Consider the following 72,089-nt stretch of genomic DNA (forward strand, 5'->3'; position numbering starts at 1 on the left):
TTAATAAGTAAAGGTAACACACAGAACGCTAAAAAAAAAAAAAAAAAAGACCGTTTAGGCGTAATACATTTTTTATTTTTACGATAATTTATTTTTAATTTCTTCAAGTCATTTAAAATCAAACTTTTCCTCATAGCACTTTTTACTGTTTCTTGCACTGATGTAAATGGTACCCCACTCTTATGTAATTGCAAAATTTCAATACCTTTTTTTAGCTAGTTTATCAGTCGATTCATTGCCAGTCATTTCAACATGAGCCGGGGTCTAAGGCAAGACAACAGTCACCATCCCTTTTGAGATTAGAAGAAAAAGAAGATAGTGTCTACAGTATTCGACAGAAAAATTTTATGGATTAAATAAATAAATCGCTTTCCGAATTTCAGAATATTTTAATATAAAAATCTGATGTGTACACCACATGACTTCCTTGTACGGAATATTAAATTATGTGAATTTTTTCTTGGATTTCATTTAAACTTATTGGATTGAATTAAATCTACTTCGCCGACAGCGCATAAACCACAATACAATAAATGCATTCTTTAAAATTCACTCTAATATTTGTTTACCATAGCGACAATCTGGCGCTAGATTCACTTAACAGTGTTATGTCTCGTTCATATTATAACTCAGAATGCACAAAACTTATATCATTTAAAAAATAGAATTATCTAATCGTTGCCACATGCTCTATTCAAATACTATAATAAAGCTAGAACGATGTATAAAAGAAATTAAGCAAACAAAACAAAAAAGAAACAGTTTTTCACAGACGATTGAGTATTTCTCATTCAATTAATTCAGTTCGCACTTCGCGACAAGGCAAAAATACATAAAAACTCAAAATATCTATATTAAAAATTACGAAGTAAGTCTTAAACACTTATTTCCTCGAAAAAATTCCAGAAAGGATTAAGCATGGTTTAATTGGCAATAATAAATGAAGGCGTTATCTTTGTTGTTGCGCAGCTAAGTTTCTCTAGACTGGCAACAAATCCACCTGTCTGCTGTTTCAAATGTAAACAATCAATGGCCGCCATAAAAAAAAGGCTTAGCGGCACTTAAACAACTTTAAAATTGTTGATAATTCTAAAAATATTGCATACAGATTTACCAAAGGCGTAAAAACCTTAACCGGAAGATAAAAACAACATAATTGAATCATTTTTAAAGCAAAAAATGTACAATTTACAAACATATACAAGTAAAGAAACTGAGATCACTGAGGCGGGGAACAGAGTGTATATATATACATAAATATATTTATATACGTTTGTCGCGGCCGATTGCAACCGAAATACGAGATGCACATCTACATGTTATAGCAGTCCTGAATACAAAATTTCAACCTTCTGAGGCTACTCGTTTTTGAGTTATGCGAGATACGTACGTACATACGTACATACGTTCGTACAGACGCCACGAAAAATTCTCTTCAGAATTCATTTTAAAGCAGTTTTATAATTTTTTTGAAGGAAACGAGTCTTTTATTCTGTCCTTACGTACAGATGTCACGCAAAAACTTAGTTAAATTGCATTCGATAGCGGTCAAATTGGATATTTTCGTTGAAATATGCTGCCTGAAACTTTTCGCGATTACAATACTTCCTTTTTACTTCGTACAAGGAAGTAAAAATGCTTGAAAGGTACAATAAATAATTAAATTAATAAAACTTTCTTCAAATGTAAAAACCATTTATTTATTTATTCTATGAAAATCTATTTTTTTCCACATTCAATCATTAACTGAAATACTCTTAAGGACTGAGAAGTGGAGAAAGAATTTAAAATATAAAAAGTGTATTTTCGACTGGTTTTTAGTGACAAGGAATGCCATTCATAAATACGTAAGTATGTTTTCATATCATTATTTGAATCGCAGAAGAAAATATAACGAGGAAAACTTATACCAGTAGTGTACGTGGAGGTCGAGGATGCATCATGACCAATGCAGCATCAAACAACTAGTTCCCCTTGACCTTCAGGGTCAAAGAGGAAGACCATACTGACTTCTCGATCAGCTCCCAAACGAGGAAACTCACGATCACGTGCCGCGGTAAAGTGCTCACTTTAATGGGATTTTGACGCGATTTGAATCAGTTCGGGATTTAAATGAGCTGATGATAGCTTGTTTTCCCACGTTTGAGCTTGCCCTTCAGAGTAAAAAAAACTTATCTTAAACTGTTTCAGCAACCTCAAGAATAGTTTATTTTTATTAGGAAAGAAGAAGTTCAGTTCGTGTTCTCCAGTTTATCTTACATAATATATAACAACGTCACTTAAAATGTTAGGTTAATGAAAAAGGTAGATAGAATACATATTCAATACATATTTAAACACGTGTAGTGACGACGATGTACTGAGGTAACGGCGTGACTCCATGCAAGGACTGCTAAGTGACTGGTTGGCGATTTGTTTACGTTGTGTGTTACTCATTGCATATAAAAAAAATCTGATGTGTACACCACATGACTTCCTTGCACGGAATATTAAATCATACAAATTTTTTTTTAAATTTCATTTAAATGTATTGGATTGAATTAAATCTACTTCGTCGAGAGCGCATAAACCACAATAGAATAAATGCACTCTTTAAAATTCACTATATTTTGTTTTACCACAGCGACACTCTGGCGCTAGCTTCAATTCATAGCGTTACATTTCGTTCATATTATAAATCAGAATGCATATAAATTTATATCATTTGAAGAATTATCTAATCGTTGCCACATGTTCTATTCAAATACTATAATAAATCTAAAATGATGTATAAAAGAAATTAACCAAAAAAAAACAAAAAAAGTAACAGTTTTCTACAATTCAGTAGTGTTAATTCAGTATTTGTCATTCAATTAATTCAGTTCTCACTTCGCGACAAGGCAAAAATACATAAAAACTCAAAATATCTATATTAAAAATTGCGAAGTAAATCTTAAACACTTATTTCAAATTCGAGAATGGGTTAAACATTATTTAATTCACAATAATAAAAGAAGGAGTTATTTTTGTTGTTGGGAACCTTAGTTCCTCTAGATTGGCAACAAATCCGGTATTTTGCCAAGTTTAAAATGTAAACAAACATGCCCGCCATCGCAAAATTCTTTAGGCCTTAAAAAACTTTTAAATTGTTGATAACTCCACAAGTATTGCATGCAGATTTACTAAAGGCATAAAAACCTTAACCGGAAGATAAGAACAACATAATTTAATCACTTTTAATCCAAAAAATGCACAACTTACAAACATATAAGAGTAAAGAAACTGAGATCACTGAGCCGGTTAACAGAGTGAATATATATACATACAGTGGCTCCCAAAAGTGTTCGTACACTTATGATTTTCATAGAAATAGGGCTCTATCCATTAATTAAAAGTAAACTTTCTGAATGAGATTTTAATAATAATATCTATAATCTATTCGTAACAAAATTACATGAAATAATTTTTAAATATAGCGAAACTTTATTTTTAAGAAATTAATAATCAAAAAATGACAAACATTTTATCTCACAAAAGTCTTCGTACACTGAAATATTTTTGGATAAAATCGAAATTCGAATTATCGTTTGCGCTTTTTTTAATTTTTACATTGTGGTGGCATTTAAAAAAAATCATTTGCTTTAGGTTTTTATTATTTACTTCATAATATTTTATTTATTATTGAAAAATGGGTGGCAGTCGGAAAGAAATTACAAACAGCATTCGAAAATTGATATTTTTTCACCGTAGTAGTGGTAAATCAATTCGATATATCGCTAAATTAGTTAATTTATCCCATTATATAGTGCAGTGTGTGATAAAACGCTTTAAAGAAGAAAATTGGATTGAAACGAAGGTTATAAAAGGTCGACCGAGAAAGCTAACTTTATTTGTGCCTTCTTGTTTCATAGTTCACAATTTTGGATTCATATTAATTCTATCTATCTGTCCATATCTATCTAATATCTAATCTATCTACATAGCTATATATATCTATCGATAATCTATATATCTAATCTATCTATATAGCTATATCTGTATATATATATATCGATAATTTATATATCTATATCTATCTATTGATCTATTTATATTTATCTATATCTATCTATCTATCCATCTATCTATTGGTCTGTCTATCTCTCTATATATATCAATCTATCTATGTATATATAGTATGTAATATAAATTTGAATTTAACAAACATTTTCTATTCGTAAAAAGCAAATTTAAAGTTAATTAAATTTTAAATGAAATTGAATTACAAATAAATGATGAATTATTGCTGCGAACTAATATAAAATATCATTTAAATTCTGAGAGGATATGTAAATCAAGTGCAAGTATCAAAATAAAAGGTATTGCTAATTTAATTCACTAAAATTGAAAGAACCTCAAATTTATATACTATAGGTTCTTTTAATTTTGTTTTTATTAGACTTTCAGTTTTTTGATGAAATAGGCTTAGGTTTGATTACATTATTTATGCAATCTGTATGCATAAATTCGCTTTCTTGGAATTAAAAGTTTAGTTAAACAGAATCGGGGACCGCCCATTTTTAGAATACTGTTTAAAGTATACTTAATATTCTGATCTATCTTTATATTTGAATTTGAATTTCGGATTTTTATATGATGTTTTTAGACCAATTTTTTTGTTTTCGAATGGTCATTTTACAACATGTAATGTTTTGGCTTTTTTGTAGTCAATTTGAAACAGTGTTATGTTTTATTCTTTTTTCCAAGTGTTTCGAAGGCGTGTAGCGAAAATCCTGGTATATTTGAGACTGATTTTTTTCGGGTTTTATGTAATATAAATTTTTTTTTTTTTTTTTTTTTTTTTTTTGTTTTGTTTTTGATATCAAATTTACCAGGAGAACGAAACACGTTTTCGAAGCATACTAATCAACAAGCTTTAATTCATTTTCCCTTGAGGAGTCCTGAATTAAAAGTTCAATAAAGGGAGATTAATTTTTATATTTTTATTATCTTGTACATATTTCTCCCCCTTTTGGCATTTTTAGTTTTCGAGTTTTATAAGGATGTAATTATTAATATTGTTGAGGAATTGCCTTGCTTTGACTCCAATTTACTTTCAATGTAAGAACTTTCAACTAGATGATGTAAGAACTTTCAACTAGTTTCAACTAGATGCTTTATGTTTATATATATATATATATATATATATATGTGTGTGTGTGTGTGTGTATGTAAAATATAAAATCTGAAAAAAAAATTATTAAACTTAATTAGAACCAACTGGCAATACATCTTAATTCTTAAACTTTTATTAAACACATCCCCGCTTCAACAATAGACTTTGCAGCATTTTTAGACACTCTTTCCCTGCGGTTGGCACTGCGAAATCTTTAATCTAATCGCTGTTGAGGATTGAAACAAAGATTTTATATAGTATAAATATGACCGCAGTTAATACGCATCACCTTTTCCTAGCCAGCTTGAAGAAAACCACGTCTCTTGCTTCAGCCTCTTTCTCTGTTCTTAAAAAAGAAAAAAAAAAAAAAAAGACGAAGTGAGAACGCAGTTAAAACTTTTGGAGAGCAGATCGCCCCCACTGTGTAGTACTACTCAACATGATGTTTGAAATGTTTAATCATCAAGTAATAAAGACATATTGTGTTTATCCAAGGATTTTTATGGTTTTTCTAAGAGTTCGCGATATCTGTTACTCCGTCTGCATTGTACGTCTCATGTCATTCCAGAGTGATGTAATTTCATCCTTCTCAAAAACTAAAATGTGACATTTTACATTGTTCGATATACTAAAAAATGAAAGCACGCAAAAAATTTAGGAAAGGGACCATTTATTTAAACCTTTACCATCCAAAGACAAGTCACGTAATTCAGAATTGAAATTGAAATATAATTTCGATGGTGTTATTTAATTTAAAAATAAATCGAAAGTATACAATATTTTTTTCTTTTTAATCATGATCAAGCAGTCACATAATTTGTATGATTTCAAGATCAAAAATGTATCTTACCGCAAAACATAATGCAGCATTTATTGCAATATAGACATAACTTTTATTTTTATAATAATTAAGAGGAAAACTAAAGTAGTTATTTCGAAGTCATTAACAAACATTTCTTTTTTCCGTAGGAAAATAATTGAAAACAAAAATAACAAAACAAATAAATAACAAAACAAAAAGTAAAGTTGTTATTAATTTGCTTGCCTATTTTTAATGATTGCTACTACTTTAATGATTGCTATCACTTGAATCACACAAAATTACATTACTTTGAGCATTGATTCATGCTTCTATTTGTACATTACTTATTCAACTTGCGCTGAAATTTCACATCATGCAGTTGTCAACACGTGTGAAATTGCTTTATTAATTTGCTGTTTAGTAATAACATTTTGCTTCGATTCACGATAAGCGTTGTTTCACTTTTCAAGCTGCTGCCAGAAATATTAGAGCACTATATTACATTTAAAGAAATTAAATAATGAAGAATCTGCGTGAATGTATGTATGTTTCTCGCATCATAATAAAACAAAGGTACCTAAAGCCATCAAAATTTGAATAACGTAATCTCCCATAGAATATGGCCATGTGGAAGCCCTAATTTAATTTTTTTTTAATATTGATTTCATATATTGTAACACTTCAACGAATTTTTGATTAACAAACTAAACAATTTCAATGCGAACAATAGCAACACTGTAAAAAAAAAAAAAAAAAAAAAAAAAAAAAAAATCTGAAATGTTTCAGATTTTAAATTACGTCCAAAGGGGCGTTTTTTAACATTTTGTGTGTTACCTTTCTTTATTAAATATCATGTTCCTCGCACTTAAACCATAAGATCCAGTGCAACAGCAATATCGCAAAATAGTTTTAAAACGAGCATATCTTTAGAATTTCCGATACAGAGACTCACGCGCTGGAGATAAAAATGTTTTTTCTGCACAACGTTGCCATTGCTCGCTTTGAAATCCTTGAGTTTGTTCATCAAAAATTCGTCAAAGTTTTAAAAAATAGGAAATCGATCATAAAACAAATTTCAAATTTGGTCTTCCACATGCTCATATTCGTTGGAGGATTACGTTATTCAAAATTCGATGACTCTATGTACCGTTATTTTATGACAATGTGAGAAATATACATACATTTACGCAGATTTTCATTATTTAATTTCTTCAAATATAATGCAGGACTCTAACATTTTATGGCAACAGTTTGAAAAGTGAACCGACATTTATCCGTCCGACGCAAAATGCCAAAACGAAACTAATAGTCCTTCGGGATTCAAATCCCTTTGGACTAAAAATTATCTCCAAACGCGCGAGGCTCTGTATCGGAAATTCTAAAGATAGGCTCATTTAAAAATTATTTTACGATATTGCTGTTGAACTGAATTTTATGGTTTGAGTGCAAAGAATATGATATTAAATAAATAAAGGTAACACACAAAACGTTAAAAAACGCCCATTTCGACGTAATTTAAAATCTGAAACCTTTCAGACTTTTTTTTTTTTTCTCTTAACTTTTGTTCTTGGTCTTTTGGATTTCCTTTTCTTTTATGGTTTAACCTTAAGTTCATGAATAAACAGAGTGTATAATTTTTTGACTTGTACGCATTCGAAGCTTTACTTTTAATGTCAGGCATCATGATACTTAATGTAACCATTTCGCATCCTTTCCGGAGTCATAAATTTCGACCGGTACATGTTTGCTTCTACAAGAATTTGAATACATAAAAATGATGCAATAAGATCACTTAACTCACTGGTGAGTGGTTTACTAATTTCGAGCAGAATATTCATGAATTAATTCAGATGCTGTGATCGTACATACACATGCTGGGTGCTCAGTTTCGTTGCCCTGTGGCACTACGAGAAATGGACGTGAACTCAATTACGAGTACTTATTAGCTAATCTTTGTTTATTTTCCTTTCGTTAGCGCTGGTTTACGGCAATAATAATTTTTTGTGACACCATTTAAGACGGAAGCATAGAAAATCTCAAATGTTACCCATTTACTTTTTTTCATCGGGTGCGTAAAAATTTTAAAACATATTTTGTGTTTTTTTGACACACATTACGCTTGCTTTCAGTTTCTGAAGCTACATACTCTGTCCTATTTCATAGGTCGTTCACTCGTTCACCTTGCATACTATTATCTAATTAAATGTACAAGTCACAAAAAGGTCTGAAGTTATAAAATTTGCATCACAGTACTATAGATGCAATAATTTTTAGCTACAGCTACAAGCGAAGATTTTGGTAAATATGAATATTTTTCATAAATATATATAATTTTTCATAAATATATATAATTTTAAATATATATATAATAAATATATATAATTTTTCATAAAATATATTTTGATAAATATATATAATTCTCAAAATTCTGATACTTTATTTGACTTCATATATAACAACATTGTATTTATCTTATTCTAAATTTTTAACTTTTATTTATGGTATCTATTTATGTTTATTATTTATTGTATTATTTATATATTTGTTTGATATTTCATTTTTATTATGTACTTATCGAAATTCTAAAATTTTATTGTATTTTACATAACAACACAGTTGGTTGACGATTCCATCAGTTGAGTGTAAAAGCTGAATGTTTTAAAGGCGGTGCAGCTGCTCATCTGATGGTAAATATTTTTCATAGCCTGTTTTAAAAATATTATATTAAATTTTCTGTTGAAAATAAGAGTGAATTTATTACTTTTTAAAACCAAATGCGTGGTTTTAAGCTCTAGAAAAGTTCAACAGTTAATCTCTTTAAGAAAAAGATAACTTTCATAGTTTTTAATAATGACGTTGAAATGACGATACAAATTAAAATCTGAAAATGAAGTTACCTTTTCATGGATCCGCATTTCAACATTGTCTGATAGTAGTTTATTAATAACAGAAAGAGTTTTCATATAGATTGTGCAGGTGCGTATATGTAACTATCCCAAAAGGCACAAACAAAAAGGCATAGAGCTAGCACACTTGATATACATTCTCTAAATATATTCATGCGCCCTTCCGAGTAGAGTCTTCAAAATTCAAAATAAGCTCGCGCGTATTTAAGTGAGAGCTTGAGATTGTTAAGAAAGGGCGTGTTCTGCCTGCTAAAAGCCACGTTAATAGCTGCTGTTCTAAGATAAGAATTCCTGTCGTTGGCTTTGCTTTATTATTGCCTATAGAACTTTTACGTCGGGGTAAGCTTAAGAGCCAACTTTCGTGTATATCTCCGTGTAACTGATAGATACTTAGATTTAATTTTATGTTAAAAATTCTAACTTGAGTTCACAAGAGAAATGCTAGCTGATTTGTAGGTACCAGGTTTGTCTTCTGTTCAACTTACTTAGTTTGAAATAAAATGGTTTTTTTACATCATTCTTAAATTTCTGTTTCATATTAGGCACAGCGATAAATAGCTTACATTCTCGGTGAGAATTTGCCATAGTTGTATTTAGTTAAAGGCATTTTCTCTACAAACATACTTAATGCTTTTTATTTTACTTTGAAAATTACCGCCTTGCTTTCTTTATCATTTAAATTCCTTTTCTTTTGAGTTGCAGCAGTTCATCTTTTGGACTTTATCCAAGCCAGTTTACATTTGCAATAATTCTTGCAATTTCATTTCGATTTTATTGCTATGCACAACATTATTTTGTTTTACAGGATGCACTTCTCTTTTAATACCATTTTTATTATTTTATTAATTAAGTTTTTATGTTTGCTATATAAGGTATTTTTCCCGCTTTCCTAGCGTGCCTTCGTGGTGTAGTGGTTCTGCACTCTGGGCCGGTATTCCAGAGGACCGTGTTCGATTCCCGGCGAAGGCGTTGCTCATTTTTCATCTTTCCTGCTCCCCAAAATACCGAATGTCTCTACAGTGGCCCCCGAACTAAAAGGCTGTTGGATGATGAGTGAGTGAATGCACCGCTATGATGGCTTCCGACCACGGACATGAACCAAACGGAATTATATACCATCACGGCGGAGAAGACTCCAAAGTAACAAGGTTGAATATTATAGTTTTTACATATTGATAACTGCAGAGGCACTAAGCGTTATTCTGGTTATCTGCTTTAAGTTCTGAACATTTGAAACATAATATTATTCACGGTTGTTTCTGCTTAGGCAATGTCTTGGGATTTTCTCTATTTTATCAAGGGTTATTCTGTTTTTGAGTGTGTTAGACGTCCACATTGTCCAGGCAAAGTCCGCTGGTTTCTTCACGCGCCAGGTTCTTGTATGTACATAATGGAAGTAATAATGGTCCGTGTCGCCTTCCACTCCGCATTCGCAGAAAGGAGTATCCCTAAGTCTGAATCTGTTCAGGTATACTGGGAATGGTCCATGACCTGTCAAGAACTGTGTTAGGCTAGCACAGCGGGTCTTTATTTCCATGTTAACTTTTGGCAGTAAGCGAAATGTCCTTCGTCCTACCTCTGTCCATCTACTTTGCCAATTTTGTAGCAGACTTGTCAAAGTTGTTCGCTTAATAATATGAGACCAAGGAAGTTTAGTCGGTCTTTCTAATATATCCGTGCAGTTGGCTGCCTGCTTGGCCAGTAGGTCAGCGGCTTCATTGCCTTGAATCCCTGTGTGAACGGGAAACCATTTTAAAGTGGGTCTTTGCGAAATAGGCATTGTCAGAAGCTGTTTCTGAATTTGGTATACCAAAGGACTCCGGCTGTTTTGACTTGCCATAACCGCCAGACTTGATGCCGAATCACTCTCCTCACCCAGAATTTGGCGATTGGGTCCCATAGAAACCCCATTCGCCCTTTAAAAGGGGGAATATATAAGGTATTTCTCCCGCTTTCCCAGCATGCCTTCATGGTGTAGCGGTTTTGCACGCTGGGCCGGAATTCTAGAGATCCTTGGTTCGATTCGCGGCGAAGGCGGTTGCTAATTTTTCATCTCTCCGGCGTTTCCAATTAACCCAATGTCTCTACAGCTATATTTGATTTAATCTTTCAATTTAATGAATATGTTTCCTTCAATTAATGACTGCTATTATGCCATTTTACTGCTAACACAGCATTTCATTAAACTGATGATTATTAAAAAAAAAGTCTTGATTTTTCTGGAGGGGGGGCCTTTCGTCATGCCTGTAGCCCCTACTCCCAGAAATGCGGTGCCTGCATTCTAAGCGAAGAATTAACAAAGTCCATTTGACATATTTTTTAGAAATAAAATAAGTGCACAAGTTTGCCGTTTGAAAATGAAGATATGTGAGTGCCGGGAGTTAATTTATGAAACTTCCTATTCCTCCAAAAAAGAAGCATTTCGGTAATATAGTGGTAATATAGTTTTGGTTCTTTCCCACTGTTGATTTTTGTTTCATTTTTATGGAATTTTCTCAACACTTTGTGCATCATCTGAAAATAGTGCACTTTATCCTCGTGCGAAAAATGGGTATAATATTAAGGAAGGGAGTAAGATAATAATAAGGAAATATTTCTGTGCGACAACGTCACGCGACAAAGATTTTATGTCTCTCACTACAACTAATGATATAAAAATGTACAATTTTCATGGAAAAAATTTAAATATGTTTAAATTATGCAACAATTCCTGCATTATATATGGTTCGCTGACGTACAGTCATTGTACCTAGCAAATTAGCTGAAAAAAAATTCTTTCCAATAGATTAATTGTCCATTCTGTTACACGCCATTAAATTTATAGCAACTATATCGATCTTCCATGATTGTTAATGCAATTAAATTATGTATCAGAGAATGAAAATAAAAGTAGCTTTAAAATTATTCCTTAAAGATAAGTAGGATTAGATGTTAAAAAGATAGTGCTTTTCATTTATTATTTTTAGAATGAAATCACGCTGAGTGAGATTTTTGTTGGAAGTAGGGTACTTTATAAGTACGGCTAAAGAGACTTTTCAACTTTTTACATGGTGATTTCCCAAGAAGTTTAGAAAGAGATACTTTAGATATTTTTTAACATGCTTTGTATCAACTTTTCAACTTTGTACATAGTGACTGCTCAAGAAGTCTAGAAATAGATATCTTACATTTCTTTTAACATTCTTTGTATGCTTTCAAGTTTTCACCGTTTTACATAATAACTTCCCAAGAAGTCTAGAAATAGATATTTTACAAAATTTTGAACATGCTTTGTATGCTTTCAACATTTCAACTTTTTACATAATGATTCCCCAAGAATTCTAAAAATAGATATTTTACAAATTTTTTAACATGCTTTGTATCAACTTTTCAACTTTTTACATAGTGATTTCTCAAGAAGCCTAGAAATAGATATTTTACAATTTTTTTTAACATTCTTTGTATGCTTTCAAGTTTTCAACTTTTTACATAGTGATTGCCCAAGAAGTCTAGAAATAGATATTTTACAAATTTTTGAATATGCTTTGTATGCTTTCAATATTTCAACTTTTTACGTAGTGATTGCCCAAGAAGTCTAGAAATATATATTTTACAATTTTTTAAATTCTTTATATGCTTTCAACATTCCAACTTTTTACATAAAGATTGGCCAAGAAGTTTAGAAATATATATTTTACAATTTTTTTTTAACATTCTTTGTATGCTTTGTAAGAATTATGTTAATTTTATTAACAGTGAAATTTTAAGTTTCTTTCCTGCCGATTCTTAACTTCAACTTGCTACTTCCGGCCAGAAAGTAGTTTTAGAATCACATCTCAATACATAATGAGGTAGAGCGGTATTTGACCGCGAAGTTCTTCGGTCTTGGGGAGGGGTAAGGGTAAGGGTAAAAGTATGGGGGATACCAGCGATGTACCATAGGTCAACTGGTAATGCCTTCCCATACTGACTCTTGAAAAAAAAAGGGGGGGAAATTGCAAGTTTTATAGAAATTTATATAGAATGAATCTTTCCAAAAGATCTAGAGTTTGTCTATTATGGTACATCGTGCAATCCCATAGTACGCCCTGCATCCAGTATTTAATTAAAATAATGATGTAGTAGTAAGTTGAAGTTAAGACTCGGAATACAAGTAGGTTACAAAATAGTCGGAATACAATTTGAGATTCACAAGATAAATTGAACATCTGATTTGGTGCAACAAAAATACGAGATAAACATAATTAATAAACAGCTAAACATAATGAGATAATTATAATTAGTACTGGCAACACAATGTTAAAATGAATTGTAATAATAATGCTAAAGAAGTGGGTGTCCAAGGGTTATTTTAGATATATTGGTTTATTGCAGTTTATAAAGTTCACGAGGGGAGCCATTTTATCCATTCACTAAAAGCAGTATGTGGACTTACACTGGTTTGCAAAAATTAAGGACGAAGTCGAAAAATTAGCATATCAGCTGAACGAAGAGGCAGAGCGGACAGAAAGACCAATCAGGAGATTAAGTAAGGTAATGTACGGCAGCACATGCGCAGATATGCAGATAGACGTAATGGGGGAGTGTCTGAGTAGTATAAAGCATGTTGTTGGTGTAAGATCAGTATTTCTGGCAAAGAGATTGCACGCCGTATAGCAGTTAAAATCACACCGAGTTTCTGCCTCAGCGAGAAATGGCGAATAATCAATCTGTTAGACGACATCTGGATGCTTTTACCCGAGGTCGAATCATTGGGAAGTTGGAGGAAGGCCGCAGTGTGACAAGACTGCAGAGTTCTGCAGTGTGACTGCAGAGCTCGGAATTGCTCACAGCATCGTTTCACGACTTTGGAGACAATTTCAAACTACAGGAACAGCTACCCGGGGGTTTAGTAGTGGTCGTCCACGAGGAACCACACCCGCAGATGACCGGTATATTGCCTTACAGGCCAGAAGAAACAGGCGGCAGATAGCGGGAGAAAGCGCTAGGCACACGACACAGGCGACTGGACGACCGATATCGCGTTTTACCGTGGCCAGAAGACTGCACGGTGGTGGTCTGTTTGCACTACGCCCTGTACGGTGTGTACCTCTAACGCCTGCCCATCGGAGAAGGCGTTCTCTGTGGTGCCGGGAACACCGGAATTGGAGAGACAATGAATGGGGACGAGTACTCTTTACAGATGAGAGCAGATTCAGTCTGAGTAGCAATTGTCATCGCATACTCATCTGGAGAGAGCGGGGAAGTCGCAATCATCCCTCGAACATCATTGAAAGGGACAGGTATGGAGGTGGCGGTGTTATCGTTTGGGGAGGCATCATGCTTGGTAGTCGTACAGACCTTCACATCTTCGACGCAGGTTCAGTCAACGGGACCCGTTATTGTAACGAGATTCTTCTTCCATATGTGCGTCTTTTTAGAGGCGCTATGGGTCCGGAGTTCTTTTTCATGGACGACAATGCACCATGTCATCGCACAGTAGCTGCCGAACAGAACTCTCTTTTAGAGAGTGAGGATATTGAACGTAGGGATTGGCCGGCACGATCTCCGGATCTCAATCCCATCGAGCATTTATGGGATTTTCTAGGCAGACGCTTGGCAGCTCGTACCTTACGACCAGTAACGATTCCGGAGCTTCGATTGGCGCTGCAAAACGAATGGGCAGCAATGCCTCAACAACTCATTGACACCCTCATTCTCAGCATGGGCAGACGCTGTGAAACCTGCCTAGCAGTCAGGGGAGATCATATCCCCTATTAAACACCGGATGTTTCTTGCTGGACACCCATCACAGGGATGTTTCGGCCTTCAGTCGCATTGCGCTCCATGCTACTTTTTCAATAAAGCTTCTTTTTATCCCTCTGATTTCTCTTTTAGTAAGTGTTGCTTACATTACTCATGTCCTTACGTGTTGGGGATCTTACGGTATTAAATGTGTTGATTTGGAAAGCTTTTGTACCAAGTTATATCGAAAAAACTGTTTCGTCCTTAATTTTTGCACACCAGTGTACATTTGACAGAGATCTAGGCCGTAGGAAGAGAGTCGTTGCATAATTTTCTGAAACTTTGGATACTGATGTTTATCTGTAATTAAAAACCTTTGGAATGCCAGGAGATCAGTTCTTGAGGATTTTATGTGAATATCCTCAGTTAAGAGGCATGGGAAAGTGTTCAGGAGTTCCCTGTTCCCCACATATACAGATATCAGAATTTGCCAAATTTCTTGCGTAGAAGTATGTGGGAAAGAGTCCATATCCTGTTATAAAGTAATTTAGTGAAGGATTCGAGTACAGACATGCGAAGCTTACATTGGTGATCAAGTTATATGTGCGTCTTCCCTGTGGATCATTGTTCCACAAGGAGAAAGTTACCAGGTATTCTGTCTGCACGCGTTCGCCTTTTTAGGCTACTACCTTTTAAGCTGTTATTACGCTCGGCCGTACTTTAGGCCCTTGATAGCTTCGCAGTCAATTAGCGTTAAGGGGCCAGCTAGGTTAGAATTTTGATAGCTTCAGCTATCAAGATTCTAATCGAGTTTAGATTAGTTTAGATTAGTTTTAGTTTACTTCTTAGCCTCCTAAGTTCAAGCCCAAGTGTCAGCTTTTATTGTACACTCGAAGACGGAGTTTTGTTAAATCTTATCTGAATAATAAAGGGTTATTTACCTTTCCATCTTGTTGTTTCCTGTCACACGAACTCAAGCGGTTATTCGCTTATCAGTTCTTAAGATTCTTCACGTTCAACTGTAACTTAGCATTTACAAAGTGAGGAACTCTACAGCTTTCAGCTTTTCAACTTTTTACATAATAATTACCGAAGAAGTCTAGAAATACATATTTTACAATTTTTTTAACATTCTTTGTATGCTACTATGCTCATATTCTCTACAAAAGCTCAGTTACAGAGAAGGGCCAACATATAGCATGCTTATTCTAAAAATGTTTAAGATGTGTTACGTTAAGCGAAATCTGCGACCTAGTTTCTACACTCTAACGAGGATTCGTCGATAACAGAGAACGCAATTAGCAGGACAGTACGAAAGTTAAAGCTACCAAGAAATGACAAAAGACGAACCCCAATTCGTGTTTGGTCAGTGAACTAACGTTCATTTCTCTCGGGCGACTGGGCAAAGCCCTATCCCGGTAGAATACAGTTTTGCATTTTCCGAATGTTAAATGGAATATTGAAGAGATAACTTAAGTAAAAGTTCTTAAAATAAGCAATACTAATTGAAACGATGTTATTCAAAGTTCTAATGCTTGAATTTTCTAAATTTGATGACGAAGGGCCGTACAGATAAATACTTCCGGAAATTTAGCTGAGGTTAGCAGGAGCTAAGTCCGAGTTTTCGGAAGAACCGGAGTCTTGAGTCTGAGTAGGGAGGCGGAGTAATTGTCTGTAGTAGAGAAAGTACGTGGGTAGCGGATGATCCACAGTGTGCTAAGAGGAGGGGCTCTTTTCAGTGCCATACTAATTTTGAAGGATAGCCGAAAGTAAGGGGAAGGGAAGGAAGGGCCACTTGCCTTCTGAAGTCTAAAGAATTAAGTAAGTTGAAGTCAAATAAGAAGAAAAAATTTGTAATGGTAGAACATTAATAAATTAGTTTTTCACGTTAACCATTTCGTGCTCTAATGAGTGGATGCACAGCGACGTACTCTACCCGAAAAGTGACGACGCCACTTAGCTGGTACTCACTGAGTTCCTTAATATCTTAAAGACGGAATTTTGAAGTGCTCAGGTGCGAGACACGTTCAATAGGCTCCTAGGCTGGGAAAGCGACATCCTGTGTGTAGCGACGTGTGGAAATGCATATCTTTCCTGACATATCATTGGATAGTTCTTAACTGAGAAAGAAATTTCTCGTGATAAGCGAGGAATGAGCTTTGCGCATATACAAATCGTTGAGCCAGTCACTTCAATAGCTGGAGATGTCATGAAGCAATAATGCGAAAGCAATAATGTTGAAAAAAACGCATATATCAGATGTCACATACTACTGTCACGGCTTCAGGTGCTCAAATGGATGGAGTGAAAAGAAAGTCTTCGATGAGCAGGGTGGAGCTATTGGGTCACGTGGTCCAATGGTCTACTTGGAAAGAGAGTGAGTGCATTGTCTTGCCGATCAGGCATTGCTCGGGGACGGGGCTTAAGTATAAACCTTACTTAAAGAACTTTCTTAATTACAGAACAGAATTTACGTTTATAGAACGTTCGAGCTGCGAGCAACTCGAATCCACCATTTCATAGCGCACACCTTGGAAATGCGCTGGGAGCCGCTCACCAAACGGCTCCCTCTTTAAAATATGAAAGCTTTCAGATTTTATATTACTCACAAAAGGGCGTTTTTTTTAACATTTTGTGTGTTAACTTTGTAGAGACATTGGGTATTTTTTGGAAGCAGGCAAGATGAAAAATGAACGGAGTTTTGAACTGATTTAGTTGCCCTCTGTCGTTTTTGACGCCGTGTAGGCCTTGACCCCAGTTCTTGGATTCTGCACTAGTCTCACAGTATGTGACTGTTGACATAAAAACAACAGTCACATACTGTGATGCTGTTACATACTAAAGGTTACTTTAGTTAAAGTAAATGATTCTAATGTTATAACTCAACCTTGTATTACTGCTGTTGGTTGTTTATGTAACCTGAATTTAAGGTGGTTAAAAATTTAAAAAGGAAATAAAAAAGTCTCAAAGGTTTTTGAAATTTTATATTACGTCCAAAGGGGAGTTTAATTCACTCACACACACATACACGTTTCAAGAATATTTGGGCTAAACTCCCTTTGGGTCAAAAATATTTAAAAACAACTTATTAATAAATAAATAATATAAAAAATATTTAAAAATTAGTTCTCAGAATTTAAGTTAGACAATACTGCGCGCTGGGGAAGAAAATCTTTTATTTCGTACCATGTTGACACTGCTCGTTTTGAAATCGTTGAGTTTTTTAATCAAAATTTCGTTTTGCAAGGTATGAAATAGATACTAAAATTCAAAATTCGGGCTTCTAGGTGCCCATGTTAGGGTGCAGGACTACGTTGTTCAAAATTTGACGGATGTGAGTACCTTTTTTTTAATCACATTGCGAGAAACATGCACCCATTCATGCGGATTCTTCATTATTATTTTTTTTAATATAAGAGAGGGCGGTGGTATTTGGTGGCAACAATTTGAAAAGTTATTCAACGCTTTTTAATGATTCGCAAAATGCCTTTTCGTGAATAACAGACCTTCTGTGCTAAAGGTTTTTTGTACTAAAATCTATTTACATCAACTCTGAGTATTACCAGAATAACATTTTAGCTTCTGTAATAAAAGAAGGATTTTTCACTTCTTTGTACAGAAAGCATCAATTGACATTATTGAATCATAATAATCATCCATCCAAAATCGCAATTAATGTTTCGGATAAATGACAAAAATAGACAGATATTAAAACTATATTTTTATTCAAATAACTTCACGTTTCTGTGATGTTTCATTAGTAAGCAAATTTTTTTCGGGGATTGCTAAATGTAGTTCTGAAATGAGTTCTTCCTAAAATGTTATTCTGGTAATACTCAGAGTTGATGTAAATAGTTTTTAAAGCAGGTATGAACACTGGTCGAATAATGAAGGACAATGAAAGAGAGGCAGAGGAAATTATCTCCAAACATTATACAAGTGCCATCTTGTCTTGGAAATCAGGATGTTATTTTTAATCCATAGAAAGGGCAATGAAATGGAATGTCTAAGAAACAGTAAGTACTTCTTTTAAAACCTTAAGTAAAATGCATATGTTACTTTTAAAAATAAAAGCAAGTAGTCTACCTATTCTTGAAGCTATTATTGTAGAGAATCGCTTGGAATGATAACATCCGTTTTTAGATTTATGGCACATGGTTATGAGATATTCACAATTCCAAATTTAGTTGTGGGAGAAGATCTTCCTGTTGAATTTTCAGTTCATTCAGCTTATGTTTCCTGAGAACTAAGTAGAGCTGAAAATAATAGATTTTAAGTGACAGTTGCTAGTATAATATAACATCCGTTTCATATATCATAAATCTCAGAAAAGAAAGCAGATATTTGATAATGAACTCTTAAAATGGTGACTTTTGTTGTAGAGCGCAGAAATGCAATTGTTCGATATCGATATTAGATATCTCATGTCATCTTCAGGCCGTTGAGAATGAAGAGATTTTGATCTTTCTTCAAATGGATACAAACAGAAGAATCATATTTCGATTATTCAATCCTTACATTTAATACCATGGTTTGACAGTTGCATTGTGAAATAAATTTATATTTCACATTGCTTATCAGCATTTTTTTTCTGTGAGTTGAGACAATTATTTGAATGTAACGAAAAACTTTAGTGTCTTTTAAAATAAGTGTTGTTAAACAATTCTATTTTTATATAAATATAAATGAATGCCTGAAATGATATCTTAAGTCATGTGCTTGTATTTCCTGTTGTCAATAATATAGCTTCAATAGTTGATTAGCCTACTACTTAATATATATATATATATATATATATATAAAATAAAGAATATATATATATATATAATAAAGAAAAATAAAGAATATGCAAAAGATTAAATTAGCAACGTAAATTCCTTTTCTCAATTCTAAAAATAGTAACCTCTTTCTGCACTGCGTCATTTCTAGATTAATCCATGTCATATGACTCTTACATAATTCTGGCGATGTAAATGGAACTAAAACTCAAGCAGCCAATAGTAATTTTACAGTAATATTAACTATCCAATCAAATTGCATTGAGAACCGAAATTAACTCAATCTGAATTATGATTTCATCCAGAACATAACATACTTGCATTCTGCGCTTTGGCTTAGCTGAACTGCGGTCTGTCTGCTCCTTCTTTTTTACTGCACATCTAAACAAAAATTATGCTTTTTTGGAGTAGGTACAATTAATGTGGCAACTTGTTTGTGGCCGAAACATGTTTGCTGAAATAAAAAATGAAGATTTAATCTACTTTCGCCTCCAATTTCGTTTTCAGTTATGGACCAACACTTTTACACCATCAAAATTCACATTTGACTTTGTTTTGATCTAGTTTTAGTTTGAAAAGAAAATCGAATACAATTAATACCGTTTGGAGCCTCAATACATTTGCATGACGAAACGTGTTTGCATGCTTTTAGTTAATTAACTTGGTTGAGGGCATCAAGCACTTTTCCCTTGCTAAGTTCTGTATGAAGTTTTGAGCAGAGAAGATTGGCTTTGTTACTTCTATGTGCACGTTTTTCAATTTTTATGTGGATTAGATAGGATTTATCGCATTTTTTACATTTGTTTTGTCACTTATTTTAAATGGAGTTTCAGGAATTTGAGGGGATATATAAATGTGTTTACGACCTCTGCTAGGCTTCAAACCTCCTTTCTTATTAAAATCAAATTTTAAAACTCAGCTGCTAAATGCGCTATATTTGACCTGCTAGGTCACTCGTACTACTATATAATATATATATATATATATATATATATATGTGTGTTTGTTGTAATTTTGATGTATTCAAAATTTTAAAATTGTTTGAACAAGTTTATAAGGTCTGTATTATTACATAAAATTGTTATTACTCATTTGCCATTCCTAATTTTTTTTTCATAGTGTAACCATTTGGCAACAATATTTTTTTTCAAAAAATTGGAATGAAAACTTAGTTTAGATTTTTCTAGTATTTTCCTGTTTTATTTTATATGAATTCTTGTGCATTAAATCATTAATGTATTGTATTCTAACGTTTGATTTAAATTTAAAAAATAAAATAAAAATTCATGCATATACGGAAGTCATTATATTGAACTCATACATATTTTAGACATCAAGAATGGCGTAGCGAAAATTCAGGAAAACTGAAAATTTATTTCCTTTTCAACTCAAAGAAAAAATGCATGTGATTTTTAGTCCAACGGGGCAATTTGCCCAGAAGGACTATTGATTTCGTTTTGGCATTTTGCGTCGATTCACTACAAGCGTTGTTTCACTTTTCAAATGGTTGCCAGCAAATATTATCACTCTGCATTATTTTTAAAGAAATTAAATAATGAAGAATCTGCGTGAATGTATGTATGTTTCTCGCATTGTGATAAAATAACGCTGCCTAGAGCCATCTAATTTTAAATGACGTAATACTACTGCGAATATGGTCAGGACTTCCGGCTCGCCATACATTTAGAGTGCTCCCATGCCGCAAAGATACTATACATTTACAAACATCATGCCTTCTCCAGTGTTCGAACCCGGGCCTTTCGATATCGCAGTAAGCTTCCCTAGCCACCATACCATATGGCCAACATTTCTATGATGTGGCAGTTTTTCTCTTTTCAGGAATCCAAATCCAGGATAACTGAAAATAAAATCTGACGTGGTCACTATACGACATTCTTATACGGCCTATTAAATTATACACATTTTTTTCTGGACTTCTTTAAACACGTTTCCTCGAATTATTTTAACTTGAATAATCAATCCCTTAAGACAGTTTGAAATGACATTAAGAACTGCAAATTTTGAACCCAAATTTGAAAATTGGAATTTGTTTTATTATCTATTTCATATTTTGTAAATCTTTAACGAATGTTTGATTCACAAACTCGAGGATTTCAAAGCGAGCCATGTCAACGCTGTACAGAAAAAAAAAAAAAAAAATTATCTCCAGCGCGGGAGACTGTGTATCGGAAATTCTAAAGATATGTTCATTTTAAAATTATTTTGCGATATTGCTGTAGAACTGAATTTTATGGTTTGAGTATGAAGAACTTGATATTTAATCAATAAAGGTAACACACAAAACGTTAAAAAAAAAGCCCCTTTGGACGTAATTTAAACTCCGAAACCTTTAAGATTTTTTACTATTATTATTATTTTTCTAATTTTCTTACTTATTCTTTATAAAAGTCACAAAAGATGGATAGCTTTTTACAGACATTCCTGGATCAGAGGCTCAACGGTGGATCATTTCGGTTACTTCTCGCATGCTGAGAGAAGTCCTGAGGAAAAGGCGTAAAGGGGGTTAAGCTTCCTGCACCGTCCAGCATGGGTTGATGAACCCCCTTCGGGGCTTGTGACCCCCTTTCATAGGCGACCGACATAAGACTGAATTAAAGACTCGTTTGCCCACGCTCTTTCCTTACAAAAGTGAAAACTTTTCTCCCATGAATGGTTACTTCAATGTCTAGGTTATGAGAGGTTAAAGGTGATGATTTTCTTAGACCATCGAGATAAAAATCTATGTCTTATGAGAATTTATCGGAAAATCATACCATGCTTTGATAAGCTATACTTGAGTCTTCCAATAAGAGTAAGGGTTAAAAACCTGAATTCATTTTCATTCTTTACCCATAGAGTTTCTTAAAATTATTTTTCAGGCTCAACAATAAATCTGAACCACTGTGCTCAATGGCTGTTATTGCATTTACTACTCTTAGATCGATAAGGTATTCTTTAGTTCTCGGTATCTTCATATAAGGATCAGTTATTCTTTTCATATTGTGAGAAATGTGTGATAGCATTATAGAGGTGAATTAACCAAGGTGTGATAGCATTATAGAGATGAATTAACCAAGGACATTTAACTGCATGATAATGTTATCAAAAATAACTACTTTTCAGTATCATACATAATCGAAAAGTAATTAGTATGTATGATAGATATTGCCTTAACTGTATGATATTTCTTTAACTGAAAAGTAGTTATTTTGAAGTACATAACTGAAAAATAGTATTTTATAAGTAGCAGTTATTTCCTTTCGAAGCACCAAAAACTCCGTGTCTATTCGCATTAAGTGCAAAATCAAAGCGTTCTGATCCAAATACTATTAAGAAGTTTGTAAAGGGATCATTTCTCGAATCTTTCAATAACAATTTCTAGAACGTTGCAAGAAAGATCCAACAAAACAACGAAAACATATAAGAAATTTGATGTTTATAACTATGTAGTAAAACTTAGTCAAGTTATAGGATATTTTCTCTCGCCTTCCAGCATGCCTTTATGGCGTAACGGTAGCACATTCAGCGCGCATTAGAGAAGCCCAGGGTTGGAATCCAGGTGAGGATGCTGCATAATTTTCATATATACTGCTTTAAAAACAACCTAATTTCTCTAGAAGTGGCGCCCGAACTAAAAGGTGGTGAACGATAATTCTTCACCACTAGGATTTGGCGATTGGGTCCTCTAATCCCCACTCGCCTTTTAAAAGGGGGAGTATGTCATTTATTTTCTACCTCCTTCCAGCACGCCTTTGTGGTGTAATGGTAGCACACTTGGCGCGTATTCGAGAAGTCCAGGTTCGAGTCCCGACAACGGCATTTCACATTTTTCACATCTTCTGCTTCAAACTAATTTAATGACTCTATATCGAATGTGTAAGGCGTATAAAGCACGAACTATTCACAAATAACGTGAGGATCATGGGACTCTAAAACATAAAACGTTTAAAGAAAATAATTCATTTTATTAATTTAATGCTTGAAAAGTGCATAAAGATGATGCATATTCTACTGATTTACTATTACCGAACTTATTAATTTAAACCTCTGGGAGATGTTGATCCCGAATTCAGCATGTACGTCTTATTTCCTCGTAAGCTAGAACACTTCAGTAAGTTTAAATTTACCTAACAATAAATATTTAGAAAGCCTGGCGGTCATACGAAATGATCGCTGTTCTAGATATTATAAATTGTAACTAAAATGATTTGTGCAAAGGTGTCTGCTCATTAAAACTGAATTACCCAGGACAGGTGTCGAGGACGCTCCCTTTGCATACTGTTCCCCGGGGTTTTCCTCTTCTACTTGCTTAATTGCTTAAAGTAGAGTGCAATGAAAGAAACCACTGGCGGTACATTTCTTAAGAGCTACCGCTAGCTCAATAAACAGAGGTGATTTAAATAATAAAATGTTAACTCACATGTCAAAGATCTCTTTGTATACAATATTTCTTGTGTAGATCTTTCCATCATTTTTAAGCTCCCCTTGCAGAGGACCATCCATTATTTTTAATTTTGTGTCAGTTATTTGACGAACTTTTGAATAGGCAACATAAAGTTGACCGTGTCCAAATGCAGGCTCAGGTAAAAAAATGAAAACACGCTTAAGCGTTTGGCCCTGAGACTTATGGATGGTCATGGCAAAGGCAAGTTTTACAGGAAATTGTCTACGTCTCAATTAAAACGGCAACCCTGGGCCGCGGCAACTTCACCCCATTGGCTAGTACAGTTACGCAAGCAAACAATAAACTACCGGCAACAAACAGACACATAAGCCGCATATATATATGGGGTGAAGTAACATCATCTCCTCCGAAACGGCTGGCTCCCTGGCTTAGCGAAGCACACCGTTGGATTCCGCAGGTCTGCACCACGCCATTTTGACCACTCGCGTCTTCTTGGGACTTTAATTAGCGGAGATATTAATTAACAACTAATTTTCCCCTACGTTTTCCCTACATTTTCCACGTTCTTTCTTGGGTTTTCCCTATTAGAGGGATTTGGCTACGTGCCAATTTCTTTTTTCTCGAATATCAACGAAACGGTGCCGAGTTGAAATTCGAGACGCGTATCCTCGGATTCCAAAAAGTTCTCCGAATCCATCGATACCGTTCTCATCTTCGTACGACTTTAATCGGCCGAGATATTAAAAAACTGCGGAAACGTTAATTTCCGCGCTCATTTTTTCGAGTGGCAACAATAACCTATCGGAGACACACACTTTAGCCTCTTATATATATGTAAAATAAGTTTGGTTTTTTTCGTATAAGGATTTTTCGTTGTTTTCAATCTGCGTATACTTATAATATAAAATTAAACAAGAATAAAGGTTCTGAATGCCATGAACGAAACTCTGTCGAAATATACATCAGAAAAAAATCATATAAGTATTTTACATTTCTTATTCTATAAAATTCAATATCTATACTGATGATATCTGATAAAATAAAATTTTTACCATTAAGTAAAATTAAAATTCGACACTAAAAAGTCATTTATATTTTAAAGCTCCAGTATTTATTTCTATATTTCTTTCTGGTACAGATATATAATTAGATTATAATTTAAAAAAATGCATTAATGTTAGAATTAAATTAAGTATACAAAATATATAAATGAATGCAGTTTATAAGTTACCACAAAGTTTCTATACAATTTAGTAATTTTAATTTATATGCAAAGTTTCTATATAATTTATATGTTACTGCGGTTAAATTTTAATTAACGAAGCAGGCAATGAAGTCTAAAAGTAGGGATAGAGTAGTCTTGTTTTGGTATAGATTTCGAATAAAACTTGATCGATTTTGGCGACGAATAAACATGAATGTAATTTGTGACACTTTGCACTCTAGTGCTTCTACACCACTAAAGCTTAACTGAATCTGCATTGAGGTTATAGTTATCAATAATGCATGCATGGATGTCACTGATTTTGTGTTCATCAAAGCTGTTTCATTTGCAAACCTTTGCGTGATCATCATTTGAAACACTATAACTCATGCCATATCAGAAATAAAACAACCCATTTGTTTTGACCAAGGACGTATTACTTCTCAGATAAAATATAAAGTTAACTTCACCATATGTACCTGTTTCTAAATTGAGATGCAGGTTCTAAAATCCACGTATCATTTATTTATACATTTAGTTAACGCTTGACTAGCTAATGTTTAACGCTTCACTCAGAGTTCAACATTCGCAATTGGATAATATTTAATTCGGAATTATTAGTCAATTATAGTAGCATTACAAAATATTAATAACTGAATTATTTCATAAGAATAAAGTAAATTTAATTTTAAATAATTCTCTTGCGCCATTGCTGCAAGGAATCAAATTTGAATTTAACAAACATTATTTATTCGTAAAAAGCATATTTAGAGTTAATAAATTTAAATGATATTTAATGCAAGCAAACAAATAAATGATTAATTATTGCTGCGAACTAATCTACAATATCGTTTAAATTCTGAGAGCATATGTAAATCAAGTGCAAGTACTAAAATCCATGAATAAATATAAACTTCCAAAAATGATTTAATCCTAAAAAATTTATTTATAAAAATGCATAAGTGAATGACTGTTGAGCAGGCAGGAGACAGACTTATCAAGGGGAAGTCGCCTCCAAACCTAACTCTTCAATCATTCAATTCGTGTTTCGTCATCCATGTAGGCAAGGGTAAAAGTCAAAACCAAAAGTAATACCAAATGTGGTGAATTACTAAAAAGAAATTTAAACAAGTGGAATTATGATGTAATTACATTTGCATCTTTTGGATAATACAATGTAACTGCCTATAAAGTTAGAATGTAATAGCAATTAATGCAATTACAGTGCAACTGTAATTAGAAAACGTAGAAATAACAAAACTAAATTTAGAGTCATTAGGTTATTTTTTATGCTGGAGATGTGAAAAATGAGCAATGCCCTGAACATATCGAACACGCGCCAAGTGTGCTACCGTTACACCATGAAGACATGCTGGAAGGAATAAGAAAATACCTTATATACTCCCCCTTTTAAAGGGTGACTGGGGATTAGGGGACCCAATCCCCAAATCCTGGTGGTTATGTCCACCACTTTTTAGATCGGGAGCCACTGTAGAGTTGCTAAGTTATTTTAAGCAGGAGGTGAAAATTGTGCAATGCCCTCTTCGGGACTCGAAGCTGGACGTCTCGAACACTTGTGCTACCGTTACACCGTAAAGGCATACGGAAATAAGGTAGTAGGAGATACGTTATATTAAAGCATGCGTTTTGCTTCAAAATTAGCCACCATTCATCTTTTAAAACTTTATGTTATTTATAGATCGGTAAAGAATTTTAAGCATCTACAGGTTGTGAAATAAAGGTACGAATTTAAGAAAACGGGAAAGTGGCCTGTTTAAGAATATATGAAACTCGTCTGTAGAATTCCGTTACGTTTGCAGTAAATTGACTAATTGCAGTTTAAAATGAGTTCTTGCGATCGTTTAGACCAATCGTTCCCCATATCTTCTCTTTTTTACGCAGCTGTTGTAAGACTTCGTGATTATAATGTAACCCTAGAATCGGCCTTCGAAACCTCTGACTCTTTAACCTCTTCCACTGTAATTGCAATATGACTAACTACTGCATTGTTTTAATGCCATAAATTTATAAACTATATTGAGTAGTATCAGGAAAATACAATCAGTAAATTTTTCATTCTCAGAGAATGATAATTTTGAGACTGCTTCAAAGAAAACTTCCAGTTGTTCTCGTCACTTGATTGAGAGAGTTTTATTTGAATCATCATTTTAAACGGATTATTATGTTCTCTGTAATTTTATTTGTAAGTTGAAGCTCATTTGAAGTGTCTCGCATATTTTGGCTTGATAATTTTTTCAATACGTGATTCCCCAAAATCGGAATAATTTTGCTCATGCAATAAGTTTTGTCAGACAGTTTGAAAGCGTTACTTTAGTGTTCTATAATCCTAAATATATTGGTATTTTTATTTGTTTTTTATTAGTCCAAAGGGGAAATTGGCCCAGAAGAAGTGTTAATTTCGTTTTGACATTTTGCATTGATTCACCATCACTGCCCTGCTTAAATCCACTATAGAATGTTTTTAAAGCCTTTTACTTACACTTTCAAATTGATAATTCTACAACTATCGCTCGCATTTTAACTAAAGTTAGTAAAACCTTATCCAGACCATAATAATAACTTTATAAGGTATTTCTCCCGCCTTCTTGGCATGCCTTCGTGTTGTGATGGTCTGCATGCTGGGCGCGTATTCCAGAGGTCCGCGGTTCGATTCCTGGCGAAGGCATTGCATATTTTTCATCTTTCCTGCTTCCAAATAACATAATAGCTCTACAGTGGCGCCCGAACTAAAAAGGTGTTGAATGATGATCCTCCTCACCCAGGATTTGGCGGTTGGGTCCCTAAAAACCCCAGTCGTCCTTTAAAAGGGGGAGTATATAAGGTATATCTCCCGCCTTCTTGGCATGCCTTCATGGTGTGGTGGTCTGCATGCTGGGCGCGTTCCAGGCAAAGGCGTTGCTAATTTTTTCAATCTCTCTTGCTTCCCCCTCCAAAAAACAATCCTAATGTTTTTACAACTTTTAAAGCAAAAAATTCAGAATATATAAACATATAATAATAATAATAAAACAGAGCTCATCTAGCCGGGTGAAGGTATAGGTATGTGGCGAGATACATATGTACATATGTACGAACAGATTCACGAAAGAAATTCCGTCTGAATCCATTTTGCAATCCCTTTTGGAAAATCAAATACTTTATTCTGTCCTCCGTACATACGTCACGCAAATAAAATCGTCCAAAGGGATTCTGGAGCAGACAAAATGGTTATTTCCGTTGAAATATGATACCCGAAATTTCCCGCAACTATAATACTTCCTTTACTTTGTACAAAGCAATAAAAACAGTAATATGGAACTAAGATATTATGCTTATTTAATATAATTTTAATACAGAGGCTGTTCGCACATTTTTTAGACGATTTTGGTAAGCGGTAATAAAAATTCGTTTGCTGCAAAAGAAGTAATTGCAATTGTACTATGTTTTTAAAAGTCAAAATTATCGTCTGTGGCTTGAAAGTTTTGTTTTTATTCAAAATAGCGAATTTAACAAAGCAGTGGTTCGAAGGCTACATTTACGCTCTTTCCGAATAGAAATGCATATTCCGTTATCCGAAAACGATGTGAGAGTCATGGTTTTGTGATATCTAAAGCGTCGATAGGTAATATCATCGACAAGAAAGGAAAAAAACGTCAAATTGGAGCCTCAAGTGGGACAAGAATTCCAAACAAGTATCCAAGGAAAAATCGGACATCTTCGACTATTGCAAAGGTACGTTGTTTAATGTTAAAAGAAAATCCCCCTAGTCAAAGGACTGTTGCAAAATCATTAAAATGCTCGGTGTCCACTGTAAACAAAATGATAAACGTTGATTTAAATCTTAAGAAAGCGAAAAAACGCAATGCGCATCGTCTTCTTCCAAAGCATATCGCTCGAAGCAGGACACGCTGCAGAATTCTATACGAGAAACACTTATCCAAAGAAAAATGGAAAACAATTGCCACAATAGATGAAACATGGGTGTATTTAAATGATTGTAACAAAAAAAGAGCCATTGATTATCATAAAAGGGGAGAAAAAAAATTTAAGTACATGGTTAAAAAAATCGAAAGAAAGTTTTTCTAAGGGATTCATGATTGTTGCTGGTTTTTCTTATAATGGCAAGTTAAAAATAAAGAGAGTGCAAAAAAATATCAAGATTAACTCCAAATACTATTAGGAAACATATTTTATCGCCAATTGTTCTGAATGAAATACCATCGCTTTACCCACAGTGCCATCCATCTGTGAGACTCCATCAGGACAAAGCTAGCAGTCACACATCAAAATCCACTGTAAATTTCCTAAAAGAAATGGAACAAAAAACTTCTATCAATGCCATACCCTTCATTGATATCCCTACTAAATCTGTCACCTATGGATTTTTGTGCTTTCGGACTTAAAAAACTGCATTATTCAAACGTTGTCCCTAAACCCTAACAGGACACTGGAAAGCTGTTCCGGAGGAATGGGATAGAATATCTCTTCTGCTACTTCAAAAGGCATTATTATCCTGGAAATTGCGGTGTCGAAAGATAGTTCAGAATAAGGGATGTCAGACAGAAAATTTAAAACTCAAGAAATTTATGTAATTTAGTTTTGTGAATACAATATACATCGTCTAAAAATGTGTGAACAGCCTCTGTACAAAATAAAAACAATAATATGGAACTAAGATATTATGCTTATTTATTATAATTTTAATATTACATTAGTTACTGTATTCTACCATACCACAACTAACTGGATATAGTACTAAAAACGTAAATTAAGGCCCTTTTTTTATATATATGATAATATCAGATCTAAGTTATCACCAAATATTAGCGTTAATTATTATCATCAAATATCATTATCACCAAATATCAGCGTTAATATAATCATCTGCGAATAAAAACATCATATTGCGAGTAAACATCGTACTTGAGAGTACGATGGTTTTAATTGCAGATGTCAAAAAAATTATTTTATTGGATCTTTCAAAATCGTATTACGAGCTGACGTGCATGTTGAAAGCAAAACCCTGTTTTGAAATAAGCTGCTTGCCTCTTTGTTCCTAGATTACCCTTTTGATCTGTATTGTTTTCTTCAATGCTGACTCATCGTAATTTCACGTTTTGAGATGCATTATTTTCTGATCTATTTTACCTAGTTAATATCGCAACTATAGTTAAGAGATGGACGGAGCAATACTTCCCTCGAAGTGAAGAATGTTGTTGGGGGGAGGGTCTATAAAGCGTGGGATTACGTTCCCAATACCTTACTGCATTGTTATTCAAGTTAATACTCCAGTCTCGAAAATTTTCAAGTGGTTACAGTTTACCACAAATCCTGCCTTGGAGATAATGGTGCTCTTGAGAGAATTTAAAGAGGCGAATGATCACAACATATTCGACTTGACATTGTTTCGTATATGAGTGGGCGTTTCGGTATCATATGATGTGATTAGCATAACATGCATTCGCTTTCACATTTATCCGTAGTTTATATAAAATGTAAGAAAAGTTGAGGAATTTCCTAATAAGCTGAGTTTGGATTATTTGAACTTAATGTTTTGAAAAACTCTTCTCTAATTTTCATTGCATTATCTCATTTCTGTTTCTAATACAATTATATATTTAACATCATTTCAGTAATCTATCTTAATGAAGATGAACAATTTAGTTCCATGCACTAAATAGCGCTAAACTGCGCTTTAAGGAGAAAGAATTGATTCTGTTCCCGTGCTTGATATCATTTGAAAATGAAAAAAAAAAAAAAAAGAGAGAGAGAGAGAGAGAGAGAGAGAAATCTGAAATCTATCATGTTCTACGTACTCAAACCATAAAATTCAGTTCAACAAAATATTGCAAAATAATTTTTAAATGAGCATATCTTTAGAATTTCCGCGTCTAGCGGATTTTATTTTTAAATATTTAGAGTCTCGCGCGCTGGAGATAAAAATTTTCTTTTTTTTTTTTTTTTTTTTTTTTTTTTTTTCTTTTCATACAGTGTAGTCATTGCTCGCTTTGAAATCGTCGAGTTTGTTAATCAAAAATTCGTTGAACGGTTATAAAATATGAAATCGATAAGCAAACAAATTTCAAATTTCAAATTTGGCCTTCCACATGCTTATATTCTACGGATTCAAAATTGGATGGCTCTAGGTACCGTTGTTTTATCACAATGCAAGAAACATACATACATATATGCAGATTCTTCATTTTTTAATTTCTTTAAATAGATTACATGGCTCTAACATTTGGTACATTTGGTGGCAACAATTTGAAAAGTGATTCGCTGTTTATAGTTTTCAACTCAAAATGCCAAAACGAATTAATAGTCCTTTAGGACAAATTGCCCCCTTGGAGTAATAAATTATAAATAAAAAAATTTAAAAGGCTTCAAATTTTAATGGTCAAAAATGGGTTTGTTAAGGTTTCTTTTGCTCTCTCTGAGTTCGCAGTCTACCAGTCTGCGTTATTGACTCGTGCTAACCCATTCTTTCGTTTTGGCTTTATTATTCCCCATCATTTTATTCGCAATGACTCCATAAAGAGTTCAACATCAAAAATACAACAATTTAAAAAGCAACATAGCAGTAAACGCTTAGCATTTCCAATGCAGCATTAAGTGTTAGCAAACATTTTTTTTCTTTCAGTCGTCTCTCAGTTAATCATATCAGTGGGTCAGATTTATGGACATTGATATGACTAACTTAGCAGAATAAATTTACTTAGCAGAGTTATCACTTAGGAGAATAAATTTTACTTGTTCATATCGTGCCTGGATTTGGTTTTTAAGGCCAAAATGTCTATTCTGCTAAGCCATTTCAAATGCACCGAAACAAATATAATAGTTTAATTCATTTACATATTTGACGCCCGTTTCTCTTACTTCATGTGAGACTTTAAACCCATAAAAGACGGTCAGCCATTGTTAATAACTAGTCAACACGCTTTTAACGGAAGTTCTTTCACGAAGCCTTCATTTTGACCGATCTGGAATCTTTTAATAGGCCGCTAACAATCCATCCGCAAATTCGGGACAATGTAAAGGTCGGACTACTTTTAATAACTCCACATCTCGTTGGAAATGTCCCTAATAAACTAAAACAAACTCTGACTTTGCTGTTGTTATCCGCAATGAAGAACAATAAGTGGTGATAACGAGGATCTAAACATTGCTCTGAGAACAATGAAAACCTCTCTCTTTAAATACCCGCCCACGCAGACGACAATTGTTCGGATGGTGTGTCGGTGCAGATGATGTCTGTACAGTAGATAAAAGAAGATGCTGATGTGGATAATATTATAGAAAAAGCACTTAGATGGAAGTAGGTATTCAATTTGCAGAATGACTTAAAAGCTAATACAAGCTGTTTTATAGTCCGGATCATGTTGAGGTACACGAAGACATGAACTTGAAGAAAAGCTAACTATATATAATATTTGTGAATTATTTTCAAAGAATTTAAGCGTATGAATGCAGGAATAGCCAATAATATTCGTTCTTTTCTTCCTTCGCATTTTTAATGAGACTTTATCGATTACTTTGAAGTAATTGCAGTTGAATAATTAATGAAAATTGTAGTTTTGAAAGCAATCAATTGAGCAGCATATGTTTCAAGTGAAAGCAATGATTTCAAACTTTTGTTTTAGAATGCATTAGTGGCTGCAGCAACCGTGAAATCCATTAATTTTACGTAATGAAAAATGTTCAGTTATTTATTCAAGGAATATTTTTATTTGACAAATGCCAGTTACATTGGCCGTTAGGCCATTAAACTCCTTGCTTGCCAATAGCGCTGAAATCTATAAGAAAAATTTGTCAGTGCTTCACACTCGTCCAAAGGTTCCGCCGTCATTGGCCGTCCACTATTACATAAAACACACAACGGCGAATCGGCTAGTCCAATGCGAAATAAATGATTCTGTAGACAGTCATGTCCCGTCAATAGTCTAAAAGATGCAACCGCAACTGTTAGCGGGTGGTCAGGAACAAAAGCTGGGTTTGATAAGAGAACACTCCAAGGCTTGCCCTCACAAGCCCGAGTGGCAAAATCTCTAAAAGTCTTTTGATATGTTAGCGATGTCAGAAGCTGAATTGAATGGAGGATTGCACTCGTTTTTGGCTTTTGGAGAACCGTATCGCAAGCATATCAGCTTTCTCATTCCCATAAATACCGCAGTGTGAAGGTACCCATTGAAAAGATATTTTGTGGGAAAGTTCTTTTATGACTTCCTGACACTGTAGAACGCATGTGTTCTTACACTCTTGGTAAGAGGAGATAGCCTGTGTATTGCTGAAGTCGAATCAGACAGTACAACAGCCCTCCTGAACGAGCTCTGTCTCAATGATAATTGTTGGAGAGCTACATGAATGGCTGTCAGTTCTCCATCAAAGTGAGTGGAGTGGAGTGTGGCAAGCCTCTTCGTGGTGCACTCTGGGTTACGCTAAATCTGCTACAGCTTTGCCGCTGGTTGATGGCTCCTGGAGATCCTCCAGATTTCAGGGCATACAGCGCTTAGTGATTGTCCAATGGAATGCGGGTGGTTTTTCCCAAGAAAAGAAAACATAGCTTATGACTGAATTAAATTATCGTATTTCTTATTTTCAAGGAATATGAAGATTTGGGTAAAAAAAAAATGCTTGAAAACGCTTTAATCTTAGTTTCTTCCTCATTTCATTCATGATTTTGTTTATTTATTTTAGTTATTTTTATTTTTAGTCTGATTATTAATGACATTAAATCTCTTTTCAGCGATCAAATGCTCCTTAATGCCTTTTCTGTAATAACAGTATTCAGAAAGCGCTTTTCACACGAAGCCAGATTACTTCAAAAATAAAAATTTTGGCAAAATTTGTTGAAATACGTGAGAAGAAAGAAAGGAAAAGACGTTTCTTGGCTTATACGAAGTAATAAAATTTTTTAAAAAGTCTGAAAACTTTCAGATTTTAGAGGACGCATATTATGCATGCAGCTCGGAGTGTACCAATCTGCTGTAATACTTACTACTACTAAACCATCTTTTATTTTTCCAGCTTTATTATAAAGATAATATTCTTCGCACTTACACCATATGCAATTGAACAGTAAAATTTTAAAAAAATTCAAAACCGACATAGCAATGTACGTTTAGAATTTCCACAATCTTTTTTCAGTTTATCATATCAATGTTCAGTTTTCTTAGTAAGATGACTTGCAAAACTTTTGTTTTGGTCTTTTTATATTTAACTTTTTCTGTGTTTACTTTATTTATTAAATATCACGTTCTTGGCGCTTACGTCACATGAAGTTCGATTCAACGGCAAAACCACAAAACATTTAAAAATGGCGTATCTTTAGAACTTCCGACAGACAGTCTCGCGGGCTGGTTATCAAAATGTATTATTCCGTACAATGTCGCCTCTGCTCGCTTTGAAATCTCTGAGTTTGCTAATAAAACAATTTGTTACAATTTTCCAAAATATGAAGCAGATAATAAAATAAATTCAAAATTCAAAATTCGTGCTTCTAGAGCATATGATCAACATACAATATTTGTTTTTTTCTTGCATTTTGGATTAAAAAATGGGTTAAATTTCAGGATTACTTGATACATTCCCATTTATCAGTACTTCACTTTCATACACTTTTTAGCTATCTTTGAACCTGTTTAGCTGTTCCTAAGAGGTTAGGTTTAGGAAATGACTGCACAACGCTTGTTTTGAATGGTTAAGATCGAATGGTGCTGTTTTTTTGATAACATATCCTACGCATTCAATATTTTTTTTTTCTTTACAAAGTTGCATTTCCCAAAATTTATTTGTAAACCTTACTCTAAGGCAACCTGAAGAACTCATTCTAATTTTTGAATTCATTCACCTTTGCCTTTAGATAAAATGATGATATCATCCATATAAATAACAACAGTCTGATCACTTATGAGAAGTCTGAATACTATATAGATAAATCATTGAAAAAGGAAGAGTTTCACAGTGCAAAAAAATAAAAAGAAAGAAGAAAGAAATTCATACTGAGTGACACTTTAAGAAATTCATACATAGTGACACTTTAAGAAATTCATACATAGTGACACGTTAAGAAATTCATACAGAGTGACACTTTAAGAAATTCTTACCGAGTGACACTTTAAGAAATTCATACCGAGTGACACTAAGAAATTCATATAGAGTGACACTTTAAGAAATTCATACTGAGTGACACTTTAAGAAATACATACTGAATGACACTTTAAGAAATTCATACAGAGTGACACTTTAAGAAATTCATACTGAGTGACACTTTAAGAAATTCATACTGAGTGACACTTTAAGAAATTCATACTGAGTGACACTTTAAGAAATTCATACTGAGTGACACTTTAAGAAATTCATACTGAGTGACACTTTAAGAAATTCATATAGAAAGCACTTTAAGAAATTCATACTGAGTAATAAATGAGTGAATATATTTGGTGTTTTGGGAACCTACGAGGACATGAAAATTTCCGTTTTACAAGTCGAGACATGTGAAGGTCTTAGCAGTCTAAATTATTAGGAATTCCCAATCACAACGCCTGCTGCAGAACTTTTGTAAACTTATTTTTGGGTAATTCATTATTGTTTAGGTAACGGCATATGAAAATTCCGCCTTGTTTCGAAGAAGATTTCCTTCAGGTTTTTGGTACCATTTTGGGAATAAATACTCCGTCTTACAATTTACGTTTCTAGGAGTTTTATTTTGCAGCCCGTGGAGCAAAATTAGCATCCGAGAACATGATTTATGGCATTTTCTGTTCGTAGTTGATATGACCAATCCTGCCTGCATTACTGGCATTAATTATATTTTGAAAATTGTTTAATTTAATTATTTTAATTATTTGGACTGTAAAATTATTTAACTTGTCCTTCCATTGAATATGCACTACGTGATTCATCAGTTTTGAAACCAAAGCAGCTAAAAATATTAAAAGCCACGTTTCAAATTTACAGATTTAATTTCAGAAACGTATAAACCGCGAAAACCTTTTTTAGAAGAGGATTGGTGAAGAAACCTGATTAAATAATCGGTTTTAAAATGGCGAAACTGTAGGCAATCGAGTTCATTTGTCTTGGCAAGTCGTTGCTCTTAGAATTAGGCATGTACACTGGGACTGCAGTTGGTAAAGATATGAAAACTTTGGGGGAAAAAAAATAGGCAAATTTACGTATAAAGTTTGAAAACTTCTTTCCCAATTATTTAGAAAGCAGCATGTAGGAGAATGTATTAAGACGCAGTTGTTCTAATTATACTTTAAAAAATTATAAATATTGTTAATTACTTGGGCGCAAATTCGTTCAATGAATGTTATTTATTTATGCTCTTGTTTATTTACACAACTTTGGAGAAGAAATATCCTTGTTCTCATTGATTTCGTGCCAAATATGCATAATTCCAGAGAATCTTAAATTTGATACGATTCAGAATCAAGTAAAAAAATAATCCAAGGCTAAAGCTCTAAGTAAATGTAATATTAATTAAATTTCTTCTATGCGCCTATGGCCTTCTAATAAGCGCTAATGGCTTGCTTATTAACTTCATTTACACAATTCATTCTCTAAGCCAGTACTTTACATTTTCAATAGTTTTATCATTACTACTATATATCCCTTCTTACATAAATTCGCTTAAAAGTTTTTTTTTTTTTTTTTTTTTGTCCAAAGGGGCTTTGTCCCTGAAGGACTACTGTTTTCGTTTTGCGATTTTGCGTTGAATCACTTTTCAAACTGTTGCCACCAAATGTTAGAATCCTGCATTATATTTGAATAAATTAAATAATAAAAAATATGCATAAATGTATGTATATTTCTCGCACTGTAATAAAACAACTGTACATAAAGCCATCCAATTTTGAATTACGTAATCCTCCTACGAAGACAAAATTTGAAATCTGTTTTGTATAGATTTCATATTTTGTAAAACTTTAACGAATTTTTGAGTAACAAACTCATCGATTTAAAAGCGAGCAATGGCAACACTCTACGAAAAAAAAAAAAAAAAAAAAAATTATCTCCAGCGCGGGGAACTGTGAATCGGAAATTCTAAAGATATGTTCATTTTAAAATCATTTTGCGACATTTCTATTGAACTGAATTTTATGGTTTAAGTGCAAAGAACATGATATTTAATAAATAAAGGTAAAACGCAAAATTTTAAAAAAACGCCCCTTTAGATGTAATTTAAGATCTGAAAAATTTCAGATTTTTTTTTTAAATTTCCAATGGCTAGGCAAAACGTTACAAAGAATTAAAATCTTACAAACAGAGTTTAGAAACAATTAGAAATCGGAACAAAGGGACCGAAGTCATTGCCTAAGGAGCGCTCTTGCCTCCCAGTATCTCGACTCCTCTGTAAGACCAGACGATTCTGTAGGTGACAGTACGATTTTGCCCAGTTCCACCCGAATTATGCAGGAAAACACTCCGGGGGAAATCTTAGGCCTCCCCATGGAGGTAGGAAAGGGAGGAGGGGCCATTCCGCGCTAGAAGTGAAGCACTGCTTTGAAGCTTGGGTCACCAGACGGGGTGTTCTTTGTTTACATTCAGAAGCTCGCTTGACAAGATTCTGATAGTATTTCGACACACGACAGTTCCATAGAAATCGAAAAAGGGACACTCTCGCATGAAAGAAGCATTCATAATGTGATGGATAACAGCAATTTGTATAGTTTACTGACATTTACGCAAAAATCACATCTTGGTTATTTTTCGATAACTAACAACAGCGATTTTAATTATGAATTTGTTTTATAAAATTCTAAGCTATTGCACTACAAAAATATAGATTTCAAGAAAATTGCTAAAAGAGATCTGCCAAAATTTATTTTCTAGAAGATTTGAAAAGTTTGAAACTTGATGGCTAAATGTAAATATAAAATTATGTATGTTAAAATATTTGTAATTAGGCACATAGGTCAGATTAAGTTTTTATTAAATAGAGTAACGCATATGCAAGGGCTATCTGCCTAAAGAGAGAGATGCCATCGTGGAGGAATTTTGAAGAAAAACTGACCTTTGAGTGGGTATTAAAAATAATACTTATAATTTTCATTCAAATTATATTCATATATATTTTTTATGTAAAACTTTCGGGTGTATGCTAAATTAATGTAAATTACTTTACACGAAAAATATAGTGAATGCACAGAAATTAAAGATTTGCACATGCCGGAAATGATAAATAGGAAATATGTATGGGTAATTATGCATGTGCTTGCAAAAAGAACTCAAATATTCCTTAAATTATTTATAAATGTGTTTGAAATGAAGACTTTATTCACTTATAAACAACTGTGAAAGTACTGTGAAGAAATCTAATGATTAAATGTATCTAATTTATAATGATTATAAATGTTATCTAAATATATAATAACCTTAATATTGAATTGTAAACATAAATTGAAATCCTGTTGACAAATACGTTATAAAACTATTTAAGCAAGAATTGTTGGTATTGGAAAACAATCTGTTAAAAGGTATTGTAAAGCAAATGCTATGAGATGCGCACTTAAGAACGTAATAAAGAGTTTTGGAATAAGTATTGTTGAAATTAAGGGTAAAAAAAAATCTGATAAGTATAATTAAAAGAATTATTCCCTTTACATTTTATAATAACTCAGTTACAAGTTTTAAATAATACTTAAAAAAAAAAAAAAAAACTTATTTTATTCCCTTTCAGAAATGTTCAGAGAAAGTCAAATACTATTTAATTCCTAATAATTCTCTAATTTAAAATGAACTGAATAGAGCATTAATTATAAATTAACTTACATTTTTCGATTTAAAAGAAGCCAAAAAATCATGTCATATTTAAGAAAGTATTTTAGGAAGAAGCTCTATAAATAGAAAAGAAATAATGCATAATTTTAATATTAATAATACAATAAACTTTGATCTTAATTTTTGTACCTTAACCGAATAAAATCGAATTACCTTAATTTTTTTTTCTAATGTAATTAACGAAAACTTGTGAAAATATTTCATTCAAATTAAACCATTTTGAGAAAACTGTCCTGTGAAAAGTATAGCATTTAATTCCGTTCAGAATGAAATGTTGTTTAAAAATATGTTGTTTTCACATACTTAGGACTCTGAAGTGTTGTAGAAAAAGAAAATATATACATTTATATGTATATTTGCGACGTAATTACAAAATATTTACACCCGAACGCGTCAAATCCCATAGAATTCAATGGTAAATGACCCAATGTTTTGGTCACCACGTAGGGATTGCCGGTGCTTCAGAGCAGGGTACGGAGAAACTTGTTTAGGGCGACTCCATCTTACTTCCTACCTCCATGGGCCTCCCATCCTTCTTCCCCTGCCAGCAATCCCCACGAGAGATCTTTCAGCTTGCCGTATCTTTAGTGCCCCACACGCTGCAAAGACACTTTACATATAGAAACATCCATGCTTTTTCCGGAATTCGAAGCTGAGACTTTCTACACGGTGGTTAATAAAATAAAGTGTTGATTTAAAATTTGCCTTAAATTGTTTATTTTTCATCCGACAAAGCATCGATGAAAAAAAGAAACTGTTTAGTGTACATCGCATCTAAACAATTAAGACCGTCTCGACTCCAAATATCACAGATAACGATAATACTAATGTTAAAATTTTAAAATTTGAATAATAAATGCTATAAACTTACTTTTCTAATTTTTAGCACTAATTTCTAATTTTTCGCACTAATTTCTAATTTTTGGCACAATTTTTCTAATTTTGGGCATTAATTAATTTTTGCCCCCTAATTTTTGGCATTTTTCTAAATTTTGGCAGATGAAAACATAATTATAGCATGTCGACACTCGACGTTAGCTTAAGATAAAATGCTCCAAATTTAATCTTTCAAATTAGTGTTACCAAAAAGAAGCTGCTTAACACTTATCCATTAGTAGTAAAAGTTTTGTGTTCTGTATTTACTCATTTCAATGGAAACATTAAAAGGTTTCACGTTAAATTTAACAATAGCATGTAATATGCGGTTACGCTAAAGTGATTATCATCCTTCAAAAAAGCAAAATGATGCATTTTTCTTATTTTAGAGTCGAGTCAAAAGTTTCATTTACGTATTGCAAAGTCATTATCTTTCCTTTACTATCTTTTCATGCTTAGTGAGCGTTACTGAAGCAAGTAATTGTGGAAAAAAACTCTATCCCATTAGCGCTCGATTGTATTCATCTACTGTTCAGGCGCGATTGCCAAATGCCCGATGTACCTATCTGGTGTTCTTAGATAAGCAGAATTGGGGACGCGTAAAGCAACTTTCTTTTCGCGATTCACATTCCCACGGCACATAAAAATGGCGCCCCCGCGATTCCCGTAATAGCGGAACACATCTTATCGCTGCTCGACAGTCGCATCATCTTTAAGGACAGTCGCTCTCTGCAAGTATCTTCTTTTTAGAACAAGGAACGAAGAGGACAATGGTCAAGCGATCGTGAGAAATTTCGCTTTTGTTAAAAATACAATCCAGTTTGCTACGGGAAAGAATTACAGTTACTTTTAGACGGATTATGAGATCAAGTGCTATTTATGTTAAGCTTAGTTTTCAGAATACTCTGGTTTGTGCAAATTTCTGTTTACTTTCCCTTTGGAAATTTTATCTGATAATAAAATACGAAAGCGATTACTTACTTTCTCAGGCAAAGAAAGGATTAGTAACGAACACGTCATAATCTCGTAAGGGATTCCTTGTTTTGCAAGCTGTTGTACAATATGTTATCTCAGGTCATTCCATGTCGAAACTTCTTTTTTCGTAAATGTTTTCCTCATCAACCTTTTCGTCACTTAAAATAATTCCATTCTAGTTCTAATAAGATCTGAATGTTTTCTCTTTTTTCAGCGCAGAATATTTTTATTATCTCGCTTTATATTATATTTGAATATTATTAGCACAACATTATTAACAAAATATTGTCTCGCCCTGTATTGTATTTGAAGAAAGTAAATGATAAAGAATCTGCATAACTATATGTATGTATGTTTCCCGCAGTGTGATAAAACAACGTTATCTAGGGCCATCAAAATTTGAATAACGTAATCTTCCATATAATATGGGCATATGGAAGCCCTCATTTGAATTTGAAGTTTGTTTTGTTATCGATTTCAGATTTGGTGACACTTCAACGAATTTTTGATTAAAAAACTAAACGATTTCAATGCAAGCATTGGCAACACTGTACGAAAGAAAAGAAAAAAAAAAAAAACATTTTTTATCTCCAGCTCGCGAGACTCTGTATCGGAAATTCTAAAGATATGCTCATTTTAAAATTAGTTTGCAATTAATTAAAGCAAATATTTTTCTTTTCTTAGAAAAAATAATTCACTAAAAATAAAAACACATCTTGCTGTTGAACTGAATTTTATAGTCTGAGTTTGTAATTCCTATGTTGAAACAAAATGAATTGCCACAAACAAAATGAATGTTGTTGAAACAAAATGAATTGCCACAAACAAAATGAATGTTGTTGAAACAAAATGAATTGCCACAAACAAAATGAATGTTGTTGAAACAAAATGAATTGCCACAAACAAAATGAATGTTGTTGAAACAAAATGAATTGCCACAAACAAAATGAATGTTGTTGAAACAAAATGAATTGCCACAAACAAAATGAATGTTGTTGAAACAAAATGAATTGCCACAAACAAAATGAATGCTGTTGAAACAAAATGAATCTAATTTAAATATTTTCGTCACAGAATTGGTACTTGTCTTCCATTACATACATCTCAGTTCTGAAAATATTTTCCTTTCCTCAGAATAAATAATTCACTAAAAATAAAGACACATAAGCTAAATAAAAGAAATGCATTTCTCAATTTCAAAACCTCAGAGCAGAGTCAAAATACAAATAAATGCCGCATACGAAGTGCTAGGGATCAGATTTAGAACTTTAGTATGTATAATACACTAATATTTAATATTTAGGTTTGGAATATGTGATACACTAATATATAATATTTAGGTTTGGTATATCTGATGCACTATTATATAAAGTTTAGGTTAGGTATATCTGATGCACTATTATGTAATATTTAGGTTTGGTATATATGATACACGCACACACACATATATATATATATTTATCGTAATAAAGTAATAGTAAAAAATTGCCTAATACTTGCGAAAAAACTGCAAAGTAAGCTGCAGCATATTATTCATGATTCATATTTGATGTTTCATTTTTTAAATATGCTCATAAGTTACTTCATTCCACTGAAATTCTGCTACCTTATTGAAAGGAGATAATACACTAAATAATCCATTAGTAAATGAATTATATATAAATGCACACACAACAGACATATATATACATAATCCATTAGTAAATAAATTATATTTATATATATATAATGTTTAGTTTTGGTATATGTGCTACACTATTATATAATGTTTAGGTTTGGTAAGATACACTAATACATAATGTTTAGGTTTGGTACATATGATACACTAATATATAATGTTTAGGTTTGGAATACGTGATACACTAATATATAATGTTTTATCTTGGAACTGGAGAAAACATTAAACCTGAAATTCATCTGTGTTTCATAAATATAACATGCCACAGCTTTATGGTAATTTAATTAAATTTTTTTATCAATTTTGAGATTAAAGCAAAATTTGTGCCCATTATAACATCAGAAATCTCGACTTAATCACCAGTATGATCCGTCTAGATTTTTTAACCTCACCATTACTCTTGACTCTGAATTTAAGTACTATAAAAAATCTTTGAATAACACATCTTTACATATAAACAATACTTAATAACAAAACATGTGATCATCAATGCATCATAACTGTAATAAAAGAAGCACTGTTTTTATTACCTTTTGTTGTCTTTTCACGGAAGTGGTATAACGCAGCTGAAAGGATTATTTCATTTTTCTAGGGTCACTGGTAAACCTCTTTGATGTGTAAGTTCATTTCAGAATAGATGTAAAATTTTTCACTTATTTTTTTTCTTTTTTTGGTTAGGTTTTAAAAGGCTTTCGGATACCACATATTTTGTTAGTGACGTTTAACTAGTTATGCAACTCCATTAAAATTCGATTACTGACATGTTGAATTATCGAATTATTAACAAAATCAAATATCTTGCTAGATATAAAATGTCAGAGACCGAGATGTTTTCCTGGTAGTTGCAAAAGTATCAATAACAAGCTTTGTCTTTTATTGTTAATGTTTGGTTGAGGTACAGATCAGAAATATTCTATCATAAAAACTTAGATTTTTGAAGTAATTTGAAGCAACAATATTAAATAATCATAATAATAATAATATAAATCAGGGTTTGAGATTTTCTACCAATGGAATTCTCTCTTCTATTATATAAATGAAACTGTATGAATGATCTGCATGCCATCAGACATGCAGCTCTATCATCAGACAGCCGCAGTGTGACAAGACTGCAGAGTTCCGCAGTGTGACTGCAGAGCTCGGAATTGCTCACAGCATCGTTTCACGACTTTGGAGACAATTTCAAACTACAGGAACAGCTACCCGGGGGTTTAGTAGTGGTCGTCCACGAGGAACCACACCCGCAGATGACCGGTATATTGCCTTACAGGCCAGAAGAAACAGGCGGCAGATAGCGGGAGAAAGCGCTAGGCACACGACACAGGCGACTGGACGACCGATATCGCGTTTTACCGTGGCCAGAAGACTGCACGGTGGTGGTCTGTTTGCACTACCCCCTGTACGGTGTGTACCTCTAACGCCTGCCCATCGGAGAAGGCGTTCTCTGTGGTGCCGGGAACACCGGAATTGGAGAGACAATGAATGGGGACGAGTACTCTTTACAGATGAGAGCAAATTCAGTCTGAGTAGCGATTCTCATCGCATACTTATCTGGAGAGAGCGGGGAAGCCGCAATCATCCCTCGAACATCATTGAAAGGGACAGGTATGGAGGTGGCGGTGTTCTCGTTTGGGGAGGTATCATGCTTGGTAGTCGTACAGACCTTCACATCTTCTACGCAGGTTCAGTCAACGGGACCCGTTATTGTAACGAGATCCCCTTTTTTCAATGAGATTTTTTTCGCAACCCTGAAACCATAATATTTACGAAAATTTTATGGGGCCCTATTTGCGCAAATCCAGCACACGTGTGAGTGAAACTGTCAATTTTTTTCTCTTGTACAGTAATACACTATTGCAGTTTTAGATCATTAACTTTCATTTCTAATTTTAAGTCATAGAACAGAATTAGTTCTGTTTCCCAGATTCCTCTTTCTACGTTTTTTAAAATTCTTCCTGTTCCCGCGAAATCGGAGAGTACAGCCCCCCTCTCACAGCTCCTCGGGGGAAGTCATGATAAGTCATTAAGAAGAGCTGGACAATTTCTTTGTGAATAAGTCAGTCTTCATGTTGACATTCAGTTTTAGTTTAGGCTTTTCTCGAGATCTTTAGTTTAATTCTATTTGTTATATTCTGTTTCAATATTAGCTGTTATTTTCAAATCTTATCTTAATCGATGTCTTAATCAATCTTTTAAAATATCCACCGTCATAATAAACCAAAATCACTTGATAATTGCTTACCAGTGTTTTCGAAGTTTAATATTGCGACCATCAGAATAAATTTAACCTCTTGGGTACGGATTTATTTGAGAAAACTTTTGCATGTGGAACGGATATAATTTTTGGTTGCGATTCATCAATATCTACTTCACTTTAGGAGTATAAATGTAACAAAATTTAGGTAATCCACTATATTTCTAATTTTTCTTATTCTGTTATCTTTATTTTCGTCTTCATTATCCGTAAAATGTAGAAAGCTTGAAATATCAAAAGCCTATCGCGTGCCATAGTGCTGGCAAAAATTGGAGTACTTATTGCATATCGTTTTGACCAATACATATGCATTTTTGGCTTCCTCATGTGCGACATCAAGATGCATAATGCAATATAAGCTTTCATTTCATCAAAACTTAGAGGAAACCACTTTTTTTTTTTTTTTTTTTTTTTTTTACACAACCTTCTTTTTCTATCCCTTGTCTGGCATATCTATTCGTCTGTTCTACTATAGTGTCCCAAAAATCTTCATTCAAGACTTTTTTCAAAACATCTAAAGGCGTAGGATTACTACCTAGTCTACGCAGGCTCAAAGGATTAATTCCAGATATTTCAGAAAAACTTTTTATATCGGCTACATTTTCTTCTTCTTCCCAAATCCATTCCTCTGATACTGGTCACGAGAAAATTCACTATCACTGCTCGATAGACGGCTTGTGCGTCTTCGAAACCTTGATATTATATTACAATTGTCATCATTTTCTAATTCAATATCGTCTTCATCACCTTCGCTTTGTATTTCATTGTAATTGTCAATTTCAGGATCACTAAACATTTCTTCTTCAGATTTCTCAAAGTCACTTTTGCTATCACTATCATAAAATATATTCCTTGTTTTTGACATAATGGGGCAATGTATCGCAAATAATGTTCACCGAAATACTGTAATTGCCTCTTCTATTATGACTGATACAAGCTACAATGAAATGAACAGAATTGTGCATAACCTCAAAGAACGTTTTAGACATGTCATCCGCTCCTAGGGAAAACAAATGAATGTCGTCTCTCAGACGTCAAACGTACCCAAGAGTTTAATTTTTGGTTTGACGTCTTAGACACGTCAACCGCTCCTAGGGGGAAAAAAGTGAATGACGTGTCTCAGACATCAAATGTACCCAAGGGGTTAATTTAATTGTGAACCGCGTTTAGATTTGGAATTGCAAGTGACTCACAGAGTACAGTTTCTCTTAAAAAAGAAAGTAGATGACTAGGAGACTTAGAAAAAGAGCATCGTAAAATGAAATAATATTAAATAACTTGATAATATTTACCAATTTCATTATATACATACATACATGTATATAAAAACTGAATTATTTAAAATATACTTTATAACTGCTTATATTTACTTTTCATAATTACTTACAAGTATATATACACAATTAATTATTTTAAATTATTATGGCAAATATATACAATCACGGCTGAATCGGGCGCCATACTTCTGGAACTTTTGAATTAAATCTTTGAAACTAACAAATTTACTTTTGACGATCGATAAATTTATCAATGGTTTCTATTAATGTATTTGGATATTCCGCTGAATGCAAGTCCATTCAATCGAGGTTCAGATGTTTTCAAGGTTAGTCAGAAGTTACTATAATATCCGAAGTGCATTTTCTTTTAATCACCTTTCTTTTCGTAACGAATATTATTCTGAAAGATTTTATTATCACTCGTCTTTATGCAGAATTTCGGAAGAATATTATTTTTACTTTAAGAAATTTAATCTTTTAGTACATTGACAAAATCATCGCAGAGTTTGAACATCTGGTTCTCCCCTTTTAAATACAGCATTAACTTCATTTATGCAAAGATCTGAGATCACAAATATTTTTCGATTACGTCTTTTAAGATTTCTTTATTTTAAATCTATTTTTTTTTCTTTCCTACATTCCGGGAGAGGCCGAAGCCCAGTTAGCCACCACTATGTAATCCCTTTGGGAAAGGGGGGAATGCAGATTGATGATTTCGCGGAAACAGGAACATTTTTGATAACCGCGGAAACAGGAAGACACCATAGAACAATGTGAAAATTTTAAATAAGTAACAGACAAAATGAAAGCGTCATATGTAAAGCAAGTAAAATGGATGCGTTTATATTATAAAAAGAATGCGTTTTTTCTTTGTCTATATTGTCGTAGCTTTATCTATTTTCAGATACATTGTGTAAAAATATTTGGTAATTGTAAAATTATTATAATAAGTTGAAGAAATATCAAAACTGGTAAAATATTTGGCGACCCCCATGGGGGTCGCGACCCACAGTTTATAAGGAACTCTGATCTAGAGGATCTAAATGAGTTTCCATATTTATTCTGAAATGTCTAGGGATTTTGGCAATCACATCTAATGAAAGCTGGTTTGTCATGATCTCGATAACTTTTCTATGCTGTTATTAATTTTGGTAAGAATGAATGTACATGTTGAAAATAAATACTATGTTAACACATTAAATTTATCTTTTTCTAGAATGGCAAGAAAAAAAAAAGTTTACTTGTAATATAATGACAGTTAAATAAAGATGCCTCTGTTGCATATTAAATATAAAATGAAGCTTGTTTTAGCTCGGTTTTATATTTAATTTATATCCTGTAGTGTTTCTAATTACTTTATTTATACTTGACTTCTTAGAAACCTAGTTGAATTAATGTAGCAACTTATCACTAAGTCCAGAGAAGAGTTAAACTCTCTCTTTATTATCTCAAACTAAAAATACAGATGGCCCTTTCCTTGGGCTTACAGAAAAGCTTCTACTTTAGCTTTAAATAAAGATAAGAAACTAATCCAACGCTAAATTAAACTGAACTTAGGCGAAATCGTAAACAACTAGCTAACGTAGTTGGCTTTTAATTAAATTAACCGACGAATATCAGAAAGCAAGGGCAATACGGCCGAGTGTAGTTAGCTTAAACATAAAGTAAACACGCGCCACTAAGCTCTTCTCTCGAAGTAAGCAAAACCTTCCTTTAAGTACCCTCTCTCCCCCATTTACATGCAACGCAATACTAAAACTTATTCTGGCGGGGAATAGTAAATAGGAAACGAGAGTAGACAACAAAGCATGTTTAAAAATTAAAATAAGTGTTAGAAACTTAAAATAAGCATCTACGAATGAAATACACTGGTTATCATAAATTAAGGAAAAATCACGATTACTGAAAAAGTTACATGTAGAATTTTATGAAACTTACCCACAATATACAACACACAGTAAGGTATCAAATAACATAAAAAGAAATTACCAGACAATTATGGTAATATAGAAATTAATACATGTATAAAATGAACAAATCGAAGATCTCAGTTTGCTATAGTAAAAGTACCTTCAATATGGAATATAATCGCCTCTAGAAGCAATACAGCACATTCAGCGATGTGTGATGCTTTCAATTATGCGGTCTATCAGTTCCATAGGAAGCGAGATCCATTGCTCTTGCAAAGGAGTTGAAAGGGTCTAAGGGGGCGGATTGAGAACAGCTAGACGTCTCCCTAAAGCATTCCAAACGTGCTCGATAGGATTCGAGTCCGGGGATCGAGCTGGCCATTCCATACGCATAATTGTTTCCTGTTGAAGATAATCATATACGATGCGAGCCCTGTGTGGTCTTGCATTGTCGTCCTGTGACAGGAACGCATCACCTATTGCCCCGGCATATGGGCGCACATAAGCATCAAGGATGTCATCTCTATAAACATGAGCATTCGCAGTTCCCCTTGGAAAAACACGGAGGTCTGTGCGTCCACCCAAAGAGATGCCACCCCAAACACAGACACTGCTTCTTTCGTATGCATTTCCAAAGTCTATGAACCACAGAAGGACTCACATTTAGCCATCTGACCACTTCTATTCAACTTTGTCCTGCCTCTAGTCTCCCAATGGCTTTCTATCGTAGCAGTCAAATGATGCCTGGAGATCATTGTTACGAATTGGCTATCTCAGATTTCTGATGTCACTATCACAGTGAAATATGTGGGCTTGCTCTGAAGCATGGACTTTTATTCTCCTCGCATATGACGTATTCCGAGTGCAGCGCCACTAATTTGCATATTGGAGTTTTACTCAGCTACTCTTACTTGGCAACATATTCAAATTTTACACGGTTTCGCTTATTTTTGAGGGAGTTATCGCTATTTTTGTGATTTTTCCTTAATTTATGATAACCAGTGTAAATAAAAATATTTCTAAATTTTGAAAGCTGTATGAATAGCAAAATTATATCTTAATACTATTCAAAAGATAGTTATTAATAATTTTTCTTTCCAAAGCTGAATGAATGAAGATATATATATGCTATAAGACGAATTGGAGAAAGCTGCAATGGATTGACGATGGTTCTCTGCGTTATAACTTGGAGAGACTTTACTGCGTAGTTAGAAAGATGATACTCAAAGGCAAGATTTGTAGACATATGTGGCAGAATTGAATTCAATTTTTATTGCTGGACACGAACTAATTATCGAAATATATTTTTTCATCACACATCATCATGGACTCCGTATGTAACCCAGGATTTTATATAGATTATCTCATTTTAGATAACAACGTAGTGAGCAGCATGATAAAGCAGAGGAAGCGAAGCTGCATCTTAACTGCAAGAGAGCTGAAGCGAAAGTACGCAGTTATCCAGTATGGAGGCTCACCAAGAGAAGGTTTTGGTTTAGGTTAGAAAGGTTTCAGTTCTCGAAATTTTGAGTTCAAGTTCCAAATTAGCTACGTCATAAGCGTTACGTAAACCATGCCAGATGGATAGATCTAGAAATGACGCAGTCCAGAAAAGTTTTTATGATTTTTAGAACAGAGAGAGGGGAGGAATGAAGAGGTTACCGAGAGATTAAATCATAATTTGATATACATATTCTTTTATCATGCATGTCTATATATAGGCATTATATGATATGTGCATTTTCTGTGTATTTTTAAATTCCTACTATTAGCTTACACTCTCCTTATATCATGTTCAAATTTTCAGTCGTTAATAAAATACATTTTATTCATCCACTCAAGTTCAAACACATTTTTTTAAAACTTGTAGTGAATGACACTTAATGTTAATATAGTTTTTCACATATTAAAGATAATTAAAATTTTTAATTTCACATATTTAAAATTTTACATATTAAAATTTCCCATATTTTACAAATAATGACCGTTTATTAGGAATTCTCACGTGCTGTAAAAATTAATTTTATAACAACTTCTAAATAATAGAGAATGACTGTGATAAATGGGATTGTAATATTTAACAAAAATTAGTGGCAACAGTAAGACAGAGTTCTAAAGATTTTTCAAGTGTATGGAATTAAAGAATGGTAGTTTTATAGTGTTGTAGGAAGCGGATATGATGCCCCATTATGTAGCGAAAATTCTCATAAATAGGAATTGACTTATTTTTTTTTTACATTACTTGTTAATGTTTGTATCACTTCATAAAAAAGGAATGTATATTTTCTATAAAAATATTGCTTTCTAAATGTTAGTAAAATGATAATAATGATTATATTAATGCATCACAACACAGCATAACTTGATATTTTAATGTATTTAAAAAAAAAAAAAAAAAAGCGCTATGTAATAAAAGGGAAATTACATCTGTCATGCTAGCGTGAATTCACAAATGCGCTCTATATATAGTAATCTCTATATATAGTTGAAATTCATTATTTACAGAAAACCTTTTTAGTTCCGTTAAGTGTCTCATATATGCCCAAAGTTTGTCGAAAGATAATATTAAAATGACTGGATACTGAGACACTCAGTTTTCTGGCGCATTTGCAGTTGCAGCAGTGTTCTGTTCGCTACATTGTTTAGTTTCATACTGAAATAAAATTATCGGTACATTTTACTAGCATAAATATAAGACTCACCTTAAATTTATCTTGAACTTTTAGAGGTGTTTTACAAGACAAAAAGTATCCTGTATAAAAATGCTTCTGATACACGAGCTTGATATTTTGAAAATATCCTGAACAAAGTAATAAAATAAATGATAGAAGATAAAATATCTAAAGATCATATTTTCAAGTAACACTAATCCAATGCTTTGTCTTAACTTGTAAGAAACTTTGTTCTCCTTTCTGCAAGCCTTCGTTGTGTAACGGGAAGCAATTTCGATTAGCAATCGGGAGGCTTTAAGTTTAAATACCGCAGAGGACATTAGTACTGACTTTTTTTTTTTTTTTTTTTTTTTTTTTTGTAGAATACTTTTGAACTGAACGTGTGTGGATGTTTTTTAAACATGCGGCTATAGCAGAGAAATTTGATATCACAGGCCTACATATTTTTTCACCTGAGGCAAAGCGGTAAATGTACGCCCTTGTATACAATGCAAAATTACTTACCTATTTCTGTGGGGGGGGGAAGAGTAAATAATACAGATTCTCATAGGAAGTCTTCCACAAAAGCAAAATGGTACTCTTCTGTTATCAAGAGAGGGTTCCAAAATGTATGGATGTATCAAAATGTTTCATAACGAAAGCTTCTAAACTTTTTTGAATATAGGATAGATAATTAATAATCGTTTATTTTCTGCAAAATGGGTTTGGCTGCTTTTAATTTCCTGTTTGGTAACTTATGCATGATTCAGTTGTTTAATTTTGAAATATGATTTGTTAGTTGTTTTAGTTCAATATCAAAATTTTGACTGTTTGATTCTTTAGTATTCATAATTTAGTATGATTGAATTATGTTGCTCTTATCTTCCGGTTAAGGTTTTTATGCCTTTGGTAAATATGCATGCAATATTTGTGGAGTTATGAACAATTTAAAAGTTTTTTAAGGCCTAAAGAGTTTTGCGATGGCGGACATGTTTGTTTGCATTTCAAACTTGGTAAAATAGCGGATTTGTTGCCAATCTAGAGAAACTAAGCTTCGCAACAACAAAGATAACGCCTTCTTTTATTATTGCGAACTAGATCATGCTTAATCCATTCTGGAATTTATTCCAGGAAATGTTCAAATTTACTTCGTAATTTTTAATATAGATATTTTGAGTTTTTGTGTATTTTTGCCATGTCGGGAAGGGAGAACTGAATTAATTGAATGAGAAATATTCAATCGTCTGTGAAAAACTGTTTCTTTTTTTTTTTTTTTTTTGTTTGTTTTGTTTGCTCAATTTCTTTTATACATCGTTTTAGATTTATTATAGTATTTGAATAGAACATGTGGCAACGATTATATAATTCTTCAAATGATATAAATTTATATGCACTCTGAGTTATATAATATGGGCGATATGTACTGTTAAGTGAACCTAGCGCCAGAGTGTCGCTATGGTAAACAAACAGAGTGAGTTTTAAAGAGTGGATTTATTTTATTGTGGTTTATGCGCTATCGATGAAGTAGATTTAATTCAATCCAATAAGTTTAAATGAAATGCAAGAAAAAATGCGTATAATTTAATATTCCGTGCAAGGAAGTCATGTGATATACACACCAGATTTTGTTTAATGATTATTCTCCAATGAAGTTTTAGATAATTAGTTTATGTGGTAATTGAATTTTTGTATTATAGAAATAATGTGGAGTATATTGTCTTGTGCAACGCTTGTAAAAGTAAGCACTTTACAGTTTTAAATCTATTTTCAGTATAACCTAATCAAGTTTCACGCTTCGAGAAACCTTACGACCCTATAAACTGTAAAAATGAGAAATAAATGATAAAATATGATAACATATTTTCAAATGTTCTTTGATAAATATAAAGCAAGAATAATTTCCAACTAGAAATCTTAAGAAAAAAATTATCGTTTATCACGAACAAGTTTACGTTCCTGTTTAATCTGCAGTTATAACTCCATTTGTCATCTCCTTGGGATTTCAGAGATCTAGGGAGTCATTGACCTAGCGTGCAATATTTATTTCATTTTTTCAGAATTAGTACAAGTTTTGTCATTCTTTAACACACAGAGTTTAAACTATTCAAAGTAACTGCTTTAAGTTAAACGTGTCTTAGAGTAAAAAGAATTTACCACTCATTTCTTGACGAACCGAAATGAGTGCAGTACCCACTTAAAGGTTCTAAAAAATGAATCATCAGATTGGTATGGCAAATGTTAATAAGATTCCAAAAAGTAAAAACTAGAACTGCCTCTTCCGCCGTAAAATTTTCTGCATTTAAATCACGTGACACGCTTGAGGCGACCGAGACATTGACCTACTTCCGACGACACCAACCCACTTACAGCAGGACGACCCCGCTACGAAGACGTGCTAGGACTTCGACGAACAACGAAATAAAGTAACGGGGAAGATGGCTTCCTACTGTTGTCATATTTGCAACTGTCACTACGCACTTTTCCTTTAAAACTGTATTACAGATCTGCACTTTAAGGATGCAGAAAATGTTAGCAAGACTGATACAGGATGTGTTATTGAATCCGTGTAATTCGTCGTTATCTGGAACCAGAGGCGTAACGGGGTTTTCAAATTACGTGATATTATCGACATTTTAAAAATGGATCTTTAAATACCAACTACTTCTTTGTATGTACACAAAACCTTATTCTGGAGAAAAGACATAATTTCTAGCAGCATAACATTTCTCTTAATACATGTTGTGTTTTAAGTTGTTTTTGTTTATTATCCTCTTACGACGGCTGAAGTATAATTTCACAAAACAGCCTACCTGCTTCTGCACTATACGCAAGAAGAATTATTTTATCATAATAATTATATAATATTAATAAAAGTATTATTTACTGCTGCCAACTCATAAAACTAAATATTTTTTGTTGAATAAAATCAAAACTCTAATCCAAAAGAATCAGAAGTTTAAAAGTTCCGGCGTTTGTTTCTTAATTTCTGTTTTCAATACAAAAATACATAAAAGAAAGTCTGAAAGGTTTCAAATTTTAAATTATGTCCAAATGAGCTTTTTTCTAACATTTTGTGTGTTACCTTTATTTATTAAATATCACGGTCTTCGCACTTAAAGCATAAAATTCAGTTCAAGAGCAATATCGCAAAATAATTTTAAATTGAGCATATCTTTAGAATTTCCGATACACAGTTCCACGCGCTGGAGATAAAAAGGTATTTTTTCTCCCGTAGAGTGTTGCCATGGCTCGCTTTGAAATCCTTGAGTTTGTTAATCAAAAATTCGTTAAAGTTTTACAATATAGGAAATCGATCATAAAACAAATTCCAAATTTCAAATTTGGTCTTCCACATGCCCATATTCGTAGGAGGATGACTTCATTCAAAATTCGATGGCTCTATGTACCGTTTTTTATCACAATGCGAGAAATAGACATACATTTATGCAGATTTTTCCTTATTTAATTTCTTCAAATATAATACAGGGCGATAAATTTTGGTGGCAACAGTTTGAAAAGTGAAACGGACATTCAGAGTGATTCGACGCAAAATCGCAAAACGAAAACAATAGTCCCTCAGGGACAAAGTTCCTTTCGACTAATAATATTGTTACTTTTCATGGAATTAAAAGACTTATGATCCAATAGGAAGTAGATGTTCGACGAAATATATTGGAGAGGGAAGTACGGTTTCCGCTATGCAATTAGGACGAAAATATAAAATAAAATTTTTCATTCGTGTTCTTGTGCAACAACATATCCCGTTAGCAAAATGTGCGTAGTTGACATAATAATTCGTAAGATACGCTAATGAAACAAAGATATACATAAGGCAAAATACACTGATAAGTTAAATGCCAAAATTCCTTACTTTTAATTTCAAAATGCAGTTAAAGTATTATTTAATGCTTAAATTTTCCCCAAGACCAGCTCCAACATTAATAATGAAGTCTACCTTATTACCAGTGCTTTAATATTGATAAAATAAACTACTTTTATTTTGTGGTTGCTTTCTGAAGCGTAGAAAATATTTTAGCAAATAACCGAATTCGATCAAAAGCACGGAAGCCGAAAAATTCGGCCGAAAACTTGCATTGACGACTGATTTGTAAACTAGTAAATTTGTTTTATAACAATTTTATGAATGCTACTTTTAAATCTATGGAAGCTTCGTGCTTATTAAAGCATCGTAAATGTTTTATACATTATTAGCGCAGAAGGGCTATTAACCTAGAAAGACATTTTGTGTTGAATCGCTAAAAACGTTTCTGTTGTTGAATTCCATGCTGCGCAAGTGCGAAAAGAGAAATACTCAATAAGTAAAACTAAAACGTAAAGTAAAAAATTTGGTCATCTTACTGAAAACTGAAAGCTGATTTTGTAGGTTTCCCTTATTTTTCATAACAAAATATTTTAAGTTTGACATCTTTCCTGAATTCCTCAACTTCCCCTCGCATTTCCTCGCCAGGATTTAAATTTCAAGCTAAGTGAAGTGAGTATTTAAACGGGTGAAACTCTGAGTTTATTCAGAGCGTGTTTTCGCTAGCCAGCGCACGCTTCGTTCCTATCTCGCTATTACGCTAGTACGCCACTTAGCCATTTCGAATAATTGTCACGCCTGTTAGGTTTTTGTTGAGTCAAACTAAGTTAGCCATACTTTAGCGTCCTAATCCAGCGCTATTATAATTAGGCTTTGAATGGATTTATATTCTAGGTTTAAGTTTCACCGCAAGTTGACGGGTTATTGCAAGTTTCACTGCAAGTTGTTATTGCGAGAATTCGCCGGGTTCACTGTAGGATCTAGTTTAGTTTATGTGGAATAGAAAAGACAGATCTTAGAATATCATATATTGAGAAAAGGCAGAAAAAGAAATGCATGGTAACACTTAACACTATATAGGAAATTGTAAAGCTGTGCTGCTGTTAAACATCTTCTGATTGTTAAGTCTCTGATTTGTGAATCCTAAACACTACATGACCAGAGGATATGCTACGGTAGATGTATATTTTCAAATGAAAGCTTGCGAACGGATGTTTACAAGAGCACTTATAATAGTTATCATTATCTTATAATAGTTATCATATTTTACATTTTGCCAACAGACTGGAATCAGAAGTGAAACAACCCATTTTTAGTGATTCGGCGTAAAATTCCATATTGAGGCTAAAAATGAGTAGTGTCTGTAATTATGATGTAAACTTAAATTTATAAACAAATTAGATTTCATTTACAAACGATCAACCCGAAGTAATAGTTTACTTCCGGTTGGCTAACATAGTGGAATAGCACGTTGCTATTCCGCTATGTTAAGACATAGAATTGACAGGAGACGTTGTCTACATCAGATCTGAACTGCGATTATACTGAAATTAAGGTTATTAATAGTAGTATAGTTGTGTTTAACAGACAGAAAAGTAAAACATTACTTGTTTAGAAAGCCAGAAATAACTGAAACTTAGAGAAAGAAATCTGATGTGTACACCACATCTGTGCGCTAGATTCACTTAACAGTATTATATTTCGTTCATATTATAACTCATAATGCACAAAATTTACATAATTTAAAGAATAGAATTATCTAATCGTTGCCACATGTTCTATTCAAATACTATAGTAAAGCTAGAACGATGTATAAAAGAAATTAAGCAAACAAAACAAAAAAGAAACAGTTTTTCACAGATGATACAGTATTTCTCATTCAATTAATTCGGTTCTCACTTCGCGACAAGGCAAAAAATACATAAAAACTCAAAATATATGTATTAAAAATTACGAAATAAATTTTAAACACTTATTTCCTCGAAAAAATTCCAGAAAGGATTAAGCATGATTTAATCCGCAATAATAAATGAAGGCGTTATCTTTGTTGTTGCGAAGCTAAGTTTCTCTAGATTGGCAACAAATCCACTAATCTGCTGTTTCAAATGTAAACAATCAATGGCCGCCATCAAAAACATTATTAGGCTTAGCGGCACTTAAACAGCTTTAAAATTGTTGATAGTTCTAAAAATATTGCATACAGATTTACTAAAGGCATAAAAACCTTAACCGGAAGATTAAAAACAACATAATTCAATCATTTTTAAAGCAAAAAATGTACAATTTACAAACATATAAGAGTAAAGAAACTGAGATCACTGAGCCGGGTAACAGAGTGGATATATATATATAAAAATATATTTATATAGGTTTGGTGCTACCGATTGCAACCAAAATACGAGGTTCACATCTAGATGTTATAGCAGTCCTATATACAAATTTTCAACGTTGTGAGGCTACTGGTTTTTGAGTTAGCGAGATACGTACGTACGCACGTACGTACATACGTTCGTGCAAACGCCACGAAAAATTCTCTTCAGAATTCATTTTAAAGCAGTTTTATAATTTTTTTGGAGGAAAAGAGTCTTTTATTCTGTCCTTACGTACAGATATCGCGCAAAAACATCGTTAAATTGAATTCGACAGCGATCAAAATGTATATTTTCGTTGAAATATGCTGCCTGAAACTTTTCGCGATTACAATACTTCCTTTTTACTTCGTACTAGGAAGTACAAAGTGTCGTACCCTGCAACGAAATGAATGCTAATGATCAAACAGTTATCCAAGTTCGGAAAAGCAATGAAAATATTCAAAGGAAGTTAAAAGCCTACTACTAGCAGATGCGAATGATACGAAAAACACGAATATAATCTATATATATAAAGAAGAAAGTTTGTGTATTTTGTTCTCTAAAATAACTCTGCCACTACTATAAACATCGTCAACGAACTTTCTATAGTTCTTTTCTGGGTCCTGGAAAAGGTCGACGTCCACTCCCCCCCCCAAAAAAAAAAAATTAGCTAAAATCAGAGATATTAATTAAAAACTGTTAAAAAAGATAATTTTCGCCCTCATTTTTCCGAGTGGCAACAGTCTCGCAAGCTGGAGATGAAAATCTGTTTTTTTTTCGAAAGTTGTTGCCACTGCTCGCTTTCGAACTCTACAGTTTGTTAATAAAAAAAAATTCTAAGTTTAAAGATGAAATTAAAATACCATTGCCAAACATTAAATACGTTATTCTCGATTCCAAAAATTCGTGGTAAGACATTTCGGCTATTCCCATCTTCGTACGACTTTAATCAGCCTAAATATTAATTAAAAACTCTGAAAGTGCTCATTTTCGCACTTATTTTTCCGAGTGGCAACAGTCTCACGCGTTGGAGATAAAAATGCTTTGTTTCGAAACGTGTTGCTACTGCTCGCTGTCAAATCGTAGAGTTTGTTAATAAAAAATTTTCAACTATTACAAAATCTATACATGTAAAGAAGAATGTCTGTTTGTGTGTTTGTTTCTTCGCGTTATCAATTTCTGATCAATTATGATCAAGTTTTTGCCTCATTTAATCGACTCAAATTGAATATAGGTGAAATATTGAATGAAACTTGAGCTTTTGCGACCGTTTGATTAGAAAGACGAAAATCATTAAAAACAGCTGCCATTGTTGCTGATTATAATGACAGATAATTAGCGTAGTTTTCTATTGATATATTTATGTGGGTTCCATATCGCATCAAACTGAAAAATGTATGACTATGAATCGTATTTTTTGCATCGTTATTAGAGAAGGATTACAGTGGTATCGTTCTCTTTGTTGTTAGATGCATTACTCTCAATCTAACGTAACTGGCATCGGGTACTTCAGCTAGTACAGTACATATCTGTGTAAACATGCCTTTCATACGCTGCAAGACATCAAATACTTCATGACTCATTTAACTGTAGTATTCAGTTTAGTGCGATTCTACAGTATCTCGAAATCTGCCTTTTTACAACCTATACCTCCATATATGTCTAGATGTACCTTCGCGATAAAATTCGGTTTAATATTAAATGAGTATTGATAAACCTGCTCACTTTTTGAAAAGATAATTACATTTCTTTCATATATTTTGACTCTTAATCTTAACAGAGATATCCGTTCCGGACCAACTGTAAAACACACAATTTGACGCTTATCATTTAAGCCATTAAAGGCATTATTATCATATTCCAAATGAATGCTTATGCAGAAATAAGCAAATAACCGTTAATGGCTATTTTCATTATGCAGTTTTCAATGCCCATTATCACTGCACAGTTTCATAATTTTCTTTCCCTTTCAGCCTAGGGTCAATATTTCGGCAACGGCATTATGGCATAGAGATTCTTTGCACGTCTTTTAACTCATCGAAGCGAGACTTCGCTGTATGTAGAATAGGTTTCTCATCTTTAAAAGTCCGCCAGACGCGGAGGTGGCTGAATTGAAATACCAATGATGTTATCGATTTAAAAAAAAAAAAAAAAAACGCAGGTCTTCTCTTGATTTTAGGCATTTAGTGTTAGGTAATGGGCAAAAAATATAATAAAGAGTCAGCATTTCTTACAATTCTATTGTTTGATTTGTTGATTATGCGAATTTACAAGGAAAGCTTTGCAACTTGGAATGATCAACATCTGTAAAAAAATACAGGTGATTGTGCTCATCAAGAAATATATCGATTTAAGATACAGTTTTTGAATTTGTATAGGAAAACATATTTAAAAAAAATCTCTAAACTTTCATATTTTATATTACGCCCAGAGGGCATTTTATACATGTACACATACACGCTTTGAGAGCATTTGGGTTGAATTCCCTTTGGGCTAAAAATATTTAAAAACAGCATATCTTTAGAATTTCCGGCTCGCTGGAAAGTAAAATGCTTTATTCCGTACAGTGTACCACTACTCGCTTTGAAATCGTTGAGTTTCTTAATCAAAAATTTGTTAAAGTTTACAAAATGTGTAATAGATAATAAAACAAATTCAAAATTCAAGATTCTTGCTTCCAGATGCCCATGTTCGGATGGAGGACTACGTTATTCAAAATTGGATAGCTCTAGGTATCTTTATTTTTTTCACAATGCAGATTCGTCTTTGTTTAATTTCTTTAAATGAAATACTGGGCGATAAAATTTGGTGACAGAAATTTTAAAAGTGATACAGTCGTTTATGATGATTGGACTCAATATGCCGTTTCGAAACCAATAGCCCTTCTGGGCTAACGCCTCCTTGGGCTAAAAATAATCATATTTAGTAACGTAGCACTACTTTACAGTTTTCCAAAATTTCAGACTGTTATTTTGCGAAACCTCAATTTGGAATCTTGGAACCAAATATAAACACATAAATGTGTATATGAAAGTATATGAAACACATAAATGTGTACATTTATATTGTTAACGCATTATAATGTAAAAAATTTTTACAAAAAGCTAAACAGAGAAGAACGGAGTTGCATTTTCGTTAAATGCTGTCAAAATTCAAGGAATGGTAAACATCATTTTTGCAGAATAACGCCTCAGTTTTTCAAGTTTAATGAATTAATGCAAAGCACTTGAATGCTATCTTCCTAAGGAAAGAAATGCTATTCTGACGGAAACTGGATCGTATTTACTTTGCCCATGAGGAAAACTAGTTAAGAAATAAGAAAAATTGAGAAATTCAAATTAAAGAGTGAGCTGAAGTAAATAAATCCATGGCTTAGATCACGGATTCTTAACCTGTGATACGCGTTCATGTGGGGGTAGTGAAGTCTCTAAATTTTAAACCATCCTAAAAGAGTCTCATGTATTTTTTCTACTTATTTAGAAATATCGTAAATTTTACTTAATTCTAATCACTGCAACCTTCCCAAAATTTACAAATTAAGCATTGTGTTTCATTCCACTATTCCTGATTTAGCAACTATTTCATGTCTAGCAGCCAAATATTTAGTATAGTTCAACCGTCCAAACGCAACCCTGGCTGGCATTCTGCCAAAACACTTAGACTCGTCCAAAAGGGACGTTATTACTTGCTGCGACATTGAAAGGTCACGTGAAAGTCTTCTCTTCTCCTGAAAGAGATATGCTGGAGGAAAAGAAAGTCTCCATCTTTTCGCCCTATTCTGAGAATAATTCGGTTCGAATGGCGCATGCGTGTTTGCGTTCGTGGTCGCGGATGAGACGGTCGAACTATAACAAGCTATGTTTGCTAGATTATTCGAGTCTATAATGTAAATTTTTTTTTCCTTTAAAACATTTTAACGTTTAACTCTGTTTATTATTTTTCCATATTGTTTAATAACAATTTCCAAATTTTTCAGGTTTTATTTTTTATTTTTGTTCTGTTCAGTATTAGTTATCATATTCTTTGCATTTTCAGATATTCCAATAGCAAATGTAAATGTTTTTATTATATTTGTTAAAACTACAATGCTACAGTTTATAAGTTCAAAACTACAATGTTCCTTAATATCAACTAAATAAAATTTTATGATTCACTGTATTTACCTATGTACGGATGGGCCTGGTAAGAAACTGGAGCAGGACCGACCCCCCTGGCGATTCTGCTGTATGGTCATTCAGAGTCCTCTCCTTACTGCCACAAAGGATGGCAGCCAGCAGCCTGGCCAAGCCCTCCCGTGAGCTAGAGAAATTAAAGAAATTAGCTAACACATAAAGCCCCCGGAAAACCGAAGCATGGGGAAGAGTAACACAAACGTTAGAAAAAAGAAACTAAGGAAAACTCAAAATGTTACATGCAGGGGTTATCAATAGGTTGCAAAGCAAATCTTTCTACATACAAACATACAAAAGAGATAGAGAGAGAAACTAAAAATAACTGATAATATAAAATAAAATGTCTTCAATAAGAACAAAATTAATAATAAAGAAGATTAAACACATAAAATCAAAAACACCAAAATAACAGCATAAAACGCCATTGAACAAAAAATCATCAGAACAGTAAAAATAGCACAACACACTCTCGGGTTTTACTATAACACAGTAAAATACAAACTTCAAGACAATCAAAGAGTCTAATTAAAAGGCATAAAACTAATAAAAATCAATTATTTACAATTCTCAATAAAATACAAACTTCAAGACAATCAAGAGTCAAATCAATAAAATAAAAAGTCATATTAAAATTAATTACAACAAAATATCAATCACAATACAAATACACAATTAAAATTATCATCACAATAAAAGAGCGATAAAAATGGGAAGTTAAAAACTCATTAAAATTCTCAAACCATAACTCCACATTCTACTTTATTCAGATTAATATACTACTGGACGGCTTCAGAGAACTTGGCTAACTTACACAAAGTCTTTATTCTCAGTCGACATAACTCCCCTGCTCTAGAACCCCAAAAACCTATGCCATACATTACTATTGGCACAATAACATACCTATATATCTCATAGATTATATTATGTTTAAAATTTAGAGTCAGAGCTGTAAAAGAGCGTTTATAAAACAGTAAAATGTCATTGCTCTTTCTAATTTGCATGTTTGAAGTGTTCCACGAAAGTCAATTTAGAGTCTAGAATAACTCCCATGTACCGCATAGAATCAACAAATCTAATTCTCTCACCATTAAACCTGAATTAAGGAGTTCTACATTTCTTCCCACCTTTGGGAAAGAACAAGGCATTCGTTTCTTCTAGACAAAAATTAAGTCCTTCTTCAGTTCTCCATCTGTCAAGTTCTGGAGTGATGCGTTAAATAACTTCTCTAAAAAACCATCTTTCATTAAAATAAGGACGTCGTCCGCATAGGCAATTATGTCAATATCTTCAAGAAATTTCACTTTTAACAGTTTATTTATAATAAGGTTCCTGAACAGGGGCTTGCTACAGGAGCCCTGTGGGCAGCCCTTAAAAATTTTCATAGTGGCATCATCACATTCCTTATAATTAATTCCGTTATAAATTACAGATCTATCTTGAAAATAATACAAATAACACTGTACGATATTGCGTGGTAAATTCAAATCAAGTAAAGTATTTAACAGCGAAGGCCAACTGATGGAATCAAAAGCCGAGGTCACATCAAGCGGCAACACAACCACATATTTATGAGGTTTATTCCTAATAATGAAATCTGTAACCTCAAACAGAGCTGAATCGGTACTATGACCAGGCAAGAATCCGTAATGTCTATTGCTCAAGCAATTATTTTCAAAATCCAAAATAATATTCTGTTAATTAAAATCTTGTCAAGAACCTTACCCATAAAATCTAATAAAACAATAGGTCTTTTTTTGCCATTCAGGTTAGTAATTAAAAGCATCCGACCCGTCTTCTATCAAATAGGAAAAACACCTTATCTAAAACATTTTTTGTATAATAAATAAAAGAAATTAGGGTAAAATTGATAAAAAAAATCTTTAAAAAAGCAGCATGAATACCGTCAGGACCGGGAGCACTCTTGCCCCGAAGTCCATGAATTGCCCACAGCACCTCTTCTTGAAAAATTTCAGGGTCATAATCATTATATTCACTCAATCTGGAATAGATTCCTTCCATGTCCTCGAGTGTACCAAGATCAAAAGTGTTAGCAATAAATCCTTTATTAACTTCTCTCTTGCAAGTATAATCCAAATTTTCTTAACTTTTCCACAAGCGCATCGCTGAAACCCATCAAGGTAAACTCTATTCTCCGAAAATACTCTATTGATAGACTCGAGCTTGGCTCTACGTAAAATACGTTTATATATCGCCAATTCTTGTTTATAACGAATCTTTCTTACAATTCTCTCTTGCTCCGAAACTCCGGGAAACTGGGACTTTTTTCTAAAAGCACGTATTCTTCTACGTAGTCTAGTCAATTCCTCAGTTCACCATGGAATACAAAAATTTCGTCGAGATTTCGATCTTAATTTCCTAAAAATCTGAGTTCTCAACTCTTCCACAAATCTTCCAACAAAATCGTCCACCTCCTCCGCAGAGCTAGTCTTCAATAGATCATCGTAGTGCTCAAGCCTTTTGCGTTCACAGAAACGACAGAAATTACTGATTTTCAAAATATTTCTTGTTATCCCGGTCTGTCCGGATTTCTCAGACCTATTATTCAGACGTAAAATCAAATATCTATGATCACTCAATGATTATTCCTCAGAAACCGCCAGGTCATCCAGCTGACGATCAATATCCGGTACAACAAAAACTAAATCAGTCCATCCGGAACCCACTATAGATAGAAAAGTGGATGGGGAATCATTGGCATTTAGTAGAAGATTCCATTTGCCGGCAACAGCAAAGTCAAACACAAGAGCACCTCTGGGATCCACAATTAGAGCTCCCCAGCTCGTGTGCCTAGCATTAAAATCTCCAAACACAACTAAGCTTTTATAACTAAGACACAGATCTTCCAAAACAGTCAGGTGCACTGAAATGTCTTCAGCTGGTGAGAAATAGATGAAACTATACCAAATTTTTGTCTTCCATAAATCGAGATACATGTGATCTCATCAGATTAATAGTCGAACGTGCACTCAATAGCTGCACTGAGAACTATTATGGCTGATCGCCCACCTGATTTCATTGCAACACGCCACGTTACTTGGCAATAAGCCAAACTATTATTTATAAGGTAGAGCTCCTGCAGGCAGATTACATTTGGGACAAACCCCAGAATATTCTCTATAGCAAGGATTTGGGAGGCCGCCAAAGAACAGCGGTTTGAATTCAAACTCACAATTATCATACTAAAATGAATAACACAAATAAAACATACGGGCAGTCCACCAGGCAGAAGGTTTGACTTGGAATAGCAGAATCGCAGTGGACTGGCCACAGCTTATCCGCTACCAATACCGTGGGTTTACTTGGAACTCGGTACCAGGTCGCTACCGACACCACCTAACCAGTAGCCTATAGCCTTTCCTCCCTTGGTCCAACCGTACAAACGGTCTTCCCTCAGGGTTTCTGGAACCGCCAAGCTCATAATGCTTTTCCTCCAGAATACTCTGTCAGGATATAGAATCCAGCCAGTTGCACCCCAGGGGGTTACCGCCCAGTAAGACAATCTATGAGGAAATCCGGATGAGCCTGGTATCAAATTCCGAAAAAGGTATGGATGTTTGTGAATGTATAGCGTAGGGATGGCAAACCTATGAGAAGCATGCTACTAGGTGGTACATGATAGGTATTTCGGTGGCATGCTTACAGGTACATATTAAACTCCTTTTATTCACTTAAATTCACTAAAAACAACATATCCCCACCCAAAAAAAACTTCCAGACTAATGGCCTTGAAAGGCGAATTCACGAACATGGACGCCATTCATAACTAAACAGCAAATATAGTTACAAAATACAATTGGACAGTTTTAAATCAAAGCAGGGGTTTAAATATGTGTGTATGTGTATTTAATTATGGCAAAGCACACTAGGGCTATCTGCCTAAGGGGAGGGATGCCTTCGTGGAGGACTTTCTTGGGGAAACTGGCTGGTATACACGTTACACATGGGGAAAACAACGAAAACACCCATGCAGCCAGCCCGTTCGCGGGATTCGAACCTCGGACCGAACTACCAGTGTTCAGCGACTTTACCGCTCGGCCGCTGGTGGGCCGGGTTTAAATATGATTTCTGAAAAGAAATATAACACACTGCACTTCTAGGAATAGTAAACCGTAATTTAACTGGCACACTAATGGAAAAAGGCCTCACCATCTCTTGTATAGTGTTTGTGCGGTTAGGATTAGGATATAATTAGGATATATATTAGATTTATATATAGCATTGCTCTAACAGATATTTTGACACAAAATCGGACTTTTCTGAAAAGACATGCCAATTGCTTTTCCATATTTCGATTCTACAACTAAATTATGCCAAACTGCCAAGTTTCTAAAAAATTAGCTTTCAAAATTTTAGCTCTTCAATTTTAATTAAATTTGTTATGTATTTATTAATCTCTGTTTTTTTTTTTTTTCTTAAACTTGCTTGATTACTTCATCCAGAATTCGAAAGTTATGCTGAATCCAAATACAATTCACACATTTTTTTATTATTTATTTTTAAAATTTATATTTTTAAATATTTTTTATAAATTTTTCGAAAATCTTTTTTTATTATATCCTATAAAATTTTTAACATCATCTTAAAGTAGATGTATTTCTAGGGACACATGCAAAAAATTACAGTTTTTTATTCAAAATTTTCCAGGATACACACGAATTTACATATTGGAGATTTTTGAAATTTGGCATCTAGTTTTTGAGCAATAATAACGTCAAATGTGGTTTACACACTTTGTTAAAATCATTTGAAAGTATGAACGATTACTTTTTTTCCGCTCGTCTGCAATAAAATAAAGAAAGGAAAATAGGTTGGTATAAATTAAGAAGTTCGCCAAGTAAATTATTCTTGGCGAAAACTGAAAAAAATACACCAAGATAAATTCTTGAATTTATCCGTAAATTTCGCATCAAATTTTATAGTATTTAATATTTAGGCATAATTTGAGTCTTAGAATCGAAATATGAAAACAAAATTGGTATATCATTTCAGAAAAAATCCGATTTTGTGTCAAAATACCTATGTTAGAGTGGTACTATATATAAATCTAATATATTTCCTAAATCGCGCTTTCGAGACAGGAAAAATGCAATTTGAATTTTGTCAATTGGCCCAGTAGAGTGGGAGATATATAAATGTCCTTTATTTTGTTTTTTTCTGCGCAGTATACATGTTAGGTTGGGTTAAGTTATATGATTTAGGGAAAGCATCAGTGTTACTTGCCTAAGATGGAATGACTTACTGAAAAAGTTTCTTAGGAAAAGTTATTTTTATTCACATCACACCATGGGGAAAACTTCGAAAACTAACAATATAGTGAGGCTCTTGATTGGTTCGAACGTGGTTCGAGCTTCTATCATTCAGTGTCTTAACCGCTGTGCCACTGAAGAGGCGCGTATAAATACTTAGAACCTTTTGTAATAGAAGACTGAAATTTGTCTAAATCCAATGCAGCAGGTAAGTTTACTTATTTCTTTCCACCTCTTTATATTAGTTTTTCCAACTTCCGCTCAAAATATTCTTACTTTGTGTTTACTTGTTATGCTACTTGTGCATTCTTATTTTGTGTTCAAATTTATAAAATGCTGTGCAAATCTACATTCTTATTTTGAAAACTGATCATGAGATATAATTTTAAGCTATTTACACTTAAATTACGCTAACATAAAAGCATGAATTTAAATCAGGTATTTTTTAAATTTCTTTTTTTATGTCAGGGTACATTATAAATATCATCTTAAACTTGGAACTACTTTTTTCCTCCTAAGTGCAGGTCTCTATTACAGGTGCAGGTTTCCGAATTCTTTCCCACACAAGTAGCTAACTCTAAGTGAGTAAAGATGAGGTGGAAGGTCTTCTCCCTCACCATTCAAAGGTCACCCACCACTCCATCATAGCGTCTCCTAGAATCTGACATCTTCATTCAAGACCTTTGCTTTACGGCTAATTTCTTTCTGCAGTTTTCTGCAGAAGACTTTCCTGAATTGCATTTCATCTCCTGACCCTAGGGTCTAACTACAAGGAGGAAAAATAGGGAATTGCCGTGTTTGCCAATTTGCAAAACGTAATGCGATGCATAAACTAAAAGAACGAAGTGTTTATATTAATTCTTAAGAAATCAAAAGAAGAAGTGGGGAAATGCTATAAAGTGAAATCTCTTTACGCAAACAAAGACTTTTTTTCAGTTAAGCACATAAGGTATTTCTCCCGCCTTCTTCGCATGCCTTCGTGGTGTGGTGGTCTGTACGCTGGGCGCGTTAACGAAAGGTCCACGGTTCGATTTCCGGCGAAGGCGTTGCTAATTTTTCATTTCTCCTACTTCCAGAAAAACACCTAATGTCTCTACAAGCGTATTGTAAACACTTGCAAATGTTTTTTACTCTTATGAACTTCTGAAAATTTTAGATTAGAAACAAAATTTGTAAACTTTTATACTGTTGGAAAAACGCTATACTGTAGAGTCATTAGATAATATATTCTTGAAGCAAGAGAGATGAAAAATGAGCAATGCTCTCGCCGGGATTCGAACCTGGACCTCTCGAATCGCCGAATGTGCTATTGTTACACCGCGGAGGGATGGTCAAAGGAGGGAGAAACACCTTACATACTGTCCCTTTTAAATGGTCATTGGGCATTAGGGAATCCAATCTCCAAATTCTGGCTGTGACGAAGTCCACCACCTTTTAGTTTGGGCGCCACTTGTAGCGTCCTTAGGTTATTTTGAAGCAGAAGTGAAAAATATGCAGATCTGAACCTGGACCTCTCTAATACGCGCCGACTGTGCTTACAGTTATACCACAAAGGCATGGGGAAATGAGGGAAGAAAATACCTTTGCAACAATAAGCATCTTTTGCAGAATATAGAGGTATATTGAGAAAATGAGTTGATATTCTCCGTATTCTCATGAAAGCAAAACATCTGTTTTTTAAGGTAGCAAATAGTACGAGAAAATGATAGTACTTTTCCATCATTTTTATTTCAAATTCTTATCATTCTCATTCTATTATTGCGATAAAATATTTTGTACAAAAGAAAGTGGTCTTATTTTACTAGGTTTTAGAATACAAATTAAAATCCAGAAGCATTTGAAATGTATTTTTTAAGCGAATCCTTGATATCTGGTATTAGTATTGACCATTTTAGCTTGCTCACGAGTGAAATCATCACTGTAAAACATATGGCAAAGGAAAACTTGGTGTAAAAAACAACACAAGAAGAAATTGTCGACAAGCCGTTATCTTGGAAAAGAAATCAAAGAAACAAATGTTCATACAAGATTTATACCATGTAAGTAAACATATAAAAATTCTGAAAAGGGGCGTTTTTTAACGTTTTGTATGTTACCTTTATTTATTAAACATCATGTTCTACGTACTCAAATGATAAAATTCAGTTCAACAGCAATATCGTAAAATAATTTTAAATTCAGCATATCTTTAGAATTTCCGATAGAGAGTCTCGCGCTCTGGAGATAATTTTTTTTTCGTACAGTGTTGCCGTTTCTCACTTTGAAATCTTTGAGTTTGTTAATCAAAAATTCGTTGGAGTGTTGCAAAATATGAAATCGATAATAAAACAAATTTCAAATTCAAATAAGGGCTTCCACATGCCCATATTCTATGGAAGATTACGTTTTTCAAAATTGGATGGCTCTAGGTACCGTTGTTTTATCACAATACGAGAAACATACATATATTTATGCAAATTCTTCATTATTTAATTTCTTTAAATAAGTACATGGCGAGAATATTTGGTGGCAACAATTTGTAAAGTGAAATAACTCTTATCGTGAATCAACGCAAGATGCCAAAACGAAATTAATAGTCCTTCTGTGCAATTTGTCCCTTTAAAAACTGCAAGTCTAGATACGTTCAGAATTCTTTGAAACATTTTTTACTAGAACAATATTATCTTTAGTTCAACAGACTCTCTCTAAGACAACCACTCACAATTCCAGAGGTTTCTGTGAGTTTCCTGTGTAGGTAGTTTATATTAAAAAGAAAAACGAGGATTTTGTTATAAAGATGTGGATTTTTGTCATTTAAAGTGATTTATGTTCCTTCACGATGTTTGAGAAACTTTTTCAGCACATTATTTTCTACTACGATTTTTTTTACTACGAACATTTTCTCGTTGCATTTCTCTCTCCTCGACGTTTCCGCCCACGTTTATGCCTCAAAGTTTCACAACGGCTCCCTTTTACTTTACAAAATGCTAAACTAGGTATTGAGCAAGACGAAGTAAAAAGCATTAAAAACGGAGAGGAAAGAAATCAATGCCATCCTCTCTATGTAGTCAATTCACTCATTTTTAAAAATTGTTTTGAAGAGAAATGAGAATGCAACAGCTTTAAATTTATTTTTAAATAAGAAAAGTAATATCTCAGCTCCTTTATTTTCCACCATCTTAAATTGAAAAGGTCTTATAGTCAGAAAGTCACATTCTCAGGGAAGTGAAGTAAAGGAAAAAGGGGAAAAGATTGCTGTGATGCCTAATTTCCTGTGATGCTTTAATGCCTGGGCATTAAAATACTGCTTATGTAAATATTATTTAACTAAAGCTTGCCGTCATAAGAAGTTTGAAAATTTTTTTGTTCTGAACATATATAATATAAAAAATTTTTGTTCCAGCAAGAGAATGTTTAAGGATCGAATTCAATTTCATAAGATCTTATTCAGGATTACAAGCAAATTAAACAGTTTATTAGCTCAAAAAAAAAAAAAAATCCCTGAAACTCGATAGCGATAGATCCTCAGCAGTGTTTCTAAAATAGTATTTTATATTAAAGAAATGCACTGGAGTTCATGAAAAGTAGCTTTTTATTAATAAATTATTCATTTATTTATCAAGATTTTCAAAGGAGCGCAAAATTTTTCAACAAACCGTAATCAGAACCGCTGTGATCAATGCTCCTAGTAAAACGTAATCAATTGGTAATAACTATTAATAAATTTTATCCGGTCGCGGACACTTAACCGAAGAGACACTTAACCGACACCAGTTAGCCTTCAGGACACTTAGCCGACACGGACACTTAACCGACAGGACATTTCGCCGACACGGACACTTAGCCGACAGGTCATTTAGCCAACAAGGACAGTTAACCGACAGGTCATTTAGCCGACACGGACATTTAGTCAACAAGGACAGTTAGCCGGCAGGAAACTTAGCCGACAAGGACGCTTAGCCGACAGAACAATTTGCCGACACGGGCAGTTAGCCGACAAGACATTAAGCCGACAATGAGTCTCGCTCTTCCCAAAGCTTTCAAATTTCTAATATTTTCACATTTCATTACTACTTTGCTCAAACACATCATACTACATTCATTCCCAAACGAAGTCGTTTCACTCCTCTCACTAACGAAATTTCCTTTCCCTTTCAAGAAATAGAGTGATTCACCTTACTCCTCGCCACACTAGAAATATTTTTTTTCCTGAAATGCTATTTACATCCTCAGAATCATCTTTAAAAATCGAAAATGAATTTTACTGATAGGTGGAAAAAAATGACTTAAATATTGAACTTACGGAGAAGTCGAGAAATTTTGTAACTGATAATAAGTTTAAATAATTATTGGGTACATTTCAGCTAAACGTTACTGTCGGCTTAGTGCCCGGTTGACTAAATGTTTTGACAGTTAGGTTTATTGACATTACGGCAAAGAACACTAGGGCTATCTGCCCAAAGGGAAGGATGCCTTCGTGGAGGACTTTCTAAGGGGCTCGTATATGGGGAAAACCTCGTATATGAGGAAACATGGGGAAAACCACGAAAACGCCCATGCAGCCAGCCCGTTCGCGGGATTCGAGCCTCGGACCGAACTACCAGTGTTCAGAGACTTTACCACTCGGCCGCTGGTGGGCGCGTCTTGACAGTTAAGCGTCCCGTAATTGAATGTTCTGACGGCTAATTCTCTGTATCGGCTAAATGTCCTGTCTACTAAGTGTCCTTGTCGGTTAAATATCCTGTCAGCTAACTGTCCGTGTCGTCTAAATGTCCTGTCGGCTAACTGGTGTCGGTTAAGTGTCCCGTCGGGTAAGTGTCAAGGACCCACTTTTATGTAAATGGACAAATAATATTGTAATACAATGAATAATGTAGTACGTAAGATTATGTCTTGACCGTTTATTGCACTTTCTGTTCAGCTGAGCATTAATGTTATAAAACTGAAACAATTGTAAAAAAGCAACCTGGCTCTACATACTACATTTATATGCCTGACTGAGATTTTCTTATGGCATGAATAATTAAAAATTAACATTTTTTTCCTCAGAATTTACTCAATCTAGCGAACAAATATAAATAATTAAATGAAACCCGCTCATGAAAATTTATACCCCCCCGCCCAAAAAAAAGATTTGGAATACTTCAGTCTTTCCGGTGGGAGAATATAGATTAATTAATTAATTCCATTTAAAATGGAATAATGCATCAATAAAATTGATAGCTTTAAAATGATATGCTTAAGAAATGTGTGAAATTTATACTGTATTATTATTTTTCATCTAAACATCTTGTATCAAAGTAGAACATGTCTATTATGTATTTAAACCAATTTTTGAAACATAAAAAGATCACGTTTATGACGCGTCATACAGCCAAGCCTTTTGTTTTTTCGCTAAGCACTTTACAAAAATGACTCTTCTTCATGTGAAGCCATTTTATATTCGGGATAATGCAATATCTGTCGCTTATTAAAGACTTCGAGGTAGTAGAGTTAATAAATAAATACAATGGAACACCGTTTATACGTTTCTCAGTTATACGTCTTTTGCATTTATATGTCGCTTCGTTGTGATCCCGATTCAGTCCTATTTATTTTAATAGTAAAATTTGTAAAATATTTCTTTTATATGACGCATAACTTCGGTTATACGTCGCTTTTGCTTGACTGACTGCATTGCTTTTACATTTCGCAATCAAAACTGTTCAAGTATTTTTTTCCAGATATGGAGATAAAGAGAAGGAAACAAAGGCATGAGATATCACAATCTTGTACAGGAACTGAAAATATGTTCACAAATAGGTGAGACACTTGCAAGGAAAAACTGATACGGTTTTTTCTTCTGAACATGACGGTGTGTTAAGTAAACTAGGGAAGGCAGAATCACCTGATATAAAATATCACGAAAGCGATAGGCACTCTGGTTAAAATACTCGTATAAAATCCAAATCTTAAAAGAATTTGATGAAAATACTGGTTTGACGAAAGTTGAGTTAGCAAAGAGACTGGATGTTCCCTTGGCAACTCTAAAAATGTTTTTTTTTATGATAGAAAACAAAATTGAAGAAAGTGCAGAAATTTGTAGTCACTCCGCTTACACGAAAGTTACCTGAGGTCGAATACATTTTGCTTAAATTTTTTATTTAATGTCGTGCATCCAATATT

The 72,089-nt window shown here is 33.5% G+C and overlaps 1 long non-coding RNA gene across 1 annotated transcript; it reads left to right on the forward strand.

Annotated features, from left to right (window-relative positions):
* The first annotated feature begins 8,098 nt into the window (after nucleotides 1-8,098).
* Nucleotides 8,099-49,488, forward strand: LOC118197195 (uncharacterized). The gene is made up of 4 exons (XR_004759537.2): nucleotides 8,099-8,234; nucleotides 8,553-8,623; nucleotides 9,736-9,990; nucleotides 48,788-49,488. It is a non-coding gene; the product is annotated as an uncharacterized LOC118197195 (long non-coding RNA).
* The last annotated feature ends 22,601 nt before the right edge of the window (nucleotides 49,489-72,089 follow it).

The sequence above is a fragment of the Stegodyphus dumicola genome, chromosome 4 (assembly GCF_044657685.1).
Source record: "Stegodyphus dumicola isolate Sdum_Otavi_A_Nest chromosome 4, ASM4465768v1".
Lineage (NCBI taxonomy): Eukaryota > Metazoa > Arthropoda > Arachnida > Araneae > Eresidae > Stegodyphus > Stegodyphus dumicola.